This window comes from Odocoileus virginianus, chromosome 19 (assembly GCF_023699985.2).
Source record: "Odocoileus virginianus isolate 20LAN1187 ecotype Illinois chromosome 19, Ovbor_1.2, whole genome shotgun sequence".
NCBI classification, from domain to species: domain Eukaryota; kingdom Metazoa; phylum Chordata; class Mammalia; order Artiodactyla; family Cervidae; genus Odocoileus; species Odocoileus virginianus.
The window spans coordinates 8,757,488-8,829,576 of record NC_069692.1 but is presented as its reverse complement, the minus strand read 5'-3'; the positions used below and the strand labels follow the sequence as shown (position 1 = coordinate 8,829,576).

At 39.2% G+C, this 72,089-nt stretch overlaps 1 protein-coding gene and 1 long non-coding RNA gene across 2 annotated transcripts; one reads left to right on the top strand and one right to left on the bottom strand.

Annotated features, from left to right (window-relative positions):
* Positions 1-16,320: 16,320 nt before the first annotated feature.
* LOC110128238 (uncharacterized) lies at positions 16,321-71,082 on the top strand. The gene is made up of 3 exons (XR_002311091.2): positions 16,321-16,566; positions 54,464-54,607; positions 69,824-71,082. It is a non-coding gene; the product is annotated as an uncharacterized lncRNA (long non-coding RNA).
* TPBG (trophoblast glycoprotein) lies at positions 57,701-59,750 on the bottom strand. Its single transcript, XM_020878910.2, has one exon. The coding sequence runs from the start codon at positions 59,652-59,654 to the stop codon at positions 58,392-58,394; it is 1,263 nt and encodes a 420-aa protein (XP_020734569.2). The 5' UTR covers positions 59,655-59,750; the 3' UTR covers positions 57,701-58,391.
* Positions 71,083-72,089: the final 1,007 nt, after the last annotated feature.

The window sequence follows — 72,089 nt, the reverse complement described above, 5'->3', positions numbered from 1 at the left end:
CCTGGAGAAGGAATGGTACCCACTCTGGTATTTTCACCTGGCAAATCCCATGGACAGAGGAGCTTGACGGGTTACAGTACATGGGGTCACAAAGAATTGGACAGGACTGAGCCACTAACACTTTCACTTTCATACGTACTCAAGTGAAAGCTGTTTTTACATAGTCCTTGAATAATCATTCATTGAATCTGAGTGCTAATCCTATACCATGGATATAGCTCACATATAGTTTATATGCTATGATTTATAAAGTTTATAAAAGCTTTGATTTCAGTTAATGAGGATGGAAGACACGCTGCCTGGGCTCACAAGTTGGCTTTGGTGCTTGCCTGCTTTGTGAACTTGAGCAAGTCACTACCTTCTGTTTCCTCATCTATGACATGGAGGTAATATTCATGCAGAGTTGCATGACTGCTCTGACAGCTACCATGTTGGTACCTCCAAAGTGCTCAGGACAAGGCCTGGCACATTGCACTCACTCAGTAGCTGGTAGGTGGGTTGTCAGTTATAACTACAGTTATTATGTTAATTTTTCCCAAAGTAGAGCAACAACTCAAATTCTTAAAATCATCTATACAATGAATGAGTCACCTTAAATATAAAGTAAAAATAATCTTTAAAAGTCTTTGAAAATTTCTTTGAACCAAAAAATTTCTATTTGCCTTGTATATTTGTTAGTGCATTTCCTAACATACACATCTTAGAGGGGCCTAAAGACTTTGAAAACTCATTAACTTTGAAAATTCAGTAATCAGGAGAGTGCTAGGAATTAAAAAAAAAAAACTATCTGGATTAAATGCATACAGTACCCTTTGAAAAGTCCACATTCTTATAAGAAGGGATGAGAAAGGAGAGCAAAAAAAGCCTACCCTTGCCTTTGTTTTAGGTGTGAAGACAAATTGCTTGTTTTCTTTAGTCTGATTCAAGAGCTTTAGTAACAACAAATATCCTTACTCTGCACCCACTATGTGCCTGGCTTTGTTCAGGTCACTTGGGCAAGCACAGTGAACAAGAGACACAACACATCCTTTACACTAATGCAGCTTAAAGTCTAAAGTGTTTTGTTGTTGTTGTTTTAACTTTTTATTTTGTATTGTGTGTGCTTAGTCACTAAGTAATGTCCAACACTTTGAGATCCCGTGGACTGTAGCCCACCAGGCTCCTTTGTCCATGGGATTCTCCAGGCAAGAATTCTGGAGTGGGTTTCCATGACCTCCTCCAGGGGATCTTCCCAACCCAGAGATTGAACCCAGGTCTCCCACCTGCAGGCGGATTCTTTATGTCTGAAGCACCAGGAAAGCCCATTTTACATTGGGGTACAGCCTATTAACTGTGTTGTGATAGTTCCAGGTGGACACTGCAGGTACTCAGCCATACATATGCATGTATCCATTCTCCCCACAAACCCCCCTCCCCTCACCTCCATGCTGCCACAAAACATTGAGCAGAGTTCCATGTGCTATATACAGTAGGTCTTAGTTGGTCATCCATTTTACATATAGCAGTGTATACAAAATCAGATTGATTATATTCTTTGTAGCCAAAGATGGAGAAGCTCTATACAGTCAGCAAGAACAAGACTAGGAGCTGACTGTCGCTCAGATCACGAACTCCTTATTGCAAAATTCAAACTTAACTTGAAGAACATAGGGAAAACAGGTATGACCTAAATCAAATCCCTTATGATTATACAGTGGAAGTGACAAATAGATTCAACAGATTAGATCTGATAGAGTGCCTGAAGAACTATGAATGGAGGTTTGTGATATTGTACAGGAGGCAGTGATCAAGATCATCCCCAAGAAAAAGAAATACAACAAGGCAAATGGTTGTCTGAGGAGGCCTTACAAAAAGTTGAGAAAAGAAGAGAAGCAAAAGGCAAAGCAGAAAGGGAAGATATATCTAACTGAATTCAGAGTTCCAAAGAATAGCAAGGAGAGATAAGAAAGACTTCCTAAGTGACCAATGCAACAAAATAGAGGAAAACAACAGAATGGGAAAGACTAGAAGTCTCTTCAAGAAAATTAGAGATGCTACAGGAACATTTCATCCAAAGATGGGCACAATAAAGGACAGGAACAGTATGGACCTAACAGAAGCAGAAAGGATTAAGAAGAGATGGCAAGAATACACAGAAGAACTCTACAAAAAAGATCTTCACGACCCAGATAACTATGATGGTGTGATCACTCACCTAGAGCCAGACGTCCTGGAGTGTGATGTCAAATGGGCCTTAGAAAGCATCACTAGGAACAAAGCTAGTGGAGGTGATGGAATTCCAGCTGAGCTACTTCAAATCCTGAAAGATGATACTGTTAAAGTGCTACACTCAGTATGCCAGCAAATTTGAAAAGCTCAGCAGTGACCATAGGACTGGAAAAGGTCACTTTTCATTCCAATCCCAAAGAAGGCCCAAAGAATCTTCGAACTACCGCACAATTGCACTCATTTCACATGCAAGCAAGGTAACACTCAAGATCCTTCAAACTAGGCCTCAACAGTTTGTGAACTGAGAACTTCCAGATGTACAAGCTGGATTTTTAAATGGCAGAGGAGTCAGAGACCACATTGCAAACATCCTTTGGATTATAGAAAATGCAAGAGAATTCCAGAAAAACATCTGCTTTATTGACTACACCAAAGCCTTTGACTGTGAGGATCACAACAAACTGTAGATAATTCTTAGAGAGGTGAAAATACCAGACCACCTTACCTGCCACCTGCAAAATCTGTATACAGGTCAAGAAGCAACAGTTATAACTGGACATGGAACAACAGACTGGTTCAAATTTGGGAAAAGAGTACATCAAGGCTGTATATTGTCACCCTGCTTATTCAACTTACATGCAGAATACATCATGCGAAATACCAGGCTGGATGAAGCACAAGCTGGAATCAAGATTGCCAGGAGAAATATCAAAATCTTCACATATGTAGATGACACCACCCTTATGGCAAAAATCAAAGAGTAACTAAAGTGCCTCTTGATGAAGGTGAAAGAGGAGAGTGAAAAAGCTGGCTTAAAACAACATTCAATAAATGAAGATCACGGCATCCAGTCCCATCACTTCATGCAAAATAGATGGGGAAACAATGAAAACTATGATAGACTTTATCTTCTTGGGCTCCAAAATCACTGTGGGCAGTGACTGCAGTCATGAAATTAAAAGACACTCCTTAGAAGGAAAGCTTTTACAAAACTAGACAGCATATTAAAAGTAGAGACATCACTTTGCCATCAAAGGTTCGTAGAGTCAAAGCTATGGTTTTTTCAGCAGTCATGTATGAATGTGAGAGTTGGACCATAAAGAAAGCTGATGCTGAACCTGAAGCTCCAATACTTCGGCCACCTGATGTGAAGAGCCAACACATTAGAAAAGACCCTGATGCTGGGAAAGATTGAAGGCAGGAAGAGAAGAGGACAACACAGGATGAGATGGTTGGATGGCATCACTGACTCAATGGACACGAGTTGGAGGAAACTCCAGGAGATAGTGAAAGACAGGGAAGCCTGGAGTGCTGCAGTCCATAGGGTCATAAAGAGTCAGGCATGACTGAGGGACAGAACAGCAACAAGTGTGTACATGTCCCTCCCAAATTCCCCTGAGTATCCTTTCCCCACATCCTTCCCTCCCAGCAACCATAAGTTCATTCTCTAAATCTGTAAGTGGTTCTCTGTTATAAGTTCATTTGTATTGACTCTTTTTAGATTCCACATATAAGGGATGTCATATTTCTTCTTAGTCTGACCTACTTCACTCAGTATGACAATCTCTAGGTCCATCTAGGTGTGTATATATACAGTCCATTCCTTTATCAGTGGGCATTTTTGTCCATTCCTTTATCAATGGGCATTTAGGTCGTTTCCATGTCTTTGTCCATTCCTTTATCTTTGTCCATTCCTTTATCAATGGACGTTTAGGTTGTTTGTCCATTCCTTGATCAATGGACATTTAGGCTGTTTCCATGTCTTGACTATTGTAAATAGTGCTACAGTGAGCATTGGGGTGAATGTATCTTTCAGATCATGTTGTTCTCCAGATACAGGCCTAGGAGTGGGACTGCAGGGTCATGTGGTAGTTCTATTTTTAGTTTTCTAAGGAAGCTCCATACTGTTCTCCATAGTGGCTGTACCAGTTTACATTCCCACTAACAGTATAGGAGGGTTCCCTTCTCTCTACCCCTTCTCCAGCATTTATTGTTCGTGGATTTTTGATGGTGTCCATTTTGACTGGTGTGAGGTGATATCTCGTTGTTGTTTTGATTTGCATTTTTCTAATAATAGCAATGTTGAACATCTTTTTTTATGCCTCTTGACCATCTACATGTCTTCTTTGGAGAAATATCTACTTAGGTCGTCTGCGCATTTTTTGATTGGGTTGTTTGTTTTAATGCTGTTAAGCATCATGAGCTGTTTGTAAATTTTGGAGACTAACCCCTTGTCAATCACCTCATTTGCAATGTTTGTCTTTTCATTTTGTTTATTGTTTCCTTTGTTGTGCAAAAGCTTTTGAGTGTAAGTAGGTCTCATTTGTTTATTTTTGTTTTAATTTCCATTATTCTGGGAGATGGATTGAAAAAGATATTGCTGCAATTTATATGAGTGTTCCGCCTAAGTTTCCCTCTAGAAGTTTTATACTGTCCAGTCTCACATTTAGGTCTTATGATCCATTTTGAGGGTTTTTTGTGTATGGTGTTAAAGAATGATCTAATCCCTTTTTGTGAATTGGACTAAAGAAAGTTGCTTATTTTCTTTAGTCCAGTTCAAGAGCTTTAGTGACAACAAATATTCTTATTGTGCACCTACTATGTGCCTGGCTTTGTCTGGGACACTTGGGCAAGCATGACAAACAAGAGAAACAGCCTCTGCTCTAATGTAGCTTGAAGTCTAATGTGTTTTTTAGGAAAGTTCTAACACTATTTTATAAATTTTTGGTATTGTCTGTTTTCATATCATAATATTGTATACTAAATTAAAATTCTCATTTTAAAGTTTAAATTTAGCTAACATAAATATTAAATTCTAGGATTCAGGGTAAATTAGATCTCTTTGTATACGTTTTCACTTATTTTTCAGAATGTATCAAATACTTACTTTGTGCTAGAAAATGTGAAATTTTTGTCCACATGGTAATTATCTTTTTCAGAGATGTCTTTCTATATAAAATTAGAGAACAGAATGCTATCCTCATTATAGATCCTATTGAGTAGTTTTAATAAGTGGCTTTTTTGGGGGTTGCTGAAATTTAAATGTATTACTCTCAAATTTTGGACCAGTGGTGCATAAAAATAGTTCTAAGCAATTTATACTAGAAATTCTTCAAGGTAAATCATGTCTTCATAGTTTTTTTTTTTCAAGAAGAAAGTATATTTCACATATTTCAATATTCATTAAGTGTGGGGCTTTTTTTTTTCTTTAACTGAACTAGAATAAACTAAATATTGACAAATTCTTCTTTGAGAACCAGTTACAAATCCAATTAATGAAAGCCTACTACTTCCAATATGTCTACCATAGTATTACATCTAACATCAGATAAACAAATACATCATTAATAATTAGAACTGTGAAATAGCACAGTCATCCAGGTGGGAATCTACTCTATTAAATTAAGGGATATTTATCCAATCCTCATAGTGACTCCAGTATTCTTGCCTGGAAAATTCCATGGACGGACAAGCCTGGTGGGGTACAGTCCATGGGGTCCACAAAGAATTGGACAAGACTGACCATGCACATGCACGCATAGTGGTCTTATCTGAAAAACTATATTTTTATTCTATATAATTGGCAAAAAAGTTAAACATGGTATATTATATAGTAATAGCTAATATTCATTGATTTCTTACTTAATAAAACACTGTATCAACTCATTTAATCTTAATAAGGCTCAATAATTGGGTACTATTATCCCCATTTTAAGTTGAAGAAATGGACTTCCCTGTAGCTCAAGTGGTAAAGAATCTGCCTACGATAGAGAAGATCAGGGTTCAATCCCTGGGTCAGGAAGATCCTCTGGAGAAGGGAATGGCAATCCACTCCATTATCCTTGCCTGGAGAATTCCATGGACAGAGAAGCCTGGCAGGCTACAGTTCACGGGGTCACAAAGAGTCGGACACGACTGAGTGACTATCACACACACGCACACACTCACTCATGACACAGATATAAGAGGAGCTAGAACAGGGCTTACATCCAAGTGTAGTCTGGTCAGGGTCAAGGTCTTATTCTTGGCCCCCTACCCTACTGTTATATACTAGTCTCCTTCCCAAAAGAATTCACTGCTGTCAGCAAAAAACCAAGTTTTTCCTTCTGTTGTTTTTAATCCTAAGAAAAATGTTCACAACTATGACCTGCTTCTCTCTCATATAAATAATAATGGTTCTGGTGTTCTGGACATTGATTTAGGTGCCTCTTTTTATCTCTAGGTTCTTTGGAAGCGCCTCTCACTATAATGCCTCTGTCCTCAGACAAATTTATGAATCATGCTTACAAAGAGAAAGATAAATTTCCCCCAGTCTCTATCACATTTTAATAGTAGGAAGAATAATGCAGAGGACAGATAATGAAAACAATGAAGAATAGTAGAAGGAAACTTCTTTGGTGTTATTTTGGCTGAATCACCAAACCGTAACTCAGACCTTGGCTATCCTGGCTTAGATTTCTGAATCTTAGACCAAAAAGGCAGAGAAGTAATGGTGACATTGAGATGCAGTGGTATAAACCTTGCCATATATATCTAGTACATGTATTGTCATAGGTAAGTGTTAAAGTATTTTAATTAAATTTTCTTGTACTTCCAATAATTACTGTCCTTGGAAAAGAAATCCAGTGATTCTACTTCATAATGAATTCCACAGTACAGAATAATTAGAGTACTGTTAAAAGAAAAATCTACAGTGATTATTTTTAATTTTTATTTTATATTAAGTATAATTTTACATTGGATTTACAATGTTGAGTTAGTTTCAGTGTACAGCAAAGTGAATCAGTTATACATAGACATATATCTATTCCTTTTCAGATTCTTTTCCCATATAGGTAATTACAGAGTACTGAGACAGTTATCTGTGCTATATAGTAGGTCCTTATTAGTTATCTGTCTTATTTATATTAGTGTTGTGTGTTCATCTCAAACTCCTAATTTGTCCCTCTGCCCACCCTTTGGTAACCCTAAGTTTGTTTTCTAAGTCTTTGAGTCTATTTCTGTTTCGTGAACAAGTTCATTTACATCATTTTCTTGGATTCCACATATAAGTGGTATCATTACATATTAGGTACAACTTCATAAATTATTAGTGAAACAAAAATGTCATGTGAAAGGTACTAGAAACACATGAAGACAAAATCTAACTCGATGCTCCTACATTTCCACATTGTTTTGGGCAGGAGTGCCTTCCTTTCCTAGTTTATTTACTTGTAAATAATTTAATTAATTTAACAATTTTAGTTTGATTGGGTTTCTGTTTCTGTTTGATTGGAGGCACATTCAGGCATTGTTCTTGTGGGACTCGTCTGGGAGCCCAGGTAATAGCCATTCGTCCCTCTCATTTGTTGTTTTCCAAGCTTCAAGTCAGCAGGCAGAGAAGGGATACCAGTGACAAGGCCCAGTCTTTCAAGCCCCTTCTGTGACTGCTCAGGCTGGTGGCGCTGCCAGGAAGAGCTCCTGGAGCCACAGGGAAGGACAGGGTGCTTCCCATTTAGAAACAACTCTGTGGATGCCTCCAAAAGCCTTTCTTCTCCCTGCAACTGCCATGAAGGGTGGGAATAGAAAACAAGCACATCTCTGTTTAAATTCAGTGCTTGTTCCAGACGTCACTTTTGGTGATATAATTTTGAAAGAAGAAAATTAATTATGATGTAAGTTCAGTTACTTAGAGACTTAGAGAAGACAGGTGATTAAGAAGTGCAATATCCTACTATATTGCACAGGGAATGCTGCTAATTATGTTATGACCTAAATGGTAAAGAATTTGAAAAAGGATATGTGTATGTGTGCATGTGCGTGTATGCATCTGTGTGTGTGTGTGTGTGTGTAACTGAACCACTTTGCTGGACACCTGAAACTATCACAACATTGCTAATCAACTATAATATAAAATAAAAAGTTTTTTAAAGGGTGCAGTAGTTTATCTTACAAAAATAACTTTTTACATTCGGAATTTAAAGCACTTTTCAGTCCTGAAATAAGTATAGTTTCTCTCGCCCAAAGAGATTCAGAACTTGGTAGTTCTGAAGTTTTTGATCTTATTCATGCTATGTGAAATGTATAGTACCTGATTTTTTTAAAAAAATGAGTTCCCCATTTATTTGTGGATACAATAATATTTGCACAGAAATTCCTCATAAACCTTACCTTGCTTCATAAAAAGTGTTAAATCATGAGTGTACTTACAAAGAGACTTCTGAAAAGGTACATCTTTCACTTCTGAATACACTTTCATTATTCTTGCAAGGTACTTTAATCATAATTAGAATCTTTTAATGTTAAATTTTTTCTTTTATTAGCTTTGTACTATGACTTTTTGACCCTTTTTAATATTATGTGATAGTATCATGTTATATTAATAATCAAAGTGATTGCAAAGAATCTGTTAGTGATAATGGACATTAGTTTGTTTTATGTTGACTTTTTTGTTGTTGATGTCCAATTAAAAGCAACATACAATAAAAAAAAGTAAGTTCTTGATCTTGAATAGTGATTTGATTTAGACCTTGTTTTATTGAAAACCTATCTCATCTCCATACTGAGCATGATTCCTCATAATCCTGAATACTCAAAAAGGAATTATTTACAATTTCAGTAGTTACACTCTCCACCCATCAGTATGTCATACTGTTCAATATTATAATGTAACCACTATACTATATTTCTCTCTGTTCTTCCTTAACTTTGTTTTACCTAAGCTTTTTGGTTACTAAAAATTTGAGGCCAATATCTTTATTTCTAAGATCAAATCATTGCAGGCTAATAATTTTCCACTGTTTATATACTGTGAGTTTTGAAATCTATGGGCATACTCACCACTAAAGAAGAGTGTTTTAGGAGACATGCAGTCCATTGCTGTGTCTCACAGTGTCTGATGTGATAGTCTGTGGTATTCTTGCATGATTTATGTAGGCAAGAGAGAGTATAAACAAAAGTGAGAATCCTAAGTCAGAGAACCTAGGTTCTAATTCTGATTTTGTCATTTAAAAGCACTGTGGCATTAGGAAAATTCTGGTTTTGCATCTGTAAAATAATACTTCTTGCCTCACTGAGTTATTTTGAAGGTTATATGACTTATGATTTATTAAGTGTTCAACACTGTGTGTGGCCTCAAACAGATGGTCAGTAAATGTTAATTTCCCATTTCTTCAGCCCCAGTGTCTTCATCTGCAAGTCAGCAATAACAATGCCTTTACAGCCCAGTTGTTGCTGGAGTTGGCTCATACCAGCTCACAAGAGCTGGTTAAATTTTTAAGAACTGTGTAAGCCTGCTTTTTTTTCAAGCAGCCAATAATAAATCTTAAATTACATTGGGCTTCCCTGGTGGTTCAGACAGTAAAGAATCTGCCTGCAATGCGGGAGACCCAGGTTCAACCCCTGGGTCAGGAAGATCCCCTGGAGAAAGTATTCCAGTATTCTTGCCTGGAGAATTCCATGGACAGAGGAGGCTTGTGGGCTACAATCCACGGGGTCGCAAACAGTCAGAGACCACTGAGTAACTAACACTTTCACTTTTCTTTTTTTGCCATTAAATAATCTATGTTAAAAACAAATGCAATAAACATTCAAAACTCATCACTTCATAAGTATTTTACTATTATCATGCCCTTAAGATTACGTCAATGTGTTGGTAATCAGTGTGCTGGAAATTCAGTGAAATCATTTTATTGAAAGCTTGGAGTTGGCTATGGAAGTATTTATAACATAGAAATTGTAAACTCTTTTAAATCAGAGCTTCCCCCCATCCCCAGAGAACTGATTGCTACACATTTATCAGCATTGTGCATACCTACCTGGTTTTTAAATGGAAAAGCACTCCACACATATAGATAACTTTTGAAGTTCATTCTGAGCTTAATATCTGTCCAGTATCATGTTGAAAACATTGAGGAACAGATGCCGCCAGTGATCATGGAAGCATCAATAGTTAACAACATACTGATTATGTATTAATAGCTTGGGAAGGTAGCCTTGAAGATTTGGTCTGAAAAAATGATTGAATCCTTGTATTCAAATATATATGGATCATATGACCATAATCATTTGCCGGCATGAATCTCAGGAAGTAAATCCTGCAAACGGCCCTAAATATCATTTAGTCTCTTATTCTAATTATAATCTGTAATTCAGTGGCTCCATTTTTAGGACAGACTTGGCAATGTTTGCATGTCTATTATTTATGGTATCATGATATGCATTTATAAGGTGACTTGTTGATAAAGAGGTCAGTGATTTGTGTAAATTGTTACATTTAAGCAGCTACAGCCTTAAAACCTAATTCCATAAGACATAGAGGCTCCGATGAAGTCAAAGATTTTTACTCCTGGAAATAAATTTTACTTAAGTGAGACTGTGATAACTCCAAAAAAAAAAGGATTTACTCAAAAGTTCTAAGAAAAGAAAAAAATAAATACCGACTTTAAAAAACATACTAGTGATGGAGCATTTCCATATATTTTTCAATTATGATTTGGAGTATTTTTTCTTGTCAGTGCTATTTTTAAAAGCTCTTAAATCTCATAAACCTCTATTTTGAAGCAGTGTTTGCACCTAAAACCCTTTTTCATTTTAAAGTAACAAGTCAAATCTTCTAAAAAGCAATCTCAGCATGCCAACTTTGAAAGAATAAGAAATGACAAACTGTAATGTTTGTGGAAAATAATATAAATTAGCTATTTTGAAAATAAAATCTGGAGAATACAAAGAATAGAAAACAAGTTAATATTTGAATAATATTTCCAATTATTCTTTTTATTTCTCTTATATTCAAAGTCACTTTTTTATCCAAGGGATTAGTTTCTATTACAAATTGCTTTATTACAAAGAAAGTTATCCTAATATGATTAGATAATGTGATAGAAAAATGGAAATTATGAGAAAGTCATCCTTTTGATAAATTTTATTCCCAAATTTTATATTCTGCTTTAAGATTATTAAATTATTTTCCTATGCACATTTTTTCTTACATTAGTGCACAGTGTTCTTTTTAACTTTACATTTGTGAGATTCAGTTTGATCTCTATTGCTTACCACTCATGAATAAATTAATGTAATTCTTCTGATTAGTTTCATGCACACACAAAAACCAGGAGTAACAGAACCTAAGAAGCAGTTCTTAAAATGTTCATATCAGGCAAAAAGTTGATTTCCACAGATGTTCCTTTCGTAAATGATGTTAGCACTTCTCCTGACACTAATGTAGGTTAGGGTAAACACACTGTCATACAAGGGTTCAGAATGTCAAGAGAGAGTCTTTGGTGAGATCATTTTAACTTTCCACTGAAACTGAGAACATAGAAAGAAATGAATATTCACAACACTAAAAACTGAGATTGGATTATTACCTCCATGAGACTGTGGAAAGAATCTATCCAAATTGTAAGGCGTGTGGAGGGAGATTACAAAAAATTCGTCTGCTTTCAACTGTCATATGAAATAATACACTACTGTGTATAAAGTGGGCTTCCCCGGTGGCTCAGCAATAAAGAATCCACCTGCGATGCAGGAGACATGGATTTTATCCCTGAGTCGGGAAGATCCCCTGGAGAGAGAAATGGCAATCCACTCCAGTATTCTTGCCTGGGAAATGCTATGGACAGAGGAGCCTGGTGGGCTACAGTCCATGCAGTCACGAAAAGAGTCACACACAACTTAGCAAGTAAATAACATGTAAAAAATAAATAACTAATGAGAACCTACTGTGTAGCACAGTGAATGTTCTGCAGTGACCTAAATGGGAAGGAAATCCAAAAAAGAGGGGATATATGTGGGAATGGCAACCCACTCCAGTACTATTCTTGCCTGGAAAAATTCCAAGGACAGTGGAGCCTGGTGGGCTGCCGTCCATGGGGTATCTAAGAGTTGGACATGACTGAGCACAAGTGTGTGCACACATGAATGATTTACTTTGCCATATGACACAGGGAACTCTACTCAACGCTACGTGGTGACCTAAAGGAGAAGGAAATCCAAAAAAGAGGGGACATATGTATAACAGATTCACTTTGCTGTAAGCAGAAACTGACATGTAAAGCAACTATACTCCGATAAATAAATATTAAAAAAAAAAAAACTGTTGGAAAATGGTACAGGATACCCCTCAACTCCACCCCATTTGTCACTGGCTTCAAAAAATGAGATGGGCTTCACCCACTAGAAAGTAACAAGTCAATTTTCCATGTTTCTTTGGTCACATTGCACACATACACACATGCACACACACACACACACACATTCCAATAATGATAGGAGCCGATGGAGAGATATCCTAGCATTCATCCTTGGGAGAGACAATTTTTCAGGGTATTTTACATGTTCTTTCAGAAATCTCCAATGGAATAAAGTCCTAGTGGTCCACAGTTGTAATGAACTCAAAAACACAATCTTCATTGACTTTCTTTTGCCTGAAGTCTTTCACTCCAGCTCTTTGGGATCAGACTTCAGTGGAATTACCTACACCTAAGCCTTTATGCTGGAGAAGGCAATGGCAACCCACTCCAGTACTCTTGCTTGGAAAATCCCATGGGCAGAGGGGCCTGGTGGGCTGCAGTCCATGGGGTTGTGAAGAGTCGGACATGACTCAGAGACTTCACTTTCACTTTTCCCTTTCATGCATTGGAGAAGGAAATGGCAACCCACTCCAGTGTTCTTGCCTGGAGAATCCCAGGGACAATGGATCCTGGTGGGCTGCCGTCTAAGGGGTCGCACAGAGTCGGACATGACTGAAGCAACTTAGCAGCAACAGCTACAGCAAGCTTTTATGCAGGGACAAACTAGGATGAATGTCCTACTTCCACCTTCTTTGACTGCTTTATAATTTTATTCACTCTTTAAGACTTTGCTCAGATATCACCTCCTCAGAACAGCCTTACCTGACTCTGCCACTCTGATTTAGATACCCCTTTCATTGTTGTTCAGTCAATCGGTCATCATGTCCAACTCTTTGCAGACCCATGGACTGCAGCATGCCAGGCTTACCTGTCCCTCACTATCTCCCAGAGTTTGTTCAAACTCATGTTCATTGAGTCAATGATGCCATCCAACAATCTCATCATCTGCTGCCCGCTTCTCCTGCCCTCAATCTTTCCAGCATCAGGATCTTTTCCAGTGAGTTCGCTCTCTGCATCAGGTGGCCAAAGTATTGGAGCTTCAGTTTCAGCATCAGTCCTTCAAATGAATATTCAGGGTTGATTTCCTTTGGGATCGACTGGTTTGATCTCCTTGTCATCAAAGGGACTCTCAAATGTCTTCTGCTGCACCTCAGTTCAAAATCATCAATTCTTTGGTGCTCAGTCTTTATGGTTCACCTCTCACATCCATATATAACTAATGGAAAAAGCATGGCTTCGACTATACAGATCTTTGTTGGCAAAGTGATGTCTCCGCTTTTTAATAAGCTGTCGAGGTTTGTCATAGCTTTTTTTCCAAGGAGCAAGTGTTAATTACTGTGAAGTGATGGTTGTTTTATTAATCAGATTATGGTCATAATTTTACAAAGTTTATGTATGTAAACTCATTACACTGCATGCTTTATACAATTTTGTCAGTTACACCTCAAGAAAGTTGAGTGGGGGGTAGAACAAATTTTTTTAAATGTCAAGCAATATTTTTTCCTGCTAGGAATATACGTTTACTCCTATTTTTCAATCTTATGCAAAACCTCTTACTGCATAATTTATGAGATATAGCAGCTTTTGATTGTTGTTTTTGAAAATTCTAAACTATGGAGCCCATGGTGGCATTTTGCTAAATAGCCTTGCACATGTTGGCTTTTGAACATTTTAACGAATAAAAGCACACAATAAAAAAGTCAATATGCTCACATTTTTGTTGGCATGTGTTTATGAGTGATAGATTGCAAGATAAAAATATTCTGTCAAGTGAATTGTGGTTTAAAGTGTTTGAAAATCCCTGCTGTAGGCCAGTGCTTCTCCCAAATGTAGTCCAGGATCCTCAAGTCCTAATAACTAGGCTAAAAATGCAGCTTCCTGGCCTCATCCCAGAAATTCTGATTAAACAGGTCTAGGATGGGGCCCAGAAATTTGTATTTAAGAAGAACTACAGGTGATTCTCACTGAATCACTAATGTTACTGGCTCAGATAATAACACTTCAAGGGGTACAATGAAGGGATGTAAAGAATTGCCTGTCAGTTCACTTTCTAACATTATAGGGGGCTTCCTCAAGGTAAGAATTGTGGCAGAGACCTTAATTCTTGATACAAAGCAGCGTAGTGCAGTGGTTAAGAGGGTTTTTAAAATGAGACAGACTCAAGTTCTAATCCTAATTTGTCATTTACAAGTTGTGAGATATGGGGACCCTCATTTACTTTGTGTAAGTGGGGTTAATAACTGTTACTACTGCACAGAGCTAAAAGGATTCAATGAGATAAACCAACTGGTGTAAAGGAAATATTTGCTATTATTATCTTTAGGGATCCCCAACATTTTGAAAAAAATTCTACTCAATTTGACAGACATTAGTTGAGTGTGCATAGAATTATGCTAAGTACTTTTGGAAATGCAAATATGAAAAATAGCCCCTACTTTTATGGAGCTTACAATTATGATCATAGACTTTTACACCAGAAAATAATCAGGTTACCCAACCCACCTCTCATTTAAGAGGAGGAAAGTGAGACTCAAGAGCCTAATCATGTTCCCAAGAGTTGTCCACAGATAGTGGAGGAGCAGAAATAGAACCCAGGCCAATGTCTTTCCATCAGACTGGACTTCACTTCAGGATTCAGAGCCCAGTCCTCATAGGGATGTGCTGGTAAATGGTAACAACCAGTTTGCTGGGTAGGAAAATGTTTGTGTACATATTAATATGTAATTTTATTCTATACTTTACTCATATGAATAAATAACACATGGCTTACAAATGATCATAAAATATACAATTCCCTTTAATGCAAATTCCATATGACCAGTTGATTCTCACTGGATGTTCTATTTAACTTTTGCTCAATTCTTTTTTTTTTTTTGAAAAATTTATTTTATTTTATTTTTTATTTTTTTTCCATTTGCTACCTCATGGATTGGCTCAGATGGTTTTGTCCACTAATGCTTTTTTAAAATTGTGGTAACATACATGTAACACAAAAGTTATTATATTAATCATTTTTAAATATATAGGTCAATAGTGTTAAGCATATTCACACTGTTGTGCAACCAATCTCCACTTTTTCATCTTGCAAAACTGAATCTCTATACCCATTAAACAATGGCTTCTCATTCTTCTCTCCCCCTAGGCCCTGACAAGTACTATTCTACTATTTGTTTCCATGAATTTGATTACTCTAGATACTTTATTTCAATGGAATCATACAGTATTTGTCATTTTGTGACTAATTTTTTTTTTTTTTTGCTTAGCATAATGTCCTCAAGATCATCCATACTGTAGCATATGAAAAGATTTCTTTCCTTTTTTAAGGCTAAATAGTGTTCCTCTGTATGTATTGACTGCATTTGGTTGTTTATTCATCCATTGATGGGCATTTGGGTAGCTTCTATCTCTTGGCTATTATGAACAGTGCTGATACAAACGTTGCTGTGCAAACATCTCTTTACAATCCTGCTTTTAATTCTTCTGTATATATACCCAGAAGTGGAATTGCTAGATCATATGGCAGTTCTATTTGAAAATTTTTGAGGAATGGTCATGCTTTTTTTTCATAGTGGCTGCATCATTTTACATTCCCAACAGTGCAAAAGCATTTCAGCTTCTCCATATTCTCAACACTTGTTTTCTGGGTTTTTGATAGCAGCCATTCTAATGGATATGAGATGATCCATTAACTCCTTACCCAATAAAATTTATTATTAAATCTGACATGTGATCTACTGTTAGATTATGTGAAAATTAATAAAGGGAAAGCTCACTAAAATGGTCAGAAGGCCAGTGGGAGAAGCTCTCATGTCAATACAGATCCCAATATCTGTATTTGCATCTCTGGCAAGATGTGATACTACTCTACCACCACCTGAAGGAGGAAGAAAGATTTTTCTTCTGCCTAGCAACATCTCAGCCAATGAGAGACTTGCAACTCAGCCAATGAAAAGTCACTATACTTCAAACTCCCAGTTTCCTCCAATAGACTTTTTGTTTGTAACCCAGGCACCTTCCCCTTCTCTATAAAAGCGTTTCCCCTGGCTTGCTTGTGGTTCACTGTATTCGTGTGCCCGTGACTATATTGGCTGCTCTCAAATATACCCATTTTGTTCGTAAAATAACTTGCTGTTTCATTGTTTTAAGATTACATGGAGGTTTCATAGAGCTCCAGAGAAGAACGCTGACAACTCCCAGTGTGGCCTAGTCCGCGGAGCTCATGTCTCGCTGACCCTGAAATCTGAGGGTAAGTTTTTCTGCTGGATCCGAGCTCCACCCTTTTAGCATTTTGAAGCTCTCCAGGCTGTACTGGGGATGTGTTTCAGGCCTTTGTCGTTTACATGTTAAGGCTTTGTGCTGTGAGTATTCACGCTGTGGTCGGCACTTTTGAAATCAGGCCCTTCCCACTGTAACTTTGCTGGTATTTTGCCCTGCAGGCTATTTAAGAATTACTCTTTGCTCTAGGGAAAGACAAAAAAAAAAAACCTCTGAAAGTAGGGTCCCAGTTATCTGAATGTATTGAGCGCCCCCACTCAACCTTCATGGACCCAAGCCTATATTTGTTTAAAATCCATGGTCTCCTTCTCATGTGCATTTGCGTAAATGACTTAACCAAAAGCAACTCAGAATATCAGTGGCCATTTGGGGAACTTTAGAACTCTCTAGATTTCAGTTCAGTTCAGTCCCTCAGTTGTGTCCGACTCTTTGTGACCCCATGAATCGCAGCACACCAGGCCTCCCTGTCCATCACCAGCTCCCAGAGTTTACTCAAACTTATGTCCATCGAGTCGGTGATGCCATCCAGCCATCTCATCCTCTATCATCCCCTTCTCCTCCTGCCCTCAATCCCCCCCAGCATCAGGGTCTTTTCCAATGAGTCAACTCTTCACGTGAGGTGGCTAAAGTATTGGAGTTTCAGCCTCAGCATCAGTCCTTCCAATGAACACCCAGGACTGATCTCCTTTAGGATGGACTGGTTGGATCTCCTTGCAGTCCAAGGGACTCTCAAGAGTCTTCTCCAACACCACAGTTCAAAAGCATCAATTCTTTGGTGCTCAGCCTTCTTTATAGTTCATCTCTCACATCCATACATGACTACTGGAAAACCATAGCCTTGACTAGACGGGCATTTGTTGGCCCAGTAATGTCTCTGCTTTTTAATATGCTATCTAGGTTGGTCATAACTTTCCTTCCAAGGAGTAAGCGTCTTTTAATTTCATGGCTGCAATCACCATCTGCAATGATTTTGGAGCCCCAAAAAATAAAGTCTGACACTGTTTCCACTGTGTCTCCATCTATTTCCCATGAAGTGATGGGACCAGATGACATGATCTAAGTTAAGCCAACTTTTTCACTCTCCTCTTTCACTTTCATCTAGACTTACCTTCTTGAAAAGTGAGATAGACATGGCCCTGAATCATCTAAACTGAACTGGACACATATTTTGATTGGTATTTTGAGACTTCTAAATGTTATCAGCAGTCTGAAAATTGCCTCTCTGCACAATACAAAAATTAATTGAGGCAAACAAACTATTAAAAACTAGTGAGTGCAGTGCTTAGTCTCTCAGTCATGTCCGACTCCAAATAAACCCTAAATTACTTAGGTTCCTGGACTAGGCCAAATTGTGAGCTGCAGTTAGTTTTCTAAAGTAATCAAGGACCCCGATAGGTTTGCTGAAGAATTTAACAGAGTTATTCAAACCTACCAGCCTGGATTCTCAGATTTGTATCAATCCACATGCTTGCTGGTGAGGGTCAAGCCAAACATTGGATGAAACTAGCCCAGTGGGAACCTCCTGGAAGGGATTAGAAGATCAAGCAAGAGGCTACAGCACTCCCTAAAAACATCCACCAAGCAATGACAATAGCCTTCCCTAAGCCTGTTGATGGGAACAGAATTCAGGCTTGCACACAAAAATCTGATGACCTGGTCCATGACTATTGTAATTGACCTCAGATTATTTTAAAAGAAAATGTGGTCTTCTTTGAAATATTAAGTCCTCTGGGGTAGCCTCTAACTGTGTGTTTGTTAATCAGAACCTTTCTCTTTTAGTTGAAAGGACCAGGATGGTATGGGAAACTATGTCCATTCCAGATTTAGTTAATTTAGCAAATTAGCATGCTCAGACTCTAGATGAGTCTCCGAAAAAGACTGCTAAATTTCTTAATCTTCAACTCTGGCAAATGAAGTTCTCTATAAACAAAACCAAAACCTTCCAGTTTCTGCTGTTACTGCAAAGAGCCAGGAAATTCGGGGGTTGGGCGATTGCTACACATGTAAACCTTACTGGCATCTTCAGCCTTCTAACCAGCCTTTCCATTGTTCTCCCAATTCCAAATGATGGACCTTTAAGCAACAGCGGATATTTTCTGTTTCTCTTCAGTCAGCTCAGAGAAACAAGTCTCTAGATGGGGAATGAGATCTCTCTCTGTCTTAATGGACATACCCTTGGTACTCAATCCCACTGCTGTAAAGCAGCCCCTGTCTTGAAGTACTAAGAACTGTTCAAATTGAGGGAAATCTCCAGTGGACCTCAAGGGGTTCTTATCTCTGAGCTGATTCCCTTTTGTTTAGGCTGTTTGAGAGATGCACACCCTTTCTCCTAAGTTCCTCTGCCCCTATCCATTTATTCGGCTGAGACCTCTCAGAGAAATATCTGACCAGGATTTCTTTCTTCTAAAAAGGGGAAACAATTTCTAGAATTTGGCAGAAGCCATCAAATTAGCCAACTAAATGAATTAAGCGACCCTTCAACATCTTTTTATCTGCCTTCAACAGTACAGGAGCTGGTTCTGGAGAAACCGATAATTTTTCTCTATGGAATCAGCTCCCGTCTTCTTTATGGGCAAATCTCTAATAATGGAAAAATTCACAGTGCATCTGCCACAAAAGATTCAAACATCTCCTCAAAATCTCTTCTCAGAATTAATCAATACCCTATAAGTAAAGAGCCACTAGTGGTAAAAGAACCCACCTGCCAATACAGGAGACATAAGAGACTCATGTTCGATTCCTGTGTCAGGAAGATGCCCTGGAAGCCATGGCAAGCCACTCCAGTATTCTTGCCTGGAGAATCCCATGGACAAAGAAGTCTGGCGGGCTACAGTCCATAGAGTTACAAAGAGTCAGACACAACTGAAGTGATTAGGCACTGGCTATAAGTAAAGAAGCTCTTCAAGGAATAAAGCCCATAACAGAAGATGTCAAGGCTTAGGGCATCATTATCCCTTGCAGGAGTTCCTGTAATACTCTTATTTACCTATGAGAAAACCCAGGGGCCAAGGATGTAGGTTTGTTCAGAACCCCTGAGCAATAAATAACGCCGTTATCCCTTGACACCCTGTAGTTCTTACTGACATCCATTCCCACTGGGAGCAAATTTTCACTGTAATTGATGGGTGTATTAATAATGTATTCTTTAGTGTTCTGGGCTCCCTTGGTGGCTCAGATGGTAAAGAATCCACCTGCAATGTGGGACACCTGGGTTCAACCCCTGGGTTAGGAAGATCCCCTGGAGGAGGGCATGGCAACCCACTCCATGATTCTTGCCTGGAGAATCCCCATGGACAGAGGAGCCTGGCGGGCTACAGTCCACGGGGTCGCAAAGAGTCGGACACGACTGAGCCACAACACTTTAGTGTTCTAGCTGGTAAGGCAGGTCAGTATCTTTTTGCCTTTACTTGGGAAGGATAACATGACACCTGGACAAGCATGCTCCAGGATTTCACAGAAAGTCTTTTTTACTTTTCACAAATCTTAAAAGCTGATAGTTTTCTGCAGGTCCTTAGTTTTAACATATAGACAATTTACAATATGTAGATGATCTCCTTCTCAAATCTCCACACCAGATGATAGTATCCACTTATTAAAATGTTTGACCTTGAAGGGACATAAAATCTCCAAAGAAAAGCTGCAGTCTGCTCACACTCAGGATCAGTATTTATAGCACCTGATCTCAGAACAAGGGCTGCATTTGGTTCCTGATAGGCTTCATGGCCTTCTGAGTTTCCACAAACCTAAACCTAAGCACCAGTTCCAGCTAGCTAGTTACTGTTGAACCTGGATTCCAAATTTCTCTCTTATGGTTCATCCACTATATGCTTTATTAAAACCTAGCAAACCTGACCCCATTAATTCAGGAGGTCAAGATGACACAGCTTCTGAATGCTTACAGAAAACCTTACTGAGATCACCTGCCCTTGGACACTGTTATTATCAGCTTCCCTTTTCCCTTTTATATGTGAAAAGGAAGGGAATGCACGTAGAATGCTCACCCCCAAACAGGGGGACTGTCATTGACCCATAAGGGTATTATAGCCAACATCTTCCAACTCCTTGTGATAATTTACAGAAGATTCCTCTAACTAATGCAGATTTTCATAGTTTACAGATGGTTCTTATTTAAAGGAAGAAAGTGGTAAATAGAGTGCTTGAGAAGCTATTCCAACTCCTGTGATATCACTGAGGCCATCACTGACATCATCTTTACCTATAGCTACTGTGGCCCACTGGCTTCACTACACACACATTCTCATGCTTAGAATTTAGCCAAGGGCAAAACCACAAACATTTATACCAGTACTGTAGCCCATGTGTCCTTGGAGTAGCCCATGACTTTGGGATGCTATGAAAACAGTGAGGTTTCCCCCCTCTAATGGGGAAGAAATTTTAAATTTCTCTTGCATCCAAAATTAATTAGCTGCCATACCTTGCCAGAAGCCTTGATGATTACTGAGATCCCTGGATAGTTCAAACTTGACTCCCTAGGGGCAAAAAGGGAACCACTGTGCTGATATTTATGCCCAAAATGCCGCTTTCAAAGGAATTAATAACCAGATCTCTGTTGTGGTCCCAAAGGACACTGGTTTGATTAAAAAAAAAACAACAACAACACTCTGGTTTAAGTTAAATAACAAACTGATCCAATGAGAAATGTTAAGATTCCCTTCCTTATGATTGTACATGCATTGAACCAGTGGTCCACTGACAAAATGATGGCATTCATGAAGAAATATCGTTGGGGGAATACTAATAAAGTCACAAAGAGTGCTTCCCTCGCTTGTCCTCCCCGTCCAAAATACGATCCAGGGAAACCTCGCTGCACTGCTCCTGGGTATCTTGAAATGCCAAGTGGGCCATGCAAGGTTTGGCAAATAGATTTCATACTGCCCCCATCTCATGGCTATAAACGTGTTTTAGTCATGGTATATATGTTTTCTCACTGGACCAAAGTTCTCCCTTGTAGATAGGCTACTGATGCTTCTGTGGCTAAATTTTGTTAAAAAAAGATGATCCCCACCTGGGGAACTCCCCTTGAATTTCATAGGATTAAAGAACCCACTTTACTGGCAGGTACTTGGATGAGCTCTGCTTTGAGTCAGTTTTTACTGTGTCTTCATATGTTCACTATTATAAGATACAGACAGACTTAATTTTTTATTTATTGAAGTATTATTGATTTACAGTTTGGTTAATTTCTGCTGTAAGTACATCCTTAATCAGGGTTAGTGTAATGTCCTTACACATTTGCGTTTTTCTAATAATTAGCCCAGGGAACTATACTCAATGTTTTGTAATAATCTATAAAGGAAAGGAACCTGAAAAAGAATATATACATATATAAGTATATATACATACACATGTATGTATATATATGTATATATAACTGAACCACTTTTCTGTACATCTGAAATTAACACAACATTGTAAATCAACTGTACTTCAATTTTAAAAAATTGTTTTAAAGACCTAACTAGCAAAACTTATAGAGACTATCCAAATATCCTGGCCAAAAGCATTACTCAGATCCACTCCTTTAGGAACTTATAAACTCTTTTCTTTTGAGATGGTCCAAGGGATACCCAGTGCAATTGGCTTCTGACTCCTTTGACCCACTGTTGATAAGAGAAGATATACTTCAATATTGCACAGGCCTAACTGCTTGTGTTAAGAATAACTCTGTTTCAGGAGAGTAATCTTTTCATACTGTGCTCTCAGGAAATGAAGACCTTACGCATCACACCTTGCAGATCAGATTTTCCGTTTATTGGAAAAGACAGGCTCCAGAGGGCTCTCTTCAACCTCACTGGAAAGACTGCTATCATGTACTGCTAACCAACCTTCTGGATTCTTACCTGAACTCATGTTCTCTGACTTTGCAACCTATAAGCTATAACACAAGAAAACATTTAGTTGCAAACAGTTTAAAATAACAGTATTGTTTAATTACTTCACACTTATTCCTACAATGCCTCTTCCCAAACAGTGTTTTTCATTCCTTCAGTTTTTGTGTGTTCTAACTATATTCACTATTCTAAGATACAGATTTTATTTATTTTATTGAAGTATTGTTGATTTACAATTTTGTGTTAATTTCTGCTATACAGCAAAGTGACTCAAGTTACACATATATACATTCTCTTTTATGTTTTTTATTATGGTTTATCACAGGATATTGAATATAGTATCGAATGCTATATTGTTCTTCCATTTTATATATAATAGTTTGCATCTGCTAATCCCAAACTCCCAATTAACCCCTCCCCCACCCGCCGCCTCCTTGGTAGCCATAAATTTACTGTGTGTGAATCTGTTTCTGTTTCGTAGGTAAGTTCATTTGTGTCATATTTTAGATTCCACATAAGATAATATCATATGGTATTTGTCTTTCTCTTTCTGACTTCACTAAGTATGATCATCTGTAGGTCCATCCATGTTGCTACAAATGGCATTATTTCATTCTTTTTATGACTGAGTAATATCCATCTTATCTGTGTACTATATATTCCTTATCTGTCCATCCATTGATGGACGTTTAGGTTGCTTCCTTGTCTTGACTATCGTAAACAGTGCTGCAGTGAATACTGGGGTCCATGTATCCTTTCAAATTAAAGTTTTCTCTGGATATATACCCAGGAGTGGAATTACAGGTTCTGGGCTTCCTGGTGGCTCAGACATAAATAATGTGCCTGCAATGTGGGAGAACAGATTTGAACCCTGTGTTGGAAAGAGCCCCTAGAGAAGGGAATGGCTACCCACTCCGATATTCTTGCCTGGAGAATTCCATGGACAGAGGAGCCTGGTGGGCTACAGTCCACAGGGTAACAGAGTTGTACACAACTAAACGACTAACACTTTTACACTACTTCATGGTAATTCTATTTTTTAGTTTTTAAAGGAACCACCATATTATTCTCCATAGTAGTTGTATCAATTAACATTCTCACCAATAGTGTAAGATGTTTTCCTTTTCTCCACACACTCTCCAGCATGTTGTAGTTGTAGACTTCTTGATGGTAGCCATTCTGACCAATGAGAGGTGATGCCTCATTATAGTTTTGATTTGGATTTCCCTAATAATTGGCAGTTTTGGGCATCTTTTCATGTGCCTTTTGGCCTCCATATATTTTCTTTGGAGAAATGTCTATTTAAGTCTTTTGCATTTTTCAATTGGGTTGTTCTTTTTGTTGTTACTGAGCTGCATGAGCTGTTTGTATATTTTGGAAATTAAACCGTCAGTCACATCATTTGCAAATATTTTCTCCCAATCCATAGGTTGCATTTTTGTTTATGATTTCCTTTGATGTACAAAAGCTTGTAAGTTTGATTAGGTCCCATTTGTTTTATTTTTGCCTTTATTTCTATGCCTTGAGGACTGACCTAAGAAAATATTGGTACAATTTATGTTAGAGAATGTTTTGCCTATATTCTCTTCGAAGAGTTTTATGGTTCCATATAAATTTTAGGATTATTCTAGTTCTGTAAAAAACTGGCATGGGTGGTTTGATAGAGATTGCATTAAATCTGTAGATTGCTTTGGGAAGTATGGCCATTTTAATAATACTCTTCAATCTAAGAGCATGAAATTTTTCATTTCTTTGAATTGTCTTCAATTTCCTTTATTGAAGTTTTATAGTTCTCAGCATATAAGTCTTTCACTTCCTTTGTCAGGTTTATTCCCAAGTATATTTTGATGTGACTTTAAAAGGAATTTTTTTTTTTTTTTTTTACATTTCATTTCTACTATTTGTTAGTGTAAAGAAACTCAGTCAATTCTGTTTGTTAATCTTGTAGTCTGCTACCTTGCTGAATTCATTTATTAGCTCAAGTAATTTTTGTGTGGAGTATTTAGGGTTTTCTATATATAGTATATCATCCGCATGTAATGACAATTTTAACTCATCCCTTCCAATTTAGATACCTTTTATTTCTTGTCTGATTACTATGGCTAGAACTTCCAATACTATGCCAAATAATAGTGGTCAGAGTGGTCATTCTTGTCTTGTTTCAGATTTTAGTGGGAAGGGTTTGAGCTTTTCATCATTGAGTATTATGTTGGTTGTGGGTTTGTCATAAATAGCTTTGATATATATTACCCTTTTACTCACTTTAGTAAGAGGTTTTTATCATGAATAGATGTTGAATTTTATCAAATGATTTTTCTGCATCTATTGAGATGGTCATGTGGTTTTTGTCTTGTCTTTTATGGATGCGGTGTATCACATTGATTTTGCATATGCTGAACCATCCTTGTGACTGTGGGATGAAAACGATACAGACTTGAGATGAAAGATGTCTGAGACAATTCCTTTCTACCTTTCCTTATTACTCACCCACAGCAGGTGTCCAGTCTGTGCACTTTCCCTTTGATGAGGGACATGACATTCAGGAAAGATCCTTCCTGGCATTGGGAGATTAAAAAGCCACTGAATGCTAGTTAAAACAGACTCTTGATCAATAATGCTTTCAGAGAAAGGTCTTGATCAAAAAGGAGAAATGTGAAAATTAATCAAGGCAAATCTCACTAAAACAGAGATGAGAGATCAGAAGGGGGAGCTCTCAGGCATATACTACACAGCACCACTACAGATCCTAACAGAGAGTACTTGACACCTCTGGCAGGAAGTGACACTATTTTATTATCACTGGGAGGAGGAAGGAAACTTTCTTCCTCCTTGCCTGGCAACAGCTCAGCCAATGAAAAAAATCACTATGCTTCAAACTCCCAGTTTCCTTCAGTGGACTTTTTGTTTATAACTTTCCCTTCTCTTCTATAGAAGAGTTTCCTGTCTTTTTTTTGGCTGGATGTGCATGGGGTTTGCCATTGTCGTGTATCCCAAATTGCAATTGTTTGCTGCTCCTGAATAAATCTATTTTTCTGGTAAAATAACCTGCTGTATAATTGTTTTAGTTTGTTTCTTACTCTCACACAAATTATACTCAATAAACTAAAATTTGTCTTAGGTTCAGCATACATATGTTAAAATTTGACTCACTCAACAGTGTAAGTATCTTGCTGAGTTAGATAATAATTTTCTAATATTGGAAGATTCTTTCCTCAGCTTTTTGTGCTATTCGCAGTGTAAGAACTGCAAACAACAACATGCTTTTAGTTTAATTTGCATTATTATAAACATTTTCCTAATCACTGTTTTAAGTCTAAATAAGAGGTGGGCCAATTTCTATCAGGAACCAGAGAGTAAATATTTTACACTTTGTAGATTTCATCATCTCTTTCCAAACGGTTCATCTCTTCCATTGTAGTCTGAAAGTAGCCACAGACAATACATAAGTGAATGGACAATGCTGTATTCCAATAAAACTTTATTTATAAAGACACATGATAAGCAGGCCCTAGTTTTCCTAACCCTGGTCTGGACAATCAAAAAACAACAAATCATTAGCCCTGCTGCTTGCCCGTTTCCCTTGTGTTAATATTCTCACCATTGGCTACTTCAGGTTACCAACATGAAGTTACTGAAAGTAAAATCAGAGTCACATAGAAGCATGCCATTTGTAACATTCGACCATATAGACTAGGGAGACATAAACAACCTCAACAGCACAGATAATAATGGAATATAATAAAATAATTAGAAGTGGTGAGTTCTGAGTACTTATTACATATATTTTAATATCATTTACTTAATTTTAATTAAATTTTTATTAATGGCTCTAATTAAAAACTGGCTCACAAAACACCTAAAAACTGAAGAACCAGATCTCACAAACCAGTGTCAGCCAGCTGATTCCAGACTCCAGTCTTCTGCGAGTCCCCTCCAAGAAGTAATGACCAATCCATTTCCTGCTCCTTGTACCCTTTCAAACTTTAAGAAAATGTTCTCTTCTGAAAATCAGAAACTTGGTCTCTGGGTGTGTATGCTACTCCCCCAGAAGCCAACTTCTATAAAAGCACCTCCTCTTCCAGTTATTATTTATACCTCTGCCCCTCAGGTAATTACATTTCTGACCAGACTTGCACTGTCTTAGAACTTACAGAACCAAACCATTTCTTGTGTGTTTATATTATGAGTCATATTTGGTCAGAAAGAATTCCTGTACTCTTTAGAAGTTTCTAAAATTACAGCTTTGCCCAGTCCGGAAACCAATAACTTAGGGTAGAAAGTAAAAAGGATGTAAGATAGATGTATGCGCAGAATCAGTTGATCTGTATTTTCACTCAGCGCCAGCCTTCACAATGGAATCTGGAACAACTACAGATTTCACTTCAGTCTCCATTTTCTCCTTCTTACAAACCAACAGTGGTAATAATGCTTCGTAAAGTTTATGAGGGCAGATATTGCTAACATGGTTTGAGAACACTGGCTAAGGGTACGTTGGAAATGTAGGTCATCATTTATCATCTGGACATGAATGTGAGGCATTGAAGACTGTAATTCCATGAATGTGAATAAACACTTTAAGCTCTGAAAAATGTGCTTAGGTTGTTAGGGCAAATGGAAACCACCAGCTTTGAAATTTGCTTTTTTCATTTTTATCTTCACTTCCTTCAGCGTGTTTTCCCCTTCTCCCTATGTCCTAAGTAACTGAGAGGTAATGGTTTAATATATTCAGACATTTACTTTTATGTACCCTTTGGACCTGGTATAAAAAGTTTATGGCACCAAAATCACCATTTCCAGGTCTCTCCTTTCTCTATTCTTCTTTTCCTACTCTATACTTCCCATCCTTTTATCCCCTTCTTCCTTCTTTCACTTTTTCTTTTTTCTTACTTGCCAGAGTACATGTAAACCAAAACATTCCAACCTGCTATTACCCTTAAATCTGTTTGAGGCATTAAGTTACATAATGATGTATATGCTTCTCCTTTAAATAAGATATGAATGGTCATTGAATCCATATTTATTAGGCCATTATATTCAGTTCAGTTCAATTGCTCAGTCGTGTCCAACTCTTTGCGACCCCGTGAACCGCAGCATGCCAGGCCTCCCTGTCCATCACCAACTCCCGGAGTCCGCCCAAACCCACGTCCATCGAGTCAATGATGCCATCCAACCATCTCATCCTCTGTCATCCCCTTCTCCTCCTGCCCTCAATCTTTCCCAGCATCAGGGTCTTTTCCAATGAACCAGCTCTTCGCATCAGGTGGCCAAAATATTGGAGTTTCAACTTCAACCTGAGTCCTTCCAATGAACACCCTGGACTGATCTCCTTTAGGATGGACTGGCTGGATCTCCTTGCAGTCCAAGGGACTCTTGAGTCTTCTCTAACACCACAGTTCAAAAGCATCAATTCTTCGGTGCTCAGCCTTCTTTATAGTCCAACTCTCACATCCATACATGACCACTGGAAAAACCATAACCTTGACTAGATGGACCTTTGTTGGCAAAGTAATGTCTCTGCTTTTTAATATGCTGTCTAGGTTGGTCATAACTTTCCTTCCAAGGAGTAAGCATCTTTTAAATTTCATTGCTGCAGTCACCATCTGCAGTGATTTTACATTACATCATCCTTTTTCTGTTTTCCAAGTTACTTCCAGGTTCTACTTTTCACTTTGCTTTGTGTACATATACCAAAACATAACCGTCTAACAAAACAAGCAGAAACAGAGGACTTAGGTACTAGAGTTCATTCTAGTAAAGCATGACCTCTGCATGTAACTCTTGACAATACATTCCATGTATTTTGTCAATCCCAGTTGGGCCCACACTTTGGTCTCACGAGAATGCCAACCGACCTATGGGCTTTCCAGAGTCCAGCCTGTCTCCCTGTTATGAAGAGCAGTATGAAAATCTGTACACTTAATATCTTTGATTGAATCCTTCTTATCTGGCATTCTATATAAAAGTAAATTTTCAAAACCACATCAGTGGAACATCAAATTTATACTGGGCTTCCCAGGTGGCTCAGATGGTAAAGAATCCACCTGCAAAACAGGAGACGCAAGAGATGCATGTTTGGAGTAGGAAATGGCAACCTGCTCCACTGTTCTTGTCTGGAAAATCCCATGGACAGAGGAGCCTGGCGGGCTACAGTTCATGGGGTCGCAAAAGAGTCGGACATGACTTTTCAACTAAACAACAACATTCTGTTGAGGAGGGTAGTTGTGAAAGGACTATCTAGTCCTGGGTTTTCTTTGCCCCTTGTATGTGTATGGATGGGAAAGAGAAAATGCTTGCTTTTTTATCAGCTACAATTAGCTACAAATAATTGTAGTGAGTTTTGCTGAAATTCCTCATCCTAATGATGCAAACAGAAATCACGGAGCACAAAGCTTCAGGTTTCTGAAGTGACTCACAGAGTCTAGCAATCCATCTTGGAAGTCTTCGCAGGCCTATTTTGGGCTGTTCTTCACACATGCGAGGCTGAAGAATCCCAGGTGTTCAGGCTGAGAGCAAAGTGAGAGCGTGAGGATTGCCCTGCAGAGCAAGAATATGCTCATTAAAGCAGGTTTCTGGTGGGGGGTGGATCACTCGGCAGTTCTGCATTTCTCCTTGAGTTGACCCCTTTCCTTGTTAGAGAGGGGGTCTGAGGTCTAAATGCATCTAAGTTTAATGAGTTGCAGTTCACTGGGGACCCAGAGAGGGCAAAGAAGTGCCTGCTTGGTGAACCAAGAAGAGTATACTGTTTATTTCGTGGATACTGTACTGCTTAAATAATGTAAAATTTTTTCTTTTGTGAGATCTTTCTACTCCTTGGAAGTCTGAAATAGCATATGTGAATATAGAAGACCTACAGCTAACAGGCTAATCAAGTTAGTTGGATTAATGATTCTGCATGATAAAACACTAAACTCTTTAAAATGATAAGATCAGAAGGCATTCATCTCTCTATCTCAAATGAGGATAGAATAAACTTAGAGAAATTCTTCTCTGCAGATGTTGCTTGGTTAATTAGGAGAAAAGATCTTTGAATAATAGATTAGGGAATCAGGCCACACCATATTGATTGTTTTAATCTGACAAATACTTGTTAATAGCAAGAATACTTTGTCTTGCAGGACATATTTTAATGAATCAGTGAATGTGCATCGTGGTGAAATCAAAAGTGAGAAGTTGTATGTAATAAAATTGAATAGCAAAATGGCAATTTATATATGGCCAAGGCTAGGATTTTATATAAAATATAAAGGATGTGATGCCTGTATAAGAATATGCATGATGACTACAGCAGCATCAAAGCCCTCAAGAAACATCAAATGTGTATCAGAAGCTAAGCTGAGCATTAACTTGGCATTAAGTGCCATGAAAAAAGATTTTTTTTTTCCTTTGCCATATTTTGAAAGACTTTTCCATTATTCAGAAGTAAGGGTTCTTTTCTGTCAGTATTTTAGAAATAAATATGAATGCAATGAAAGTGTATGAAAACCTTTTCTACTATTAGCATGAAAATTCAACTGCAAAGGAAAACTGTGCTTTCTGAATCAATATGCTAAATATCTTTATAGAATCAGTTAGGTTGCTGCTGCTGCTGTTCAGCTGCTAAGTTGTATCCGACTCTGATCCCCTGGACTGAAGCACGCCAGGCTTCCCTGTCCTTCACCGTCTCCCGGAGTTTGCTCAAATTCATGGCCATTGAGTCAGTGATGTTCTGCTGTCTAACCACCTCGTCCTCTGCGGCCGCCTCCTCCTCCTGTCTTCAGTCTTTCCCAGCATACAGGGTTTTTTCCAGTGAGTCAGCTTATCACATCAGGCAACTGGAGTATTGGCGCTTCAGCGCAGCTTCAGTCCTTCCAATGAATATTCGGGACTGATTTCCTTTAGGATTGACTGGTTTGGTCTCCTTGCAGTCCAAGGGACTCTCAAGAGTCTTCTCCAACACCACAGTTTGAAAGCATCATTTCCTCGGTGCTCAGCCTTCTTTATAGTCCAACTCTGACATCTCTACATGACTACTGGACAAACCATAGCTTTGACTATATGGACCTTTGTCGGCAAATTGATGTCTCTGCTTTATAATATACTGTCTAGGTTCGTCATAGTTTTCCTTCCAAGGAGCAAGTATCTTTTAATTTCATGGCTGCAGTCACCATCCACACTGATTTTGGAGCCCAAGAAAAGAAAATCTGTCAATGCTTCCACTTTTCTATTTGCCATGAAGTGATGGAACTGGATGCCATAATCTTAGTATTTTGAACACTGAATTTCAAGGCAGTTTTTTCACTCTCTTCTTCCACTTTCATCAAGAGGCTCTTTAGTTCTTCTTCACTTTCTACCATTAAGTGGTATCATCTGCATATCTGAAGCTGTTGACCTTTCTCCTGGCACTCTTCATTCCAGCTTGTGATTCATCCAGTCCAGCATTTCACATGATACACTCTGCATATAGGTTATACAATGTAAAATTACATAATTTGTTATATAACTTGCTTTATCCTATTTGAATAAAAGTTATAAATCTTTGTGAATTTTAATATAAATACTTCCTATTTTTTTATGGATTCTGTAACTCTAGTCAATTCAATTTTCTTTGCTTTGACTTCCCCACTGAAAAATGTGGATTGTGAGATAATTCTACCTCTTATCACACTACATAGGAATCAGTTAAACTGAGCACAAGTAAAACTATTATATGGTGTAATAAATGTATTACATAAAGGTATTAATAGTCTTAAAATTTTCAGTTATCACAACTGAAATTGCATGATTTTCTAATTAGATGAAATATAAGTATATGATGCAAAGCATCATTGGGCATATCTGGTTGGCTGGGGAGGAAACTGATTCAACAACAAATACCATTTATTGTCTTCTGTGTGCCAAGAATTGTATATGAACTATTTCATTTGAATGTGTTGACACTTTGAGGTAAATACCTCTATAAAGGTTTACTTGATAAATGACAAAATCAGGACTCATGAAAGTCACTTGCTTTCAATAGGAGGCGAGAGAGACCAGGATTTGAACCCAGCCCTCTTTGATTCCATAGTCTATGTTCTTCCTCATACTTTGTGACTGCCTCTCCAAATTAAGTTCCCTGTTCACAGGATCCCAAACTCTGCAATACTGCATAAAGCCCCACATCAGTACACATGGAATGCTGCAGTTGTTTGTCAGTAAAACACTTCTGAGATCTTTTCTTTCCAAAATTCAAATCGAAATGCCTGCCCTTTGTTATCTAAATGAAAATAAGCATAGGAGAATCTGTCCCCCGTGAGCTAGTAGGTGGGAGATGTGGAAACATTAGGTCTTCTGCTTTGTTAACTGTGTGGGTTTGATAAGAAGAAGATGCATTTTCTTTAGAGACGATCAAATATTTCTCATCTATTCATGAAAGCTTCAAATAGAACAGTTAAGCCAGTATTCATTTGCCACTGCCAGGAAAAAAAATGTAACCATGCATTATTTGGAAGTTTCTTTTTTATCTTTGGAATTGTAATAAATATCTTTTCACCTCTTCCAAACAGGAAAATGTTATGATGGTCCAGGAAAATGACAGTAGATGCATAAGTATTGTGAATAATTGGTGTGGAATTAAGTAACATAAATAAGTTAGCCACTGACTTCATGAACTCACTTAGTATGCATTTTATCTGAACAAGTATTTAAATTTTGGCAGTTTTCCAAAACAACTATTTTAAAAGGTAATATGTAAATTAGATTAAATTTTAGAAAAAGGGAAACAAATATACTCTAAATATTGGGGGAAATGATATACAATGGTTATTTTTTTTAATAGTGATTTCTAGAGAATGTACACCTGCTTATTAAACAAAAAAATTTAAAACATTTATGTAGTATAAATTGCTATGGTTTTCAGCTCAGAAAAAAAGCAAAGCTTTCCAAAAACATTATATTTAATTGTTTGAACCTCCTAGAACAGGCTGGGCTTCCCAGGTGGCACTAGTGATAAAAAACCCAGCTGCCAACACAGGAGACTTAAGAGATAAGGGTTCAATCCCTGGGTCAGGAAGATTGCTTGGAGGAGGGTACGGCAACCCACTCTTGTATTCTTGCGTGGAGAATCCCGTGGACAGAGGAGCCTGGCGGGCTGCAGTCCATGGGGTTGCAAAGAGTTGGACATGACTGAAGTGACTTAGCGTGGCACGGCATAGCACATAACAGGTTAGCTTAGTTTTGTTTTTCTGAATATGCATGTTTTTCTTAATGATATACATTATAAACAGTAAGTATCACAGTGAGTTCAGTTCATTTTTTAAAGTGTTGATGTGAAGTGAAGTTGCTCAGTCGTGTCCAACTCTGCGACCCCACGGACTATAGCCTACCAGGCTTCTCCGTCCATGGGATTTTCCAGACGAGAGTACTGGAGTGGGCTGCCATATTAGGAGGGTCCAAAATGAAGAATGACTTAAACACCAGGGAGGAAACCAATTATTCAGAAACAACTACCTATGTAAAAGCTTCATCTAAATGAAGATTTTTGTACCATGTCAATGAGCCCCTTTTACTAAACATAGACATTTACCATTGCTATTAACACTTTATCCCCAGGCGATACAATTTTCCCAATGCTAAGTAGCAACACAAAAATGCACAATTGTTCCTCCTAGGAAAAAAATCCTGCTGCGTTCAGTTTATATTATCAGTTTCCAAAAACACTGGAACATAAAAAATACACCACATAAACATTCACTCTACATAAAACTAATCCTCAGAACTGTTTTCCAGCCTGCCAGATGTTTTACTCCTTTACTATAAATTAACAATAGTGATAATTCAGGGATATAGAGAAATTCACAAATGTGTTAACACTCTTGCTGCCTCATGTGTAGGCATCTTATTCATTTGCAATAAATAAAAACATATATATACATAGACATAAATATATACACACACACATTAAAATTTATACTTGGTATCTTCTAACTGAAAAGCTTCTCTAAAAGATATAGAAGTTGTATTTCCATTAAGCTAATTTGTGTTATTCTATTCCACCTCATCCTGTTAACTGACAGGCAAAGAAGATGAAAAGATTCTCTCGTTCACTTTCAGGAGAAAATGCCACCAGAATGTGTAAATGTTACAATAATCCTATCATACTCCAGTTCTTTTTAAGTGACTCCGGAGAAGTAATCCAAGATCAAGAGACGAGTCGATAGAGTCTAGAAGCACAAGCTGGAGGTGTCCAGGCAGGAAGTGTCACTGCACCAGTTTTGCTTGGTGGTTCAGAGCGGCAGAGTTAGAGGGGAAACGTGTTCACATGCAGACATCACTGCACACACATACACAGAATACACTGTCAAGCAGAGTCTCATAGTGTTATCTGGAACTTCTTTATCATATAGCATGCTGTTCACATCAGATTGTGGCTGAATCGGATCTGCTCAGAAAAGCAAAAGAAATGTCTTTCCAGGAACAGCTCCAGTGTCTGAAGCCTGTTGCAGTTCTGGTGTCAGATCAGTGAAGTTTCTCTTTCCAGTCCTACCAACAGCATGTGATCCTTAAACCTTTGCGGCCTATTACTCCTTCCCAAAAGCAGGCTAATAACAGTCCCAGGCCATCACTTTGGTTTTACACAGCATCTCCAAATGCTTTAGAGTCACCTGGATGATAACTGTACTGTGGGCTATTACTAGCGGTATTAAAAGCTCAATCAGTGTAGAGAGGACAGGTCAGTATCATACTCAATACAGTCTTGATCTTTGGATCAACACCAGAAATACTGAAAGATAAATTGATGTAAAATTAAATCTAGGGCAGAACTGCTTATCTTCTTGATGAGAAAAGTGAAAACTTGTGACAATAATCACAATTTCAGCATCACTAATTGCCTTCTGTTTACTCTGCTTCCTCTAGGAGGTTTCGACGCTACCTTAATTATCACTGTTGTTTTATGTGTATTAATTAATTGTTTAAGTTTCGTGCTTTTATCCTGAGGCAGTTTTATAAAGGGAGATATTGTTAACAAACCAAAATGTTACCCTGCAATTCTTCGTCTTAGCCAGCTGCACAGGTGTCATGGGGAACGGAGGGGGTTTCCGTTCCCCCTCTGGCAGGCTGGGAATACTCGTCAGGAAGCCCAGTCAGGACCAGCAGAGCATGTTAATGATGTCCGTGATGAAGTTCTCTGGCTGAGACCATCCCTTCATGTTTGGATAACACTGGTCACCAAAGCTTGCTTGGGACTTGCCGTGATAGAAAGCTCTAGACCCTGAAGGGGACAGGGAGGTGCACGGCTCTGTCCTAGAGCAGAGGCCACAGTGAAAGGTTAGCTTAGGTGAGATGCTCTTTTGGAAAGCGTCTGCTACAGAGGAGACACTTACTGAATGCTCAGCTTAGGTTTAGCTTAGGTTACATCACTTTGATGTGGGGAGAAGGGGAGGAGGAAGGGAGGGCGAGAACTGGGGTTAAAAATGCTGGGCACTAGAAAACAAACTTACGCTTACCAAAGGGGAGAGGAGGGGGGTAAATCAGTAGCTTGGGATTAATAGATACACACTGCTGTATACAAAATAAACAATAAGGTCCTACTGCACAGCACAGGAAACTATGTTTAATACCCTGTAATAACCTATAATAGAAAAGAATCTGAAAAAGGACATACATATGTGTGTGTGTGTATGTATATATATGTGACTGAATCATTTTGCTGTACACCAAAAACTAACTCAGCATTGTAAAGCAACTATAAAAAAGTGATATCCCATAAGCTTATCAATCAGACACCATCACTGACAGTATTTTAGATATTTTTCCATACATTTTTGTTTATAGCTACCAATTACACAAAATTTATATTGTTTCATATCATGGCATCCAGTTCCATCACTTCATGGCAAATAGATGGGGAACCAATGGAAACAGTGACAAACTTTATTTTCTTGGGCTCCAAAATCACTGCAGATGGTTACTGCAGCAATGAAATTAAAAAGATATGAGCAACCTAGACAGCGTATTAAAAAGCAGAAACATTACTCTGCCAATAAAAGTCTGTATAGTCAAAGCTATGGTTTTTCCAGTAGTCACATGTGTGGGTGTGAGAGTTGGACTATAAAGAAAGCTGAGCACCAAAGAACTGATGCTTTTGAACTGAGGTGTTGGAGAAGACTCTTGAGAGTCCCTTGGACTGCAAGGAGATCAAACCAATCAGTCCTAAAAGAAATCAATCCTGAATAGTCTTTGGAAGGACTGATGCTGAAGCGCTAATACTTTGGCCACCTGATGTGTAGAACCAATTCTTTAGAAAAGACCCTGATGCTGGAAAGATTGAAGGCAGGAGAAGAAGGGGACAACAGAGGACAAGATGGTTGGACAGCATCACTGACTCAATGGACATGAGTCTGAGCAACCTCTGGAAGATGGTGAAGGACAGGGAAGCCTGGCATGCTGCAGTCCATGGGGTCACAAAGAGTTGGACATGACTGAGTGACTGAATAACAAAATCCTGTTTTTTGCTGACTTCCAAGGAGACTAAGTGGTAAAGAATTTACCTGCCAATGCAGGAGACACAGGTTTGATCCCTGGGTCAGGAAGATCCCCTGGAGGAGGAAATAGCAACCCACTCCAATATTCTTGCCTGGAGAATCCCATGGGCAGAGGAGCCTGGTGGGTTACAGTGCATGGGGTCGCAGAGTCAGACATGACTGAATGTACACACACATATCCTCATTTTCCCTCTACTTTAGATTCATGTAAAAAATTTTTCAAATGCTGTGACTAAAGTATTACTAAATGTTCTCTTATTTATGAGCAGGCAATTGTGTATCAGGTACCATACATCTTGCATCACAATATGTCTTAAGCCGAGATGATTATTGTATAATGGCATTTCCACTAATTTTTTCTTGGATGTTTCCTTCTTCTTCTCATTTTTATTTAGGGAAGTTTTCCTCCCATAGAAACTGAGATCATCACGCTAGTGAGGGAAACAATAACAATTTGGAAATTTCGAGGGAAACGAAAATCTCCTTTAGCTCAGTAACTGACTTATCAGGGTCTGGCATTCTTGTAGCCTATAATAAAGGCATCACTTCCAGTTAAGATTTGTGGTGTTCATCGCTGACCTCAGACTTGATCTTTGAAAAACATGAGATACGACAAATGAACTTTGACAGAAATATATTTAGTGACTAGTTTGCTGACATACACAGATAAGAGAAAACTGCCAGTGTTCACACACACACAAACTAATTTGCATCTGGCTCTCCATCCTCAGGAGCTGTCTGGAGGGCTCAGTTCTGAGCAGCAGCAGGAGTCCTACCGGGTGCACCCAGCATCCACCCCTGTAGACCAGGCACCATCTATCTGGAGCCAACACTCTGGGCCAGAAGAGTCTGTACCTTCCTTGTTAAAATGCTGTTTGCAGCCAGTGAGATAAATATTTACTTCCTGTAACCTTTACTTGTGTAAGATGATTTTACTCAAGGGATGGGGAAAAAAATCAGCTTTGCAGAAATAGAAGGTCTTTCTATTAAATGTCCTGAGTTAAATTAAAAAAAAAAAAAACCTCTATATAATTATATCTCATCTGTTATTAGTCACAGGATTGTGTTTAGTCAGTAAGTCATGTCCGACTCTTTGAGACCCCATGGACTGTAGATCACCAGGCTCCTCTGTCCATGGGATTTCTCAGGCAAGAATACTGGGGTTAGTTGCCATTTCCTTCTCTAGGGATCTTCCCAACCTGGGATTGAACCAGAGTCTCCTGCATTGGCAGATGGATTCTTTACTGCTGAGCCACCACGGAAGCCCATAGTTACAGGCTTAGCTCTGCCTAAATTCCTTCCTTTCCTGCTTCATGAGTGTTTACGAAGAACCAGTAACAAGCCTGAATACCTGCAAAATGGTATCAAACACAAATCCAGCATTCGAAAGACAGGAGCTGGCATGTAGCTCCAAATAGAGCCTTAATTACTCGCTGAGTAATTAATGAAAATGACTGCACTTAAATATATTCAAAGATTTGGAAACAACTCATTCCAAGTGTCCTTCCACACACAAATCCAAAATACGAATTGTATTTGATGTCTGAGGTCTGCAGCCTGGACCAGTTTTAACCCATTGTGGAAGAATGCCAGGGCCATCGAGTGATTAAGGGCACAAAAGAAAAAATACTTCAGCAAATGTAACTGAGTTAAAATTTCATGCATTTTTGCAGTTGTTAAGTAGTTGAGTATTAAATGATGGCCTTCTTGATCAGAGCATTTCATGACCAATTTACATGTGATTAAACGGATCTGTCAGATGGTTGGCAGAATACATTTTTCTGGTTTGGTAACAGGAGCTATTCTTCTTTCTGTTCCTCTAAAACCAAGATATTCAAAATGTAGTTGGTGGACCAGCAGCCTTGACATTGAGCTGGTGAGAAATGCAGAATCTCAGGCTGCACTCCAGACCTTCTGAACAAGAAGCTGCTCTCTAGATAACTACTCACTGTGGTTTGAGAAGCACTGATCTATAACAAGTCTGCACATCTTATGAAGGAGAGATGGGCTCTTTCATTTTCAGAACTAATTATTAAAATTAAGTAAAAAATATTTTTTTAATTCTAAATTTTAAACTTTTATATAATTTAAGTCAACTCAATGAGTAAGACATTAGCATGACTTTAATATTTTTTCTAGAAATTCTCTCATAAAATTGATGATTTGTTACAATGGTCCCAAACAATGTGTAAGTAAATTATGTTATAGAATAAGAGAATAATTCTTGATTCAAGAAAAAAAAATTCTCAGTGACAGATATAACAGCTAGTTTTGCCTACTGTAATATTTTTTTAATGGACCAAGTTTATTATTTTGCCCTTATTTATCAAATACTTTGTGCCTTGTATGCAACATTTTCAGAATTTATGAAAACAACATTGCGCTGTAAATCATCCAGCAAAATTCTAAGAAGCTTTGTTCAGAGCAAGACTAACCTCTACTGGATTGTGGTTGTCTTTCCAGAAATCCAAAAAAGTTGAGGTTTGCTCAGAGTTTACTGAGGAAGAGCAATTGCTCTGTTTACTCTTCACATAATCTGCCTTCACTTTCTGAAATAAACTGAAACTTCTAATGAATAATATGCGTGTTTCCTGAAGAACATATTATCTAAATAATAATTTAGAACTATGATATAACATTTTACTGCCAAATCATGAGGTCAGATTTAATTGGTTCACTTACATAAGCCAATTACATATTTTCTCATTAGGTTTAATATTGTAATACATCATCTTCAATCCTTTAAAAATAAATTCATTTCAGGAAAAAAAAACTTAAAGGGCAAATAGTGTGGTATAAGGGTAAAGCAACTTAGCTTGATTAAATTGCTTCAACTCTTGGTAAGATGTACATTGAAACAGAATGAGCATCTCTGATAAGAGTTCTTCTCATCTGCAAACTGTCCATAAAAATCACATCTTTTCATTTTATAGATGCTTAAATGAGCATCAGTTAATTAAAGGGAAACTACCTTATGCAATTAAAATTGTTAATCAGTTATGCAAAATTAACCAACAGTGGTATAAAAATGTATAAAAGTCTGTCCCTCTTTTTAACTCTGTAAGTGATATGTTCTTGATGACAGGATGGAGAAAATGCCAAAGGAGAAAAGGGTAACCATGAGAAAGTGTTTATGTGTGTGTGTGTGTGTGATTTTCTTCCCCAAAAAGCAGTTTTGATTACAGTTCTTTCTACTCAAAAACTTTCAACTGCTCATTGTTTAAGTTCTCAGTTCTTAAAAGTGGCTACAATTCTTCCATGATTTTTTCCTAAACTATCTTACCAGTTGAAAGTGTCAGTCGCTCAGTCAGACTCTGCGACCCCATAGACTGTAGCCCACCAGGCTCCTCTGTCCATGGGATTCTCCAGGCAAGAATACTGGAGTGGGTTGCCATTCCCTTCTCCAGGGGATCCCTTCTCCAGGGATCGAACCCATTTTACATACTGAAGGCAGATTCTTCACCATCTGAGTTACCTCCCACTAACTGCCATCTTTTCTTCTTGCTCCAGTCAAATCAAACCACTTGTTTGCCTAATATAACCTGAGTTTTTCCTTTCCACACTTTTGTTCACACTGTTTCTACTGACTAGACTATTCTCTAAAACCATTTCACCCTACACCACCCCCAATCATAACCCCAAACTGGGAAAATCCTACTCTTTGTTAAGATGCTTAGAGCTTCCTATAACAGAGTACTCACCTAACTGCTTTAAACAGCACAGACTTTTACTATATACATAGCAAGAAGTTCTGAGATAGAAAGAGCCATGAGCTTGCTTTCAGTCTCCTTTGCTATCTTTAGCATGTTGGCCACTGTCTTGGGATTTGTTTCCCTATAGTCACAAGATAGTTGCCACTGCTCCAGGCATCCCTTCCTATGTCAACAGAGAGGAAGCGAGAAGTTCCTCTGATACATTTTTAAGGGAAGTAAAAACTTTTCCAGCATGTACTTAGCAAACCTCTGCTAAGGTGCTAATTGAAAAGAATCATCCATGCTCATTCTCTAGCTTCAAAGAAGGCAAGAAATAGAAGCATAAACAGTAGTGCTTTCAGCCTCAAAAATGGGAGATGGGCTGTACTATCCAGGAGGAGGACGGGGCAGATGGGACTCGTGAACAACTGCCTCTAGTCCTCCAAAGTCCAGATCTGATGGACTGTACTATCCAGGAGGAGGACGGGGCAGATGGGACTCGTGAACAACTGCCTCTAGTCCTCCAAAGTCCAGATCTGATGACTCTGACACCACGAAGCTCTCTTTGAGTCATCCACTAAGTTACCTCTCCTTTGGTTTTGCACAACACTGTGTAGCTTTTATATTCATATTTTACTTTGTATTATCTGTATGCTTGCCTCATTTCCACTGTAAGAATGCATCAATCTTATCTTGTTCATCTTTTATTCCCATATCCTCTGGCATAGTCCTTGACCCTTAGAAAGTGTTAAATAAATACTTCCTGAACTGAAAATCTCACTAATTTGAACCACAGTTAGATGATTCACTTTAGCTACAGGGGGGAAAAAAAAGACCTATCATAACCTCCTCCAGGAAAAAAAAAAAAAAAAAAACCCACACCACTTAGAGCTTTCACCACATTTGTAATTAATAGAAATGTTGCTTTTCAATAAGCCAAGTATAGAAGTAACAGAAACAAAATTAAAAATAGAGGCTGACCTTATTCTCTCTACCAACAAAATAAAAACAAGCAGAAAAACCATCCTGTGCTGTTTTCTCAAGACTGGTCTACTAGCTACTGGATGAAGGAGACTACCAAGGATTCGTCCTAAAGGGATCCCAGACTCAACCAATTTAGACCAAGAGGACAGGGCTGCCTACCAGGGACAGAGGAGCAATGAGCTAGGAGTATCCTAAAGGTTTCATAGAGCAAGGCTAGCATATCACTGCTGGACTTGAAATCTAAGAACTTGTAAGAGACAGAAATTTACTTCTACTGAGTTTTCTGCCACTCACAACTAAACCTAATCCAAGCGAAAGCACCCACTCGACCCTGGAGGCTATGGTACTGTGAGAGCCTTTGGAGCTGGTCAGGGCATCTAGAAGTCATTGCCAGTATGAGAGTCCTCTTGAGTTAAGCCTCACCCCAGCCTGGAACTCAGCTCAACTTGAAGACGAACCAAAACTAATGCTATCCAGTCAAGTACCATCAGCTCTCTGCACTCAGTTCTCTTGGCAAAATGTTGGTTGCCTATTGAGTTTCTCAAGCAAAACAAAGGACACTAACTAGGATTGTCATCCTAAGGACCGAAATTGCTGATTGTGTTTATTTAAATGCCATTTCTTCTACCACAGAGTCATAGAACTGAGTCAGACCTTCCCAATGGAAAAGCAGCTTACCTCCATCCAAGCGGTAGATGAGACACATGGAAAAACCTGACTTGGCGGTTCTTGGCTTTTTACTTCTATTGCTGTATCTTTTACTAAAGATTATCAAACTAATACTGTGGCAACTTGCACCAGCAAGAGAGTCAACTGAACAGGAAGAAAAGTCAGTCTAAAAGTGTATTTTATTCTAAAAATTAGTTTAACTGAAAAGTTGTTTCTTTGGACCGAGAGGTTATTTTGCTGAGGTGATGGATATAGTCAGTTAAAACAAGAAGAAGCTGGTTTGTACACGAAGATGCAGGTAGCTTGAAAAATGTCCTTTCACAGCATATGTCAGGGTTTATGTAAACAGCAGAGGAATCTCTGAAGCTGGGCCTTGCTGAGGACAGTGGGATTAATACCCTGGCAGACACACAAGAAGGGCAGGAATGCTCCTTCTCAGTTTCTCCACCCAGAGGGCAACTGTCCAGCCAACATTAAGCTGGACAGACATGACAGGTTATTCTAAATTCTAACTGGGAGTGTTTCACAACCAGTCCAATTCAAATGAGAAACACAGACCTCAGATCATATAACTAAGGTCAAAACATTCAAGAGAAGGCTCGAACTGTCTGATTTATGTAACTGGTCGTCTTATACTGTGTTGTCATGTTAGCCACTCAGTCACATCCTGACTCTGTGACCCCATGGACTGTAGCCCACGAGGCTCCTCTGTCCATGGGGTTCTCCAGGCGAGAATACTGGAGTTGTTTGTGATGCCCTATTATACTGATATTCAAAACCAAGTTTCACTTGGTGGAAAACAGTTCCCCAAAATGGGTGCAGCCAGTTGCATAAAACTGATCATTTAAAGCCACAAAGGAAATCTATGAACCCATTTGGTATTGAAAGTAAAATAGTAATACTACCTTTCTTAAAGAAAGTACTGTTTGTTTTTTTTTTTTTAACTATTGTGATTCTCTTTCCATTTGAGATATGCAAGCTGAATTCTCATGTTACTGTCTTCCATATACAATATCTTATTCAGGACCTTATATTTACCATTTCTTCACATGCATTAAATACTACTGAAATGTGGGGATTGTGTATTTATACTTTAGTAAATGAAAACCGAAGGACTTTGAACCTGAAATTATTTTGGTGACTTATGTACATAATCGTATATACCATACTTATTAAAGGGAGACCTGTTGTATATAGTCTTAGTTTCTCTAAGAGTGTATAGCACTGTGGTTGCCATGGTGTGTGTGAGAAGTGATCCAGCACGTGGTTAAGTGGACACGGGCTGAGCAGTACTCCATTGCATGTGTACCACATCTTCTTCACCCATTCCTCTGTCCATGGATGTTCAGGTCATCTCCACATTTTGCCTCCTGTGGACAGTGCTGCTATGAGCATGTATCTTGTTGAATTATAGTTTTCTCCGAGTATATTTCCAGGAGTGGGACTGCTGGATCATGATGCAAACTATTACATTTAGAATGGACAACAAGGTCCAAGGTTTAGGATAAATGAGGTTCTAATGCATCGCACAGGGAACTATATTCAGTGTCCTCTGATAAGCCATAAGGGAAAAGAATATAAAGAAGAATGCATCTATGTGTATTAACTCAGTCACAATCTCTGTACAGCAGAGATTGGCACAACATTGTAAATCAACTAGACTTCAATAAAAAATAAATAGAATTGGTAAAAAGTGGACTTTGAATCCAGATTCAAATTCTAGGATCCTGGCTTCAAATCCTAACTCCACCACTTACTAACTATGTGAACAATGGGCAGGTTATTTTACTTCCAATGTACCAAAGATGGCAGAGGAATAGGACGGGGAGACCACTTTCTCCCCTACAAATTCATCGAAAGAACATTCGAACGCTGAGCAAACTCCACAAAACAACTTCTGATCACTAGCAGAGGACATCAGGTGCCCAGAAAAGCAGCCCATTGTCTTCGAAAGGAGGCAGGACAAAATATGAACGATACTTCCAATGTAGCTTGGTTTCCTCATCAATTAAATAGTCCCCACCACGCTGTCCCCTGGTGGCTCACCTGCCAATGCAAGAGACATGGGTTGGACCCCTGGGTTGGGAAGATCCCCTGGAGGAGGGAGTGACAACCCACTCCAGTATTCCTGCCTGAGAAATCCCATGGGCAAAGGAACCTGGTGGGCTACAGTCAGTGGGGTTGCCAGAGGAGTCGGACACAACTTAGCAGCTCAACAAAAACAACAACACGGTCCCATTAAGAGGTCAAGATAATTTAATGTTAATACAGCACTTGGAATGGTGCCAAAGCACTTCCTTATGTAATATAAAATATCTCTGCAGTTTACAGTAAAAAACTAATTTAAAACTCTGTATGTGACCAGCTTACTCTAAGGACTGTTAGAACATAATACCACCCAACATTTAACTTGATTAGCCACAGTTAAATTATTAAGACTGCAGATTTGTTCAAGCAGTCTCTCTGGTGAATTCCTTTCTCATTGATCACCAAACAAAGGATAGAAAAGAAGAAGAAAGGACAGAGTATGAAGTGAGTCAGTCTCCTCCATTCATTCACTCAAAGGTCAAAACCAGCTGGCCCCATGAACTGACCCACCAAACAGTGGCACCATCTTAAGAACTGATCAGGGAAACTTTTTCTTTTCAATTTGTAAGTTGAAAACCAATATAAAATACCATCTTAACTACTGAAATAGCCATGTGTCTCCCATCTCTCCCTACATTATTGCTAGATAAGTCTTCCTAAAGCAAAAAGATAAGAATCTGACTCAATTTTTGGTGTTTCATCTCTGATACTTTGAAGCCCCAATCCTCCCTCTTCCTTTGTTGCCTCACATCTGGGAAAACCAATAAGTGTGTAATGTATATAAAGATCAAGCTACTACTAATATACTATTGCATGTCAACTATACCTCAGTTAAAAAAAGTTTCAGGGCCAAAGATGCCATTGCTCTTTTGGATAACTGCAAAATGGACCACCCAGGACTATGGGTTCTATTGAGTGCAGAGATTTATCAACATGCCAAAGAGTTATTTCAAAACTGCCTTAAGCCCAGTGTCTCTTAACCCAATAAAGCAACAGTTACCACGGAAGCCCCTAAACCTGAGTCCGGACTCTCTATAGGAAGAAACATATAAATATGACCAAAGGAAAGAGAACCCTTCAAAGTATATCCAGTAACCACCAAGCAGAGGTGTCAGGGACTTTGTGGTGGGGGAAGAATCAGAAATTAAACAGAGTTCTGCAATTTGATCCAATCATAAATCCAAAATATACTAAAATAATTTATAGAACAGAGCACTGATTGTCTTTTGTGCCACTGCAACATTGCTTCTAAATTAATGTTAATATCAGCTGAGATGTACCCATTGGCCCTTAAAGACTCAATACTGGTGCCCAAGTTACAATTATAGCTGTAATACATTCAAACAAGGTACTCCCTTAGGAATAAACCTATCTAAGGAGGCAAAAACTTGTTCTTTGAAAATTGTAAGATTTTGATTTAAGAAACTGACAATGACACAGATAGAAAGATGTACCATGTTCTTGGATTGGAAGAATCAATATTGTTAAAATGACCATACTACCCAAGGCAGTCTATAAGAATAATATAATCACTAGGTCGTGTCTGACTCTTGCAACCCCATGGACTGCAGCCTGCCAGGCTACTCTGTCCATGGGATTCTCCAGGCAAAAATACTGGAGTGGGTTGCCATTCCCTCCTCCAGGGGATCTTCCCAACCCAGGTATCGAACCCAGGTCTCCCACACTGGAGGCAGATTCTTTACCAGCTGAAAGCCACCAGGGAAGGCAGTCTATAGGTTCAATGCAAACCATATCAAATTATCAATGGCATTTTTCACAGAACTGAAACAATTGTTTTTTTAATTTGTATGAAACACAATAGCTATTCCTTTGAATAGCCAGAGGAATCTCAAGAAAGAAGCAGAGAGCCAGAGGAATCACACTCCCTAACTGCAGACTATACTACAAAGCTACATTCATCAAACCAATATGGTACCAGAGCAATGAAAAGATACCTAGATTAACAGAACAGGATAGAAAGCCCAGAAATACATACACACTGTCAATTAATCTCCTACAAAGCAAGAATATACAACAGATAAAAGATAGTTTTGGGGGGACTCTTCTGGTGATCCAGTGGTTAAGACTTAACCTTCCAGTGCAGGAAGTGTAGGTTTGATCCCTAGTTTGGGAGCTAAGATCCCACATGCCTCGTGGCCAAAAAAACAAAACATAAAACAAGCAATATTGTAACACACTCAATAAAGGCTTTAAAAATGATCCACATCCAAAAAGATGTATGTGTGTTAGCTGCTCAGTCGTGTCTGACTCTTAGCAACCCCATAGACAGTAGCATGGCAGGCTCCTCTGTCCATGGAATTCTTCAGGCAAGAATACTGGTATGGGTAGCTGTTCCCTTTTCCAGGGGATTTTTCTGACCCAAGGATCAAACCTCAATCTCCCACATTTCAGGCAGATTCTTTACCATCTGAGCCACCAGGGAAGCCCCTCCAAAAAGTCTCATCAACAAGGGGAACTAGGAAAACTGGACAACTACATGTAAAGGAATTAGAACATTCTTTTACACCATACACAAAAACAAATTCAAAATGGATTAGAAAACTAAATGTAAGACCAGATTCCATAAAACTTCTAGAGGAAAAAATAGGCAGGACACTCTTGAGACATAAATTGCACCATTTTTTTAGATCCATCTCATAGAGTAATGGAAACAAAAACAAATGGTACCTAATTAAGCTTAAAAGCTTTTGCACAGCAAAGGAAACCATAAACAAAAAAAAAGACAAACTACAGAATGGGAGAAAATATTTGCAAATGATGTGACTGACAAGGGATTAATTTCCAAAATACACAAATAGCTCATACAGCTCAATATTAAAAAAACAAACAACCCAATTGAAAAATGGGCATAAGACTTAAATAGCTATTTCTCCAAAGAAAACATATAGATGGCCAACAGCATGTGAAAAGATGCTCATCACTAATTATTAGAGAAATGAAAATCAAAACCAAAAAGATACCACCTCACACCAGGTGAGATATCCCACACCTGTCAGAATGGTCATCATCAAAAAATCTACAAATAATAAATTCTGGAGAGGGTATGGAGAAAAAGGACCTTCTTACACTGTTCATGGGAATGTAAACTCAGCTACTATGGAGAATGGTATGGAGGGCTTATAAAACTAAAAATGGAGCTACCGTATGATTCTGCAATCCCACTCCTGGGCATGTATCTGGAGAAAACTTTTAATTCGAATGGATACATGCATTCCAATGTTCACTGCAGCACCATTTACAACAGCCAAGACATGAAAGTAACCTAAGTGTCCGTTGACTGGCAAATGGATAAAGAAGATGTGGTACATATATAATATGGAATATTCACCATTAAAAAGAAGGAAATAATGCCATTTGCAGCAACATAGATGAACCTGGACATCATCATATAAGTGAAGAAGTCAAAGACAAATACTATTTTATATCACTTATATGTGGAATCTAAAAAAAAAATTTGATAAAAATGAAATTATTTACAAAACAGAAATGGACTCACAGAAAACAAACCTATGGTTACCAAAGCGGAAAAAGTGGGGAGATCCACTGGCCACCTGGAGAGAGAGAGAAGAGAGAGTGTGCGCGTGTGCGTGTGTGTGTAGGGGGGGGGGATCACTCAGGAGGAACTGGGAAAAGGGAATCCATTTATTTATCCACCATAAAACCTGATGATGGAGCCTTCTAGCAAGCTGCTGCTATCCACTCCCTAACCAAGTCAACCTAGATCAAGGAGGAGACTCAAGAATTAACATAACTGGCCAAACTACATGCAGTGATGAAAAATCCTTGATCAATAATTGGTTCAGTGTGCATTTTTAAACAAAACATCAAGGCATTACCAATTACCTGTCCATTTAGTCTAACCAGTGGCAACAACTCCTCATCCAAGGTCACCTCCTTTGGGCTAAAACACTATGGGATTGACTGCCCTGTAGATACCCAAGATAAAAATCCAGGCTTGATTTTTATTGACCTGTTTGCCCAAATTAGGTTTGTCCATACTAAAGTCAAAATTAAAGGCCTCCTCAAAACATTCCTTATCCCTTTCAGAGTTCCAGACATTATCGATGATGACCATGGCATGTATTTCACTTCTCAAAACATATACCAGAAACTCTAGAATGAAACATTCAGTGAAACTTCCACCTCCCTGATGGCCACATGCTCTAAGCTTCAGAGAGCCATAACAGCTTTCCTAAACAAGTCCATCAATTAAATGAGACACGGCACATCATCAGTCAAACATCAGTGGTGACTTATAATTGAGTCTGACTTCACCTGTGATGTCTGAGTACTGACAGCTTTCAAGCCCATCCCCTCCTCCACTTTCTGCCCCATGCTGGGGCAAACCCATAAGGTGGCCCATGGGCTTCATCCTTTGGCACCTGGTGGGCAGTTAAAATCGTAAAAACCCCAACTCACTCCGGTCCTACCCTCTAGTCACAATGAAAAACACAGCCAAGCCTTGCCCTCCGAGAAAATCCTGTATGAGAGTAATAAACCTTTTTCATTCCCTCCTGATGCACCTGTGGTGTCAGCATTCTTGATCATCCAAACTTATTTGGGGAGGCAGTGTGGATGTCATCCCCAAAGGAACAATCACATCTACGCACATCACTCCCCTGCTCAAAGACCTCTGATACCTCCCCACTGTCCACTGAATTAAATGGAAACTATTGACCATAACTGCTTCCCAAGTGGCACCAATGGTAAAGAACCCACCTGTCAATGCAGGAGACATAAGAGATGCAGGTTTGATCCCTGGGTCAGAAAGATCCCCTGGAGGCGGGCATGGCAACCCACTCCAGTATTCTTGCCTGGAAAATCCCATGGACAGAGGAGCCTGGTGGGCTACAATCCATAGGGTCGCAGAGAGTCAGACATGACTGAAGTGGGTTAGCAGGCACTGCACACATGCACAGATATATCTCTCTAGTCTCACTTTCCACTTTTCTCCTGGATAAACATCATGCTTCAAATGCTATTGTTCATAGAACATGCTTGGTCCTTATTCGCCTTCATTCTCTTTGCTTATGCTCTGTCCTGAGTTTTCTGTCCTGGAAACAGACCAAAGAAAAAAAGAAAATTCCCCACATCTGATTCTTGCTACCTAGTTGTCCTTGGGCAAGTCACCTAGCATCTCCAAGCCTGTTTTCTCTTCCAGTGAGAACAAGATCTTATATGTGAAGGGGTTTGCCTATATCTGATTCATACTAAGCAGCCAAAAAATGTTAGCATTTATCATTATTTATCCTCTCCACTGGACCAGAAGCAATTTTATTTCAGAAAATTCATTTTTTAGTCTAATGGAACAATGTTTGGTATATAGAAAGCACTGGATAAATATCTATTGAGTGAACTGAACAAATGGTTCATAGGACTTCAATGAAATTTTAAAGCAATTTAACCATAAGATTAGCACACTTAAATCACATGCATGAATCTAAGAACACACAAATCACCAAAAAAGAGAGAATTCAGGAAAACAGGTTTGTCTTCCGAAAACCGCTTGCTAACTTATAACTAAATTTCCAGATGTTCCTCCACACCCCATACCACCTCTCCCAACCCTGCAGCACACACATACAAATGAGTTATTTAGTTAGCTATTTTCTAATTCTGATATTTTAACAGAGTAAACATTTTTGGAATAAAAACAGTGACAAATTAAATAAGTTTAAACTTTCTACCTGTTCAAAATCCTGCCCATAGGTCATTCAGCACTCTATAAGAAATCTGATAGGAGACTCTTAAAATATACAATGAACAATGCCATTCTATATTTAATATTCTCAAATAGACATCAAAAATATTTTTAGAGTTTAAAAGATTGCCATCGTTTGCAGTAAATCTTATTCAAGGATCTACTTTAAGAGAAAAATGGGAGACATATTATAATAGAAACACAGGTGAAAATACAGGGAGATGTATTATAATAGAAACACAAGTGGGTTCAACAGTGCTTATTAGAACATTAGCAAGAAACATCCTCTCTGTGTAAAATACCTGATTGTCTGCAGTACTTTAAACTATTAAAATAGTATTTAATGATAGTGGGGAATGCTCATAACATTGTAAATGAAAAGACAAGGTATAACATAATACAAACAGAAAGTGGTTTAATCGATATTAAGGTGCTTTTTCCTTAGTAATAGGATTATTCATGGTGTTTGTCCCCTTGTATTTTTAAATAATCTGCAAGAAACAATTAATTTAAAAATCACCTTCATATGTTTAATAGCTATGTGTTTGCCATGATCTATAAGAATAACTACAGAGGGACTTTGCTGGTGGTCCAGTGGTTAAGATTCTGCACTTCCAATGCAAGGGGCGTGAGTTTGATCCCTACTTGGAGAACTAAGATCCCTTGTGCCGCATGGCACAGCCAAAAAATAAGTAAAAATAACTACAGAATGTGTCTAACTGAAAAGAGTAAAGTCGTCCTTGAATACATTTAACTAGCTGTATTGTCATAAACTCAAGAGAAGCTGCATCACACACAAAAAGGTACATCTGTAAACTGACCGACCTAGGGTTTCAGTCAGTCCAGTTCTCTACTGTGCCAAGTCGTCACCTTGAAATGTTACATATCATAGTTCTCTTTGAGGAAAGAAAACCCAGTTGTACAAAAATGACTACAGGGGTTCAGGGTGGGGGAGAACTGTAAACTTCCACTTTAAAAAAGCCTCCCTTGGTAACATCTTCAAGCCCTGGAAAACATATTCTCAAATATTTGCTTTGCACAAAAGTGTTATAGTCGGTCATTATTTAAGCTTTGGCTTCCTTAAAAGCAAATGTATCCTTATATTCACCACCTTCAAATGGGAACTAGTAGTAAATCCTATTAGCAGTAAATATCAGCTAAACATAAACTGCATTTCTGTTTTTATCAACATTTCCATACAGGTTTGTGATATGGTAATCATGATCTCAATTCTTACACTGTATTTTCATTTTCAGTAGTCAAGCAAACCTAATGAACTTCCATGTAACACATTAAAAGGCACCAACGATAGATTTTTCTCAAAATTCACATAAATGAGGAAGTTTTTGTGATCTGTGACATGCATACTACAAGGTACGAATGCAGAGGCTGTCATGAGGTCAGTCCTGTATATATAAAGACAATGAACTTGGCACATCCGCAGCAGGACTGGCAGGATTTGGCCCATCAGGCCACTGGTTTTCCAGGGTGATGATGGATTTGCATTGATTTGGATGCCCTGTTTGGTCTCGGTCCTCAGAGAAAGAGAAGCAGCCTGCACCTGGAGCGGGTGTGGGCCTGGAGAGCCGAGCATGCAAAGCTATCTCACCTGGTGATTGAGTGACTTCACGGCCGTGAACTTGGTCTTATTTGTTTGTTGTTCTCACCAGCTGAGCTAACTCATCTTTTAAGATAGAATTACACAGGCTAGCACAGCTTTCCAGAGTTTTCTTTTTCACTTCCCAAGAAATACCACCATTAAATTTCTGAACTCTGATGGACTCATATGAGCTCAGAGGAGCTTTACAGTAATAAGATTTCCTATGACCAAGTTATTTCAAACATCTTTAAGCATACTCAGGGGTATGAATGTCTTTTTCATCATAGGGGACTGGAAACAAATCCCTTATGATTATACAGTAGAAGTGACAAATAGATTTAAGGGATTAGATTAGATCTGATAGAGTGTCTGAAGAACTATGGAGGGAGGTTCGTGACATTGTACAGGAAGCGACGACCAAAACCATCCCACAGAAACAGAAATGCAAAAAAGGCAAAACAGTTGTCTGAGAAGGCCTTTATGAATAGCTGAGAAAAGAAGAGACATGAAAGGCAAAGCAGAAAAGGAAACATATACCCATCTGAATGCAGAGTTCTAAAGAAGAGCAAGGAGAGATAAGAAAGCCTTCCTCAGTGATCACAGCAAAGAAATAGAGGAAAACAATGGAATGGGAAAGACTAGAGATCTCTTCAAAAAGATTAGAGATACCAAGGGAACATTTCATGCAAAAGTGGGCCACAATAAAGGACAGAAACGGTAGGGACCTAACAGAAGCAGAAGATATTAAGAAGAGATGACAAGAATACATAGACAAACTATATAAAAGAGAGCCTAATGATGCAGATAACCACAATAATGTTATCACTCACATAGAACCAGACATCTTGGAGTGAAAAGTCAAGTGGGACTTAGGAAGCATCACTATGAACAAAGCGAGTGAAGGTGATGAAACTTCAGCTCAGCTATTTCAAATCCTAAAAGATGATGCTGTGAAAGTGCTGCACTCAATATACCAGCAAATTTGGAAGACTCAGTGTGGCCACAGGGCTGGAAAAGGTCAGTTTTCATTCCAATCCCAAAGAAAGGCAATGCCAAAGATTGTTCAAACTACCGCACAATTGCACTCATCTGTGAGGAAAGCTGAGCACCAAAAATTGATGCTTTTGAACTATGGTGTTGGAGAAGACTCTTGAGAGTCCCTTGGACTGCAAGGAGATCCAACCAGTCCATCCTAAAGGAGTTCAGCCCTGGGTGTTCATTGGAAGGACTGATGCTGAAGCTGAGACTCCAATACTTTGGCCACCTCATGCGAAGAATTGACTCATTGGAAAAGACCCTGATGCTGGGAGGGATTGGGGACAGGAGGTGAAGGGGACAACAGAGGATGAGATGGCTGGATGGTGTCACCAACTCGATGGACACAAGTTTGAGTAAACTCCGGGAGTTGGTGATAGACAGGGAGGCCTGGCATGCTGCAATTCATGGGGTTGTAAAGAGTCAGACACAACTGAGCAACTGAACTGAAATGAACATACTAGCAAAGTAATGCTCAAAATTCTCCAAGCTAGGCTTCAACAGATGTGAACCGAGAACTTCCAGATGTTCAGGCTGGATTTACAAAAGGCAGAGGAACCAGAGATCAAATAGCCAACATCCTCTGGATCATAAAAAAAAGCAAGAGAATTCCAGAAAAACATCTGCTTCATTGACTATGCTAAAGCCTTTGACTGTGTGGATCACAACAAACTGCAGAAAATTCTTCAAGAAATGGGAATACCAGACCACCTTACCTGCCTACTAAGAAATCTGTATGCAGGTCAAGAAGCAACATTTAGAACTGGACATGGAACAACAGACTGGTTCAAAAATTGGCAAAGGGGTATGTCAAGGCTGTGTACTGTCACCCTGCTTATTTAACTTAAATGCAGAGCACATCATTCGAAATGCCAGGCTGGATGAAGCACAGGCCAGAATCAAGACTGCAGGAGAAATATCAATACTCTCAGATATGCACCCTTATGGCAGAAAGTGAAGAGGAACTAGTCTCTTGAAAGTGAAAGAGGAGAGTGAAAAAGCTGGCCTAAAACTCCACATTCAAAAAAACTAAGATCATGGCATCCAGTCCCATCACTTCATGGCAAATAGATGGGGGAAAAGTAGAAGCAGTGATGAATTTTATCTTCTTGGCCTCCAAAATCGCTAAGGATGGTAACTGCTGCCATGAAATTAAAGGTGCTTGCTCCTTGGAAGGAAAGTTATGACTAGCCTAGATAGTGTGTTAAAAAGCAAAGATGTCACTTTGACAACAAAGGTCTTATACAGCTGTGGATTTTCCCATAGTCATGTATGGATGTGAGAGCTGGACCATAAAGAAGGTTGAGCACTGAAGAATTGATGCCTTTGAACTGTGGTGTTGGAGAAGACTCTTGAGAGTCCCTTGGAGTCTCCATCCTAAAGGAAATCAATCCTGAATATTCACTGGAAAGACTGATGGTGAAGCTGAAGCTCCAATACTTTGGCCACCTGATCCAAAGAGCTCACTCATCAGTAAAGAACCTGATTCTGGAAAAGACTGAAGGCAGGAGAAGGGGACGACAGAGTAAGAGATGGTTGGATGGTATTGCTAACTCAATGGACATGAGTTTGAGCAAGCTCTGGGAGATGGTGAAGGGCAGGGAAGCCTGACGTGCTGCAGTCCATGGGGTTGCAGAGAGTCGGACATGACTGAGTGACTGAAGAACAACTACAGGGGTCTGAAACTCATTTTTTTTTAACACACTGACAGTTAAATTTGAACAAATATAGTGAATGTTTGAGTGCAAAGCAAAAACAATAAAACAAATTCCCATTAGTTGCCTTTTAAAAAATTAGACATGAGGATTTCAAAGGTCTCAAGGTAGGTAATTAGCAATACCACCATGTAGTCAAAAAAGGACTGGAAGGGGAGGGTGGAACCTGAGACCTAGTCCTGGTTGTTGCTGTATAACAATAGGTCACAACTATTAGATTTTCATTTGTAGGGTAGAATGAGAATCTGGGCTTGACACATTTAGGAGCCCATCCAATTTTAAAATAGTGAGAATTCTGGTTCTTGTTAAAAATACATAAATCATATATTAAATATTTTTTAAATCTAGATTTTTTTGTTTAACGCATGGCAAAGTCAGAGCTGCAAAAATGTTTTAAGGTAAGAGATGACCTCTTTTAAGGCAAGAGAGAGTAACATAGAAACTTACATTACCATATATAAAATAGAGAGCCAAGGGGAATTTGTTGTATGTCTCAGGAAACTCAAACAGGGGCTTTGTGTCAACCTAGAGGAGTGGGATGGAAGCAAGGTTCAAAAGAGAGGGGATATGTGTATACCTATGGCTGATTCATGTTGAGGTTTGACAGAAAACAACAAAATTTTTAAAGCAATTATCCTTCAATAAAAAATAAATTTAAAAAAAACAACTAAGAAAAAAAAAGGTAAAACACAACATAAAACCAGCCTGTGTTTTTAATCAAACATTTCTAGGAATGAAAAATACCTGTACAAAACACCCTCAAGGAGCTGTTTTTCTCCTTCTAAAACACAGGATCACCTGGACAATCCAGAATATATATATTTTTTTAACTATTTCAAGCACAGCACTGCAGAATCACTGAAAGATTTAAGAAAGACATCATCGAGGTCTTTTCCATATACAATCTAGAAATCTCATTTCCTTCTTCCCTCTCCTTTACTATGAAAAATCCTTGCACAAGTGTAAAAGTGAAACTTGAATCTCATGTGAAAAATGTCTGTCTTCACTTTAGGGTGCTGCTCTCTGACAGATGGATGACTGAATGGATTTTGGAGCAGGAAGAAAGCACGGGCCAAACTGGGTTTAATCTTGCAATCCAGCACAGATGATAGCAAAGTTTCCCAAACTAGAGCTGCAAAGCCTCTGATGTCCTCAAGTAAGTAAGCCCCATATTTGGAACACAAGTCTAAGAGGGTGAGATGGTTATGGCATCACTGACTCGATGGACATGAGTTTGAGCAAGCTCTGGGAGTTGATAATAAGACAGGGAAGCCTGGTGTGCTGCAATCCATGGGGTCACAAAGAATTGGACACAAATGAGCAACTGAAATGAATGACAGACAGAATCCCTAAGGAAAAATGACAGTTCATTTGGGATCTTCTTTTTTTTTCCTACCCACTTTAGTTAAGACAGAAAACAAAGCTGTAACTTATTTCTGATTATATATTGAGGTGACCATAATCCACATTTGCTCCCAATCAAGGTAATTTTAAAGGATTTACCATTTATTTCAACCAATCTTTTCTCCACCTCTTGGGTGGGGGGGAATCTTATCTATTATCAGTATATCAATTAAAGCAGCTCTTCTGTCTTTAAATTTTTTGGAGGCACATTTTTTTTTAATGTGCTTCAAAGACTCCTCACTTTGTAAGAAAAATCTGTCAGTTATAAGGTATAAATGTGCCTCATGGGTCACTTCTGAATCACATGGGGCAGCAAAATTGATGATACATATATTAATGCTGCAAACTGAATTAGTCCATTGAAAGGGGGGAGTTACAATTCAGGGTCAAGGTGTATTAGCCTAAATTCTCGCCACTTTAACTTGAAATTTATTGGACATTTTAATAACCTTTTAAATTGAGGGATTTATCAAGTGCTTACATTTTTAAGTATTTTTCTAACTTTCTTAAAATGAAACTGGTAAAGAAAAAAGGGTGTTTTCTGCTGAAACCTTTGCTAAGTAACAATGTATCACCAAGCAAAATAAATTTCAAAAATGGATTACTTGGAGGTCTCTAGGATCCATGATCCATGATACTAAGAAAGTGTTTAAAACAAGTGCACTTCAATGATGATACTGTCATTTTCTTTCTGCCTATTCTGTTATCCTTATTGGACTTTTATAGCACCTATCTGCCTTCTGCCAAGGAGTTCAGAATGCCTTAGAAGCTTATGCTGTGCTGTGCTTCGGTCCTCAGTTGTGTCTGACTCTTTGGGACCCCATGAACTGTAGCCTGCCAGGCTCCTCTGTCCATGGGGATTCTCCAGGCAAGATTACTGGAATGAGCTGCCATGCCCTCCTCCAAGGGATCTTCCCAACCCAGGGATCAAGTCCAGATCTCCTGCATTGCAGGCAGGTTCTTTACCAGCTGAACTACCAGAGAAGCCCTACAGGTTTATAGACCCAGAGTATTATGACCATACAATAGAACTGTTTTCAAACAGTTTTTTTTTACCTTAAGAATGTATATTGCCATGTATTGGGGAATAACAAGCAGTGATATGATATTAAATTGGGAAGTTTATACAAAGGAAGAAGTGAGAAATCATAAACTTCAAAAAAGCCATCACTTAACAGGCTAAAAACTCAGCTTCACTGTACCACAGATTCTGCTTCAGTGAGTTGATGATGAGAAAATCTAGACTAACAAATCTACTGCTTTCCTTGATCTTAGATAAAGGTCAGTTTTTAACTTTTAGACTCTCACATGATGAAATAATTCTTCTGAACAGACTCTATAAATATTAGTTTGTTGTTTTGTACAGTATCAACAGACTTACCAATGAAAGTCCATTGGCAGTTTATTCCTAAGATGGTGTGCTTTTATTTATTAGATGTTTTTGATAATTTTTGGCATCATCCTTAGGAAATAATGGCAGCTACCCAGTTTATGAATTGCTGATGAACATTTAAAATGTTTAATGGAATATTAAGTACCATATATTTAACCTTTTCTTAGGGAGTTATAGGATCTAAAGTATAACCTCAAAATAATGAATACTATTTCATAAAATGAGCCTTAGAAAACTTAATATAGTTAAAATTAAAATATCATATGTCTAATCTAAACAAGGAACAAATTCAGATATTTTTAGCTCTATTTTGAAAACTTGAGTTTAATTCAAAGCGGGAAAATGTTTCTATTCTATTCTAAAAAAGATTTCTACAACTTAAGTACTACCTAATCCTATTTCATTTATAAAAATATGGAAACTTAAATTTTATTTCAAATATAAAACTCTCTAAAACATAATCATTTTAAAGGGCAAGGGCCCTAAGACTTACTGATACAAATTTACGTACACTTTAAACAATAATAGCTAAATTAAGATCACTTTATATAAGAGGTTAGAGATTAATGGAATTTACTCAAGCTTAATTGGCAAATAATAAACTGAAAGAAAAAGAAAATCTTGCTTATCGTTGACAATACCACTTCATTAACCAATTGCTTTTATTTACTGCTAAATGTGATTCATTCTTCATAAAGGTGTATATGCTAACATTGAATTTAGCTTAAATCAAAATGTCCCCAAATTCTTAAATACTGATTTAACTTAAGAAACTGATTGAGACACTTGTTTATAATTATAGACAGTTATTCCTGGTTATTTCCTCAAATTCATATTGTACCATGACAAATTTTTTAAGCACATTAGCAGGGTCTCTGATAATCAAACCATCAACCCTGTATGTTCTATTTTATGCATTTAAAAAATATATCCTCAAGAAAATCTAAGTTCCAATTTACATTATGATATTAGGAATTTTTAATTTACATTTTAAAATCTTTTATTTTAGAATATTGTCTTAAGACACTTCACTTTCATGCATTTATTTGCATTATGTTTGTTTCACTCAGCCCTAAAAATCCACAGAACAATTTTCTATGGAGGGTTTTATTATGTAACTAATTTTGTTCTGTCCTAACTTAATCAGCCTAGGAAAAAACCCAAAATGTGAACTGTTTGTTTTACAGAAATCTTCCTTCTTACCAACTTTATAATGCTTTTACCAAATCGTTTAATGAATAGCATTAACTTTCACATGAATACTCAACTTCTCTATGTAAATCGTGAAAGGATCCACCATCTCAAATCTATCTCCAAAGCCTGTCTGTATAAGACACTGCTCCTCTTTCATTCTCAGCTATAATAACAGCTTAATTATCAGCAGAACCAAAACCATTCAGTATCATTGCCCCTAATCCTTTTTTCAAATAGCAAACTTGAACACAGCTATAATTCTTTTAAGAATCTTTATTGAATCTTTTTTTTAACAATTTAGATTGTTGGCTCTTGATGCAGTTTATAAAAAAACTTCAGCATAGTTTCATATAAACTGCAATCAAAAAAGTAACTTGTCAAGAAGTTATCTGAAGTTGCAAGTTATTTTTTGAAATATGCAGAACAGTAAAATGTAAGCATGCTCTCGGATGCAGGGGCTCCGTGGACTATGGAGTTACTTTGAAGAGCTTGCTAAGGTCTGCAGGCAGTTTATGAAATGTAATCATTCTCTCCACAATTTCGGTACATGAGAATAAAACTGATATTTATGAAATAAGTCTTTTTCTCAAAAAAGTTGAGGCAGCTTTTGTTGAATGCTATCAGTGAGAGTACACTTGCTACACCTTGAACTGTACTAAGAGGAAAACAGCCAGGAGGCCATGTTCATGCTGAAACTTGAAAACATCCCTCCACACATGTTGAGTTCCAAGAAGGAAGAGGATAAAACACTATGCACAGTTGTTCATCGTCCCACAGTACCAGAACACACCCAGAAACTCTACATTAGAAGGGAGCAAATTCCCTTCGCTGCTTTCAGTCAAGGTCACTGGTGGCTACAGTGGAGGGTGGAAGTGAAGCAAGCCTAGGACGGGATAAAGCTGAAGTCTACATCTCATGCAGAGTTGTCCTCGTTCTGTCCTCGCGCTTCTCAGACATCTGAATTCGAGCTGAGGTTTGTTAACCTGGGGTCCGCATTGATTTCGTATCTGTAATGATACCCTTCCATGTGATCCCTACAGGCATCTCTGATGTTATGCATCCACTTCTTTATCCCTTTGCGGTTCAAATACAAAACCAGGAGGAAGATGGCGCCTATCAGGGCTAAAACAATACCCAGGAACACATAAGACGTCTGCAGGGACGGAGGGAGGATAGGGTCACAGTCCAGGTCGGAGCTGTTGAGTTCCACGAGGACCCGATGCCTCATTTTCTCCGGGAACGCACAGGTGAGCCTGCCTTTGCCCTGCACTACCTCGGTCTCCTTGAGCCAGGCCACCATGTCCGGCATGTGGCAGTCACAGACCCAGGGATTGTCGTCCAGGAAGACCCGGACGTGGGGCAGGCTTTGCAGCTCGGCCAGGGTGCCGTTGCGCAGGACCTTGAGGGCGTTGTCCTCCAGGTGCAGGCTTTCGAGGTGCGTCAGGTTCCGGAAGGACACGTGGCTCAGGCTCACCAGGGAGTTGTTGCGGAGGTCCAGGTGCCGGAGGCCGGGCAGCTGGGCCAGGAGGTCGCGGGGCAGGTAGAGGAGCTGGTTGCTGGCCAGCTCCAGGCGGCGGAGCCCCCGCAGCGCGTGGCCCGCTCGCAGGGCCGCTGCCACCATCCCCTCAAAGCTCCGGTTGTGTCGCTCGGCCGCGGGGGGCTCGAGGCGGTTCAAGATGAGCTCCACCAGGGGGCTGGGGGCCGCTACGCTGGCGTTGCTGCCCGAGAAGGCGAAGGGGCTGAGGTCGATCAGTGGGTTGTGGCTGAGGTCGAGCTGGCGCAGGCCGGGCAGGTGCTCGAAGGCGCCGGCGTCCACCTCCTTCAGGCGGTTGCCGCTGAGGTTGAGCGCGGCCAGGTCAGCCAGCGGCGGCCGGCGGGCGAAGGCGCCGGCGGGCAGCACGGCCAGCTGGTTGCCCGTGAGGAAGAGGTTGCGCACGTAGGGGGGCAGGTCGGCCGGCACCTCGGTCAGGTTGCGGTTCACGCACTTGACGGTGCGCGCCGCCTCGGAGCACTCACACGGCGGCGGGCATCGGCCCGGCAGCGGGGGCTGGCCGGATGCCGCGGTAGCCGGGAAAGACGCCGAGGAGGTGGAGGAGGACGCCGACGAGGGGAGGGAGGTCGAGGAGACCCAGCCCAGTAGGACCAGCGCCAGCCGCGCCAGCCGCAGCCGCCCGTCCCCGGCGGCGGGGCCCCGGGAGCACCCCCCAGGCATCGCGGCTCGGGTCTCCCCGGAGCCGGGCTGGGACGCCGCCCGCTCCGAAGGTTCGGGACACGGGGCTCCGGAGGGCGCGGGCTGGCCGGAAGCTTCTGGAGAAAACTTTCCTCTCGTGGGAGCAGAGGAGGGCCGCCGCCAACGCCGCCGCCGGAACTTGGCCAACCCCCTGGCCACCGGGCGTCCCCCTCCCGGGGCCGCGTCCCCCGCCCCTTCCCTCCAGAAAGTACGCACGGCCGGTCGGGACGCGCGGCTCCGCGCTCCTCCTCCCGCTCGTCTCAGGGCCGCCGCCCCCGGGTGGCACCTCCCGCCTCTTTTGTTGGCGCCTCCCGCAGGATCCGCTGCGCGACCTGGGACAAGCGGGAGACAAGCGTGAGGCGTGGTGACGCCCGCGGCTCCACGAGGGCAGGAATCGGCCTCCGCGAGACAAGCCGACCCCACCGGGTACCCGAGACCTCCCTCCGAAAGCTCGTCCGGGCCTCGCCTCCTCTAGCAGCACGCACATCCTTACCCAAGCAGAGGGGCAGGCGACGCGAGGGGCGAAGCACAGTCTTGCTGCGTCCCGAGCCCTCACTATATATACCCTTCCCAGCTCCCGCCCTCCTCCTTTCCCCGATCAGACTCGTCCCCCGCGTCTAAACTTCTTGCTTAATCCCCAGCGCCTCCCGACTAAAACTTCTCCTTCCCAGCTCCTTCCCCCCAACTCCTCCGCGGACGACCTGCCTTCCGGGGTCTCCGCCCCCACCCGGACCTTCTCCTCCGGGTCCAGGTTAGGACGCGAGGGAAGTTTCAGGTTACAGGAGTCTTTTGATGTCTTTCAGGACCCTGACGGATTAAGTGGAAAGTACTCGGCTGGCGCTCCCAGCCCGCGCCCCCGCCAGCCGCATCAGACCGGAGGGCGTTCGAGTCATCTCCAAAAGGGAGGCGGGGGGGAGGCCGCAAACAAAGCGGCGGTGGGACCCCCGGACCGGCGCTAGTTTCCAGCGTGAGGATGGGGAGGGGCCCCGGAGCCGCCCCCCGCCCCCCATCCGCTTGCTCTCGCCTTCTCCGCTTGCTCCCCGGCGCTCACCTCCGCACCCGAGATAACTCCCAATCTCACCAGAGTCGCAGCGACTTGCCCGTTCCGCGCTGCGGGCGCCGACTCTCCTCGCACCCCAGCCCCTGGCCCAACCTCCGCAGCTGGGAAAAACCAACCCGGGGGGCGGGGAGGGGGGGTGCGGCGGGCCAGGGCTGCCGGAGGAGCTGCTCCGGCTGCGCGGCGAGCCTGGGCTGCGCTCGGTAGGGGGATGTAAGAAAGGAGACGAGGGGGGGACCTAGACCGCGCGCCTCCTCCTGGTGGAAATTGACAAGGAATGTGCCGGAAAAGGTGAGGGAATCCCTTTTTCTCCCCCCTTCCCTGGCATCCTTTGGTGGTTCCTCACTTTGCATACTGGGTTTTACCTTGGTCTGGAGCAAAACCGCTCGTACTTCTCGTGAAATTCGCCCTAATCTGGGCACTTAAAGCGGTAACCAGGTAGATTGAGGCATAACAGAGCAGGAGCGTAAAGAAATGAGCTGCGAATGTACAGCGGCAGCAGGAAAACGCCCAGCTGCCAGCAAGGGAGTTTCGGAAAGGCTCCCCAGCCAAGTGATGCTTTAGACTGCCAACTTCGGGTTTAGGTGTAAATCCGTCCCCACCTGTCCCGCCCCCCTCCCCCCGCACTTCTCGGAGAGTTACGGAACTTGTGACGGGAGAGAGCCAACTTGAAGAAGAAGGGAGGGGGGAAAGATGGGTGGAGAAGAGATTCACTCTTGATTCGTTAGTTTTCCTGCTCCCCAAATTAAAAGCAGAGGGAAGAAAACGGCCGCCAAAGCGTCCTAGAAACAAAAGGCAAATAGTGAGGACGTGAGTCACCCGGAAAGCGGACCCGCCCCCCTCCCCAGACGTGGCAGCCGAGTGTCGGTGCAAGTCTGAGCTGGGAGAGCTCGCAGGCTGGGGGTGGGAGGCCGCCCGGGAGAACCGAAGTTTGCTAACCCAAGTCTGACGCTGCAGGATGCGCCCGGTAGGCAAGGAGCAGAGAGGCTGGGGTTGGGGTAGGAGACAGGGAATGCTTGATTACAGAGAGGATTTGTTACCCCGGAGAGGTTTGGGGGTCCTGAAAGCTCTATTCTTGTTTTCTCAATGAGTGTCTGTCTCCTTTGTCCCGAAAAAATAATTTCCCTAAACGAGTGAGAAAGTGCTGGTTATTCAAGGCTCTTCATTTTAGAGAGAAAATGACAATTTGAGAAAACAGTTGCAAAAAAGTAAGATCTGGTAATATAAAAAGGATCCAATAAAGAATGCCGAAGCTTGTGCCTATGACATGGGCCTGCCTTTAGTGTGAAGGAAAGATCCCAACTCTCAAGTCGCTTCTTGATTACTTTTGTAGGAAAAAATAGACTGCACCGCCCACAGCAAGAAGGGCCCAGGTGAGACCTAGAGGGCGTGAAGACTGCAAAAGCTTTGTGCAAAAAGCCAATTTTGTTCATTTGCATCCTCAGCACTTTTATCTAAATCTTTTTCCTGTTTTTAAAAGTGCTTTGTAATACGAATGTGAAACATTTTAAAAAAAGAATCTCAAAAGCTGGAGTCATGTTCTGTATCCTGATGGTGGTGGTGGTTACATAAGTCTAGACATGTGTTAAAATTTACAGAACCTTGTACACTGAATAAGTTTTACTGTATGATAATTGTTAAACAAAATTAGTTACTCATGGGAAAAAAAAATACTAATGCTCTGCCTTGGTGTTCTGGTTCTGCTCCTAGGAGAGTAAGAAGATTCTAAATATCTTTAGAATTTAGAAAGATACAATCTCATCTGACCTCACATCAGCTCGGCAATATAGATACCAGTAGTTATTCCTATAATTATTCTGTTTTACAAATGAAAAAACTGGGACTCTGAGCTGAGACTAATTCCCACTGACAGTATCTTTTACTTGCCAAACCTCCTGCTGATCACTTTACAGAAATCATCTCATTTGTTCTTTCCATCAGTACTCAGGTAGATTCTCTCAATCCAGTTTTAAAGAGGAGAAAACTGAAGCCGAAATAAATTATATAACTTGTTCTAATGTGTGGTGGAGGTAGGGACTGGGCCCAGATTTGTCTGCTTTTCATGTGTATCTCACATTCCACCTCTAGGCAAAATTGAGGCGTTTGTGCAAAGTCCTGCATTGCATCCTTTAGGCAGAACCAAAGCCTCTCCCCTGGTTCGCTTTCTCCTTATTTTCTTCTACCTGCCTGCAGTGGGCAGTTAGTTTGTTATGGCTACTAAATCAGGACTCAGAAATTTGGGGTCATTTTTAGCTCCACCACTTACTGTGTGGCTTCAGTATACTTCTGTTTCTCAATCTGTAAAATAGGACCAGTAATAAAACATTATGACATTTCCATGAGAATTGAGATAAGATATCTAACATGCTTGGCAAAATTGCCTGTTATTATTGTGTTCTTAATCTTAATTACTTTCCCACTCGCCATTTGTTCTGTACCCACCAAATCACTAACTATGTTAGTTATAGGAGTCCAAGGATGGATAGTCTAAGGTCTCCTTCAAGTAGAATTGCCAGATTTAGCAAATAAAAATACAGGACACTCAGTTAAATTTGAATTTCAGGTATAAACAGTGAATGATTTTTTAGTATGAATATGCTCCATGCAATATTTGGGATGTACTTATGCTTAAAAAAAATGCCTTTTTACCTGAAATTCTAATTTAACTGGGCATCCTATATTTGGTCTGGTAGCAAAAGAGTTGATAAGTTGGTGGAAGAAACAAAAATAAAAGCTTTCATTGCAGAACACTGAGTGCAGTTTACTGTGTGTATCTTTCCAGTCTCTGTTTGTATATATTTTACTTTTGCTTCTAATATTTTTTATATGAATGGGATCATAGTTTGTGTATTACATTACTCATGATATTTAAAATTTTAAAACAATTATGTATCATTCTGTGTCCATACATATAGGTATACTTTATTTGTTTTAAAGATTGCAAAATATAGTGTGGACTGTTTTACCACATTTTTAAACTGCCCTATTGAAAGACAGTAAGATCAGTAATTACTTTCTGAAGAACTCTCCTTCAAGTGAGAAAAGCTTACTAGGATGAGTTCTATTTTGATTGTCTTAAGCATTTAATTATCCGAAATTATCATACTTGCTTAACTCCTGACAGCTTGAAAATTTTTTGTGCGTGATGCTATTTACATGCTCTAAAGCAGGACAGAGAATTTCAAAGCACATTTTCCTCCATTTATTCTTCCCCTCCAAAATAAAAGAAGGATCTGAATGTCCTAATGGAGAGGAACCAATCTAGTGTATTTCATAGGTCACATTGTAGCCTCCAGGAAAATGTCTCTGCACTATTATTTATGCAGCACATTGTTTCTACAGGAACCATTTTTCTTCTAATGACCCAAAGGAAAGTCATTAGTAAATTTTTGAAATATTGCTGCTAAATTCTGGGAAGGCAAAGAACAATGTAGTATTAAAAAAAAAAAAAAAAAAAAGACGGATGATTATGGTTACCCCAGTGGTAACCAGAAGAGGGAAGCCATGTGGTCCAGAACAGACAAACATCAAGATTATTTGAGACTAGTTAATTTTGCAAATTAGCAAAGGAACTGAAAAAGGTGTTGAACACTCTCAAATCTAAAAAATTTCTAAAACAAAATTAAACATTGGTGAACATCAACCACACATGTTGTAAAACCATGAATCAACTCTTAAAACCAGAACTATCAACTTGAGAGTCAGTCAGTTTGGGGGAAAAAAGTTATACGTTTGTGAAAAATATTTTTTAATTATTAATGACTAAAAAGAATTCTAACTCTTCTCATATGCTGATTTCAAATCATTTGAGAAAGAAATAAACTTCTTATCTGAGATATATACACTAAATTAAGTAAAAATATCAACTTGGGAGTGAGTTGAAAGGACATATTTGTTTCATGAGTCAATACAATGGGAGTTGAAGCTGGTGAAAGGAAAATAAAGCAAAGACATCTCAGGATTTATCAGAAATTAATTACTAAAAAAAGAACAAGCTAAAAGGCTGTAATATTAGAAAGATTAAGCTGGATGGACATATATGATTCTTTAAGAATGGGAAAACATTGAAAGGTAAATACAAATAATTATATAGCATTCTGCAGAACTTTCCAAATAACATTATAGGATTATTCAACTTTAAATGTGTTTAACTTTTTAAGACCTTACTGTATACCTCTACGTATTTTATGTTCTTAGAATATAAAGGTAGGTAGGATAAAAATCTCTGCCTTCAGACATCTCACAGTCTAGTGGTGAACACGGCTACCTACCAGTTACAAAACAGGGTGAGTGAAAAGGTCGGGGTGGACTAGGGAGATTGAAGAAGATTTCTTTGGGGACGTAATACCTGAATTGCATTTTGAATTATTAGTAGGAACTTGCCAGACAGAAGATCACCAAGTTGGTGGAAAGACTCAGAAAACTTGTTCAGTGCTAGAGACCACATGGGGAAGAGGACAGCACAGTACGCATTAGAGAGAGTGGTAGCAGGTTGGGTTTGATATATGTTGGGATAGGATTACTGCCCTCTATTCTAAAAAGTTTGATTTCATTCTGTAGAGCTGGGAAGCCTCCAAAGATACTTGGCAGGACAATGACATGATTAGGTGTGCACTTTACAAAGATCACCTTCGCGATCTGTTTGAAGGATAAATTCACAGGCAGAGAGACGAGGGAGAGAAATTGGGAGAGCCAAGTGATAGATGTTTAAGAACTAAACCAAAGCAGTGTTAAAAGATTAAGGCAGGAACGGTTAGGTAGGCCTGTGGTTCTCCAGGGTGACACTGCCCCTAGTGGGCATTTTGGATATTGGCAGCATTTTCTGGTGGTTATAGTCAAAGGGGAGAACTACTGGCCTTTAGCCTGCAGAGGCCTGGGATGTTAGACATCCTGCAATTAAAGGGACAGTATCATACAATGAAAAATTATCCTGCTTCCCACATGACTTTCAAGTATCCATCTAGGCATTCTTGTAGATGAAAAACCTAAACAACCATCTTACATTTAAATTGCAATACTTATAGAATGGTTTTAATATATGCTGAATTTTCCAGGAAGGCAGCTACTGTGTTCATCAAAAGAAAAATGTATATTGTTTTGTTTGGGATACAACCAAAATTGTATCTCTGACAGCTGTGTTGCTCATGGTATTTGAATCACTAATACAAATTAACTATATCAGTGTGCATTTGTATTTATTGCATTTACAGTAATTCTTATTTCAAAGTGTCTAAAGACAAACTGTTTTCACTATTAATTTGAACCTTAGTCTAATTGCTCAAGTCCTAGCCTGGTTATAAGTGTGTGTGTAAGTCACTCAGTTATGTCTGACTCTTTGTGACCCCATGGACCGAAGCCCACCAGGCTCCTCTGTCCCTGGGATTCTCCAGGCAAGGATACTGGAGTGGGTTGCCATTCCCTTCTCCAGGGGATCTTCCTGACCCAGGGATCAAACGCGGTCTCCTACATTGCAGGCAGATTCTTTACCACTATGCCACCTGGGGTGCATATTAACTCTTCATTAGGTCTTCTAGTATAGTCATTTATATATTATACTACCTGTTATTTATTATTTAATTATGCTCTTATTTCTCTTTTATATTTTAATTAGTATAATATGTATTTTTTAAATTTACAAAAAAATAAAATTTACGTGAAGGGATGCTTTATATAAAGACTTCATAAAATGCTTGTTTTTAAAAAGGTTGAAAATAGCCCATATAAATACTTGAGGTAGAATCTATAAATCTTGTTGATTTATTCAGCGTGGAGGAAAGAATGGAGGTATTTATAATTCTAAAACATGTGACATGATAGATAGCTTTTATATTTTAAATGATGTCCAAGAGAAATCCTAATAATTCTAGATGGAAGAGTCAAATTTACTGTAAGGAAGCTGAAAAATACCTAGAGTAAAGAATAGAACAGTGAACTTATTCACTTAAAGAAGACCTAGCTTATTTGTTTGTAATTATTGTCTTTTCAAAAGAAATTGTAATAAATATTTAATTCAGTAGTGTTACCTAATGCTCTTTTTCTAATGGAAATTAATTCAACTTTGAAGTTGACATTGAAGATTTTCCATTTCTCTAGTCCTTGCCCAAACTGGGTTCTAAACCAAAACTGGAATTCAGCCCAGCAATGGGAGCAGTTGCAATTGTAGCTACCATCCAAATTTAATTAATTTCAATTAAATTTAATACAGTTCAATAAATGTTTACTAATGTGCCTTTTTGTATGGAATTCACTTTGTCTTCCAAATAGAGTCATCTCCAAAGCCAGAAATTTTTCTTAAAAATTTTCTAATTCTGGCACATTGATAGGCAGTCTAGTGCATGTCCATGGCAGAGGTTCAGCAGATAGACTTGGGCCAAAGCTTAGATATATGACCCAGGTGTCTTTAATCTATTTTCCAAGTCATATTCAGTGAGCTAAAGGACATAGGTCAATAAGTTGCCTGTAGCACTGCTTGAGATATTCAAAGCCAAAAATAGAATATTTATCAGATTTGGTTTTGCTCCCCTATACAAAAATCCAGAAGAGAAAACTGAAAATATTGTGTATTTTGGAATAGAAATTTATCACATTAGCTTGGCAGTGAAAAAAATGTTTAACTAGGGAAACAAAATCAAGCCAGCATCAAATCTTATGACCTGAACAATGAGTGGGTGTTATGTTTTCTGTAGTTAATAACAAATATTTTAATTCACTTAAAATGTTAGAATAAAGGAGTTGGGTGAAAAGTGCATGTCAAAGGATACCTATTTTGAACTTGAACGAAGGCCTGCAGGAGAAATGTGTGACATAAAAAGATACTTGAACCCCCTAAGTACTAGTGCGATGACATTTGAAAAGGGGTAATATTCAAAATAGTTTACAACTAGTATGGTACAGTCACTGACCACTAAGTGTTCAGTAATCAGACTGGATGCCACCTATCAACAAACAATAGGGCTTTGGTGGTGCAAGTTGCCTGAATACAAGCAATTACATATAAAAGTTTCTGATTCTCTTGGCATCCTCCACAGTACAGGTAATCACTAAAATTGTTCTGTAACTTCTAGGCTTTACCATAAGGAATTGGAAATCTTCTTTAAGAAAATAACCAGTAGTTATGAATAAATTGAGTTTATTCATTATATGTTAGATAAGTAATTTTGAAGGGTATAAGTGCTTCTAGGCCCTGTCCTGAGAACTGGGGATGAAATGGTGAATTAAACAGACAAAAGTCCTGTTTTCATGGAAATTATTGTTTCCATCAGTTTACTAAATCAGCTCAAGTGAGAGAAATCTAGTTTCCTTTTTTAATTGAATTAAAATATTTTGTTATTAAATAGAGAAAACACATAAAAACAGAGAATTGTATAACAAAAGTTTGTGTGTCAACTACTCAGCTTGACAAATCCTAACATTTGGTTTCTTCTTCAGTTTTCTTTTGTAGATAATTAAAGTGACAAATTGGTAAGTTTTGGTATATGCATACATTCTTGAAACCACCATTCAAGAAAATTAATGAATTTATCACCCTCGAAAGTTTTCTCATGACCTTTTGTAATCTATCTACATGTCGCCCCCACCCCAAGCCATGCCCAGGCAACCACTGATTTGATTTCTGTCACTATAGATTAGTTTGAATTTTCTAGGATTTTATATAAATGGAATCATACAGTATGTGCTCTATTTTCATCTGGCTTCTTTTCACTCAGCATAATTAATTTATGATTTATACATGTTATGAGTATCAGTAATTCATTTTCACTTCTTTACTAAGTAGCAATCTGTGATATGGATATAGGAAAATTTATTTATCCCTTTACCTATCGATGGACATTTGGACTTTTTCCAGTTTGGGGCTATCACACATGAAGCTGTGATAAACATTCACATTTGAGTCTGTGGGCATATACTTTCATTTCTCTTGGGCAAAAAGCAAGAGGTGGAATGATTAGGTCATATGGTAGATTCATTTTTAACTTTATCAGGAATGCCAAACTGAGTTTCTAAAGTGATTATACCATTTTACATTACCTCCCATTAGTGAAGAAGTGTTCACTCTACATTACTGAAGAAGAGTTCCAGTTGCTCCACATCGTTCCAACATTTGATATCATTAAATTTTTAAATCTTAGATATATTAAATTGTGTGTAGTGGTATCTAATTTTGCTTTTAATTTTTCAGTGATGTTGAGCACTTTTTAATGTGTGTATTTGTTACCTGTGTTTTTTTCTTTCATGAAGTGTCTGATCAATTCATTTGTCCATTTTTTTATTGAGTCATTTGTCTTCTTACAATTGAGTTTTAAGAGTCCTTTACATATATATTCTAGATACAAGGAAATAATAATAGAGTTCTACTCCTAGATAAACACTGTTGAAACTCCTAATTTAATGGAAATAATAAAGATTCTGCAGTTATCGAAGCAAAATTGGCCCTTGTCAAGAGAATAGAAAGTTAACTGATTTCAGATTTTTTTCTGCTGTATTAGATGCTAGAAGAATTTGGAGCTCTATGAATAGACTGAGTTTTAAAAAATTACTTCTTTTTTTGAATATGTAATGCATTTAAGTTGTTGAAAATTCAAAAGTGGAAGAAAGGTTATAAAAGGAAAACCTTTCACTCCTGTTCCTTGACTTTCCATTTAACTTCTCCACAGACAACCAGCTTTTATCAGGTTTCTGTATGTATCTTTCCAGGTAGATCTTATGCAAGTTTATGCAAATTCCATTTCACAAATTTCCATTCACAAAGTGAGCACTGCACATTGTTCTGAACCACATTTAACTGAACCATGAGACTCAGAGATTTCTACATTATTTGGGTATTAAAGAATTCTTTTATGGGCAGACAATATTCACCGGACAGTGTAATTAACTGCCTCACTTGCTGTGTAATAAACCACTAAAACTCATTGAGTAAAAAAAAATTGAATAAATCACTGAAAACTCAGTGGCTTAAAACAATTCTTTATAAGCATAGCTTATGCATCTGTATGTTGGCTGAGGCTTAGGTGGTTTGGCTTGGACTTGGTTGGCAAACTTGGCTAAGCTGTGCTGGCTCACTCTTCTGCAAATTGATTGGTGGGCTCTATTTTAGGTTGGGCTTGACTGAAACACCTTATTTGAAGACAGTTCTGCTCCAAATGGCTGTTACGTTCTTCCTAAGACCAGTGGAATAGCAGCCGAAGCAGTAGAAGCACAAGAGCGGGCAGGCCTGATCCATGCCTTTTAAGATACTGCGTCCATCACATCTGTCACTATGCTGTCAGCCAAGGCACAGCACATGCTAAAGCTGAGGTACCGCAATTTTATTTCAACAACCTCCTATTAAGAGATTATTAGCTTTTTGCTATTATAAGCAATGCAGCAGTGACTAAGTACACATGTCATCTTTTGTATATACTAATATCTCTTTGAATAAATGCTGAGAAGTGAACTTCGAAATTAAAAGATGGGCTTTTGCAATTTTGATAGGTATTGGGAAGCACTGTTTAGAGATTATTGTAACTGTATATTCCCATCAACAATATTGGGGCTATATTATCATTTTTTATTTTTACCAATCTTGCACATGAAAATGTTATTTTTGCATAGCTCTAACTTGTATTCTTTAATTGTAAGTGAGGTTGACAATCTTCATATGTTTAAAAACAATTTATACTTCCTCCTGTTCATATCTTATGCCCATTTAGTTCCAATGGGTTTTTAAATTTTTCTCAATTGATTAATATATCTTAAAGAAACTAATACTTATTAAATTAGGGCACTCACACCCCCCCCCCAAAAAAGCTCCTATAATTAAAAACAACAAGCAGAACCACAGTCTAACCAGTTCACCAGGGAGTCAGTGAGAGAGCTAAGCAAAGCCCTCTTGAAGTCAAAACAAATCTTAGAGATGGCTTAAAAAACTACTCTTCCTTGCATTTAATTATTAATTTAATGTCTTACCTCAGGCTGCCAATGCCATAAAGTCATAGTGAAATGCCATAAACTAGGTTAAATATTTTTTTCTCACAGTTCTAGAGCCTGGAAAGTCCCAAGTCTCGGTATTGGCAGGGCGGGTTACAGTCTGGGGCCTCTTGGCTTGGCTTGTAGGCAGCCACCACCTTGCCTGGTGCTCATACAGCCTCTGTGCGCACGGCCAAGAGAGGGCGCTCTGGCGTTTCCGCTTCCCCTGGTAAGAACTCTAACCCCTTGGGAGGCTCCCCTTAATCTCAACCCGATTACCTCCCGCAGCCTCGCCTTCTAACACAAGCACATTCGCTTCAACATACGAGTCAGGGGGTGGGTGGATGGAGCCACACAATATTCAATCTTTTATTTTAAACTTAACTTTTTCAATAAACAAAATAATTCATTCTAGTTATAAGATGGTATAAATGAATATGTCTTCTTATTCCTTAACTAATTTAAAACACAATTGTATATTTTGCTTGTAATTGTACTGTTGGACCAGAACATATAGAAATGTAATATATTTAGCAATAACAACACCAAGAAGGTAGATGAGGCCAAAGCTGTGTTGCGCTAAGGAAATGACCCCTGATGGTAACTTGAATCCTTAGAACATACATGCTGCTGCTGCTAAGTCGCATCAGTCGTGTCCGACTCTGTGCGACCCTATAGACGGCAGCCCATCAGGCTTTCCCGTCCCTGGGATTCTCCAGGCAAGAACACACATAGGGAACCAAAATCAGTAAACAGAAAGGTTACTCTAACAAACTCTCTATATAAACTTGTTCCCATCTTTTCTCAGCCTGTTTAGTACATATAAAATTATATAAGATAGTACTATTGGTAGATTAATAGCATATACACATGTGACATGTATAACAATGATAGTGGGAAAGGGGAAAGAGAGAATGACACTGCGTGGAAGTAATGTTTCTATATCACATTATAGTTAAGTTCGTTTAAATCTGAAATAGATTCTGATAATACGTACATAGTAACTCCTAGAGCAATCACTAACAAAATAAGTTTTAAAATAGTGAAAAAGTAATCACAGTAATTAAAGTACTACTCTAGAAAATATTCACTTAATTCAAAATAGAGCAGTAGGGGGAACAGAAGCAAAAAGACATTAGTTCAGTTCAGTTCAGTTCACTTGCTCAGTCTGTCCAACTCTTAGCAACCCCATGGACTATAGCACGCCAGGCCTCCCTGTCCATCACCAACTCCCGGACTCCACCCAAACCCATGTCCATTGAGTCGGTGATGCCATCCAACCATCTCATCCTCTGTTGTCCCTTTCTCCTCCCGCCTTCAGTCTTTCCCAGCATCAGGGTCTTTTCCAACGAGTTAGTTCTTCGCATCAGGTGGCCAAAGTATTGGAATTTCAGCTTCAACATCAGTCCTTCCAA

What these genes read in the sequence shown, in the direction of transcription:
- TPBG (XM_020878910.2), bottom strand. Translation starts at nt 59,654, where the DNA reads ATGCCTGGGGGGTGCTCCCGGGGCCCCGCCGCCGGGGACGGGCGGCTG.